At 40.8% G+C, this 72089-nt stretch overlaps 1 protein-coding gene across 1 annotated transcript; it reads right to left on the bottom strand.

The window, feature by feature from the left end:
• Positions 1 to 48596: 48596 nt before the first annotated feature.
• On the bottom strand, positions 48597 to 50137 carry LOC130720244 (probable serine/threonine protein phosphatase 2A regulatory subunit B''delta). The gene is made up of 2 exons (XM_057570870.1): positions 50052 to 50137; positions 48597 to 48885 (listed from the first exon to the last, which is right to left on the bottom strand). The coding sequence occupies exons 1-2, from the start codon at positions 50123 to 50125 to the stop codon at positions 48693 to 48695; spliced, it is 267 nt and encodes an 88-aa protein (XP_057426853.1). The 5' UTR covers positions 50126 to 50137; the 3' UTR covers positions 48597 to 48692.
• Between the last annotated feature and the right edge of the window lie 21952 nt (positions 50138 to 72089).

The following is a 72089-nucleotide window of genomic DNA, read 5'->3' as shown; positions in this document are numbered from 1 at the left end:
GAGAATCGGACAATTTGTTGATAGCCCACAGCCTTCTTGATCTCAGGTCTCAAACCATTCACAAACTTGTTACACTTCGATCTCTCAGCTTCAGCAGTATTGTAGTGGGAACAAAACTTAATCAATTCCTCAAACTTTGCAGCATACTCCGCCACAGTTCCATTACCCTGCTTCAATTCAAGAAACTCAATTTCCTTCTTTCCACGCACATCTTCTGGATAGTACTTCTCAAGAAATGCACCCTTGAAAAGATCCCAAGTAATCTCCATCCCATCACCTTCAAACCTCTGAACAGTGTTGTCCCACCAATCTTCAGCTTCTTTCTCAAGCATATGGGTGCCAAACTGCACCTTCTGCGCATCAGTACAATTCATGACTCGAAAGATCTTCTCAATTGCTTTCAGCCATGCCTGTGCTTTGTCAGGGTTGTATGCCCCTTGAAAGGTTGGTGGATTGTTCCTCTGAAACTTCCCCAAAGCACGAAATTCATCCTGATTCTGGTTTCTAGCATTCGCCTGCTGACCTTGCCCAATGGCGCCAGCCAACAATGCCAATGCCTCAGCAATAGCTTCATCATTCCTTCCTGCAACCATTGTCCTGAGAATTCCAAAACAGTATCGATTGCGTCAAAAACACATATCGAATACAAAAAGGATTTAAACATGCTAATAGACATGCTAATAAACCTAGCCTACTGACCGATCATGCTCTGATACCACTAATGTAACACCCTCTAAACCCCCGTGTAAATATTATAACATAAATCAGAGTAAAATGCATAACTAAGAGGGTATCACATTTAATCTCCAAAACCATAAATCAAAACATCTGTCATGCTCATAATAAATATATAAATTTCCAAACTTAGTGTCATAACGTCATATGCATAGCACAGCGGATTTATTTTTCAACTCCAAACTAAAACATAATTCCAAAAATAAATAAAGAGAGTTCACAAAATAACTCCTAACATCAAGGTTCAAACTAAGCGTTTCCCCGGTGTTACATAATAGAGCATGACTCCCATCACTAAAAGCATATCTAAAAGACTAGCTCCTCTGACTAACCCTCGCGAGAAGCTCCACTGTCCTTCGTACCTGAGCGATGTCGCATAGAACATCATTCCAACAGAAGGGTGAGAACTCATATCATATGGATAAGCATAATAATAAGTAATGCGAAAGCTTATAAAAATTATCCATAAATTTCTCATACATAATAAAGAAAATATATCATAAAATTTAATATAATCAATTAATTTTCAAAGTATGACAATACTCCATAATCATAGCTCAGACAAAGCAAATATAAATATTGTCAATTACCACAACAACAAAATTCTCCAAAGATATTGCAGTTAACTTTAATTAACATCAATAACTCCCTACAATAACTTATATGACTCAAGTGTGACTCCGTGCAAATGTCTTTGGTACCAAAGTTGTTATCCTTAGGGGTATCACCGCGTCCACTCCAGACAGATAACCACCAATAAAGCCCTCGCTCTAGGCTTCAAAACACTCCAGTTTTGGGACAAGTCACTAGTCTCCACGAGAACTAGCAAACATTGCCTCTTGACAACTATGCAGTGTATTGTGCACAACTCAACTAACATATGCATATCCAGACCATCTCCAAGTCTTAATTATTTTAGCATATTCATCACCAGCTCAACATTCAAATCATCTCCAATTCACAAAATATAACAACTGAACACATAACATCAATTTTAAATAAAAAAAAAACAGCACCATATAAGCATTATTAAACAGATGTGAACTAGGATGTATCTGTTCATAGCCTCCCTGGCTCCCTGAGACTATACTAGTTTATATACTCACTGTACTAGTTTATATACTCACTCGATCACTAGCTCCATTACAAATCACCATAAAAGTTTGGATACCATTCATACGATATTAGTTTTTGTCTTCACGCTAAGATATATCCTCAATCACATTACATGGCTTTAGTTAAAGTAATCACGTCCTTGTATTTTTATGACTACCTGACAATATTAGTTTTTTTATTTAATTTACTTTCCATTACATAGCTATAATCAAAGCCAAATTAGTCAAAAACTAAAGAAAGGCAAAAATTCCTTATATAAAATTTGTCATCAGTGAGTGAGTAGCCGTGTCCAACAACATCTCATGAATAAATTATGTCCCCTCATAACTCAGAAGCCACACAGCAGTTTACCAATTCAATTTCACTTAACTCTGAATTTGACAGATGACAAAAGAGGGTAAAATCAATCAAATTGCAGTCCCTCCACTTATCTAACATACGAGTAGATTACGCCAAATAAAATCCTCAAGCATGTCAAATTCGACACATTCACACAGCACCCGCAAACTTGACGGAAAAATATGAAGGTGTGAAAAACGACTAGAAGGGGGGGGTTGAATAGCGTTTTTAATATAAAAACTTTCCCCTTAAGATTTAAAGTAAATCTTTTCGGTTTCTCTAAGATAGATGGTGCAGCGGATAAAGATAGAGAGAAGAGAAAAGCACACAAGTATTTTATCCTGGTTCACTTGATAAATCCCTCAAGCTAATCCAGTCCACCCGTTAAGGTGATTTCTTCCTTCTTAGAATGAAGGCAATCCACTAATCAGATAATTGTTACAACTGCACTTGAAACCTACAAGTGACTAACAATACACTGACTTAGCTATCACTAAGATTCACTCTCTTAGTCTTCTCTAGGATCCGATCAACCTTGATCTCCTAAAGGAATCACCACTAAGATTCACTCTCTTAGTCTTCTTAAGGATACTGACCTACCCGGTCCCTTAAGGAAAATCAAACAACTGTTTGAGGTTGGTGTTTACAAAGGTTTGCTTCTAAATAAGCTGAGTGTAAACCAAATAAGAATAGATGAAGAAAGTAGAGGCTTGAATCTTTTCTTGTATTGCAGCTCTTGGTTTTTCTCTCACACTGCTTTCTTCTTTTCTTCAGCCTTTTATAGTCCAAGGTGTAAAGGATATTTCTGTTGAGAGAATATGACCGTTGGAGGGCATTTCTGGAACTTCCAGAACCTGCTGTGGCTGAACCTTGGTAGGTAGGCTTTTCAGAATAGTACACTGCTCTTGTACTTCTCGATAGAGACCTTTGCCTTTAACCATTGACTTCTGATCAGAGTTATGCTTCGTGTTGGAACTTGTGAAGCTTGGTGATCAGAGTCAGAGGGATGCTTGGATCCTCTGACCTTCGTAACTTCTGCTTCTGGACCTTCAGAGCTTCTGAACCTTCAGAGCCTCTGGTCCCTCAGAGCTTCTGGTCTTCAGATCTTCTGATCCTCAGATCTTCTGATCCTCTGATCTTCTGATCCTCTGATCTTCAGATCTTCTGACGAAAATATCTTCTGGTGTCAGAATCAGAACCTGTTTGTCAAAACACTCAAGACAAACATTAGAGTATCATAGTTGTTCATCCACAAATAAATACTTGTTATCATCAAAACATAGAGTTGTACCACATGACTAAATCTTGATCTTACAATCTCCCCCTTTTTGATGATGACAAAACCATGTATTTTGATGAACAACTCTAAACAAATAAACTGAATACACTCAGAGTATAAGGTACCAGAGTTAAAACTTATCCTGATGTGTATAGTTTATCTTGCTCATTCTGAATCCAAGCCACTGCTTGATTCTGAGCTAAGCTCCCCCTGAATCTAATACTTAATATCAACGTTAGTAATATCTAGATTCTGAGCTAACTAATATAGGAGTTGTCAAGATACTATAAGTTCTCCCCCTTTTTGTCATAAGCAAAAAGAATGAAGGTGGGAAAAAAATAGTAAGAGCAAAAGACGAAATACTCCCCCTCAGAAGGAATACCAAGGGATACTTGGCTGCTGATTAGTATATCTTCTTATGAGAGCAGAAGTGTGGTTCTGGTGACATCTCCGTTCCGGACAAAATTTCATCTTCAGATACTTCAGAATGAGAAGCTAGGAACCTACTCTTCTTCTGATGACGCAAGTCAGAAGTTGTAGTAGCATCTTCTAATGTTGTTGCTTCTGGTTCGACAAGTTCTGAGTCTTTGTTTCTTTCTGAAACAGTCATGCTCATCTCTACAAGCTTTTTCAGCTAGCTTTGACTTGACCAAATCTTACTCTACTGATGCCTCCAAGATTAACTTCACCTTCAGATTCAAGTTTTGGATCTTGGGACATATGCCTTTCTCCCGTCATGTGTTGCCTGCATCCACTGTCCAGGTTCCATGGTTGGAGTTTCGATGGACCTATTGAAGATATCTGCAACATATATAATCTTATCCCTAGGTACCCACTTTCTGGGTCCTTTCTTGTTAGTTAGCCCAGAAGTTCTGACAACTTTGGGTCTTTCAACAGGATAATGTAAAGGAATTTGAGCATGATATTTAGACATGGAGAAAGATCCCTTTATAAGAGGAGGTTTAGCAGCTTCAGCAGGTACAGGGTCAGGCAATATGGTACCAGAGGGAACAAAGCATTCATACAAAGATTTAGCTTTAGGCACAGAGGGCTCATTTCTAATTGGTTTAGAATACCCAATGCCACGCATTCCATTTCTGCTCACGCCATAGATCAATGAAGCCATCAAGCTTCTATCTACGCTTTTAGCCAGGAATCTTTGAAAAGATTTTTCATACTTAGATTCATGCTTACTATCAGAGGCATCGCAGGCAATAACTTCTTCTAACTTAGCAATTTGATTCTTAAGCACAGAGTTAGAATTGATCAAAGCATGATTATCATTTTTCAAATCAGAAATAATTTTCTCATGTTCAACAGAAGTTTCAGAGGCAGCAGAGAAATTCTTTTTCAACCTTTTATGCTTAGTCAAGAGAGAGTTATATTTATCCATAATTTCAGACAAAGCATCTTTAAGTTCAGAAGTTGAGAAAGAATCAAATACCTCATTTTCATCGTCAGAGTCTGGATCTCCTTCTGATTCTGAGTCAGAGTCAACAGCTTCCTTTGACTCTGCTCCTTTGTCTTTGACAATAGCCATGAGTCCTTGGACTTCACCATCAGAGTCAACATCCTCTGATTCTGATTCATCAAAAGTCACCATCAGACTTTTCTTTGGTTTGAAATGCTTCTTTGACTTTTCGTCCTTTGATGAACCTTTGTATTTGCTCTGCCTGTGCTTCCAGATGCAGTTGAGCTTTCTGGATATCAGAGTCAGCTCATCTTCATCAGAATCTTCAGATGCTTCTTCAGATTCTTCTGCTTCTGCTTGGAGAGCCTTAGCCTTTTCAGATTTGGATTTCAAGGCTATAGACTTCTTCTTCTGATCCTGATGTTCAGCACGCTTTAGTTCATGACACTTCAGTATGCTTATGAGTTCTTCCAAACTCATCTGCTCAACATCTCTAGTTAGCTCCAAGGAAGTTATCAAAGGCATCCAGCTTTCAGGAAGACCTCTAAGGATCCTCATGACATGATCCACAGTGGTGTAGCTATTGCTGAGGGGTCTTATTCCAGCAATAATCAACTGGAATCTGGAAAACATATCTTCAATGGATTCGTCAGTTTCCATTTGGAAGGATTCATATTTCTGGATCAAAGACAGTGCCTTTGATTCTTTCACTTTCTTGTTTCCTTCATGAGACATCTTCAAGGATTCAAAGATGCCCTTGGCGGAATCACGATCAGTAATTTTCTCATATTCTTCATATGAAATGGCACTTTGCAGAATAGCTCTTGATCGGTGATGATCTCTGAACTCCTTCTTTTGATCTTCACTCATCTTCTCCCTTGGGATCTTTACACCATGTTCATCGACAGGAGGGGTGTAGCCATCAACAACAAAATCCCAGAGATCAGGATCAAAGCCAAGAAAGAAGCTTTTGATTCTGTCTTTCCAGAAATCAAATCTCTGACCATCAAAGATAGGTGGTCTTGCACTGTATTGATATTTGCTTGTAGTAGTGGTGGAATCCATGAGTTTTTCACACTGGCCCGGATCTACTGAACACTGTTAAGTGTGGTAATCAGAACTTGCGCTCTGATACCAATTGAAGGTGTGAAAAACGACTAGAAGGGGGGGTTGAATAGCGTTTTTAATATAAAAACTTTCCCCTTAAGATTTAAAGTAAATCTTTTCGGTTTCTCTAAGATAGATGGTGCAGCGGATAAAGATAGAGAGAAGAGAAAAGCACACAAGTATTTTATCCTGGTTCACTTGATAAATCCCTCAAGCTAATCCAGTCCACCCGTTAAGGTGATTTCTTCCTTCTTAGAATGAAGGCAATCCACTAATCAGATAATTGTTACAACTGCACTTGAAACCTACAAGTGACTAACAATACACTGACTTAGCTATCACTAAGATTCACTCTCTTAGTCTTCTCTAGGATCCGATCAACCTTGATCTCCTAAAGGAATCACCACTAAGATTCACTCTCTTAGTCTTCTTAAGGATACTGACCTACCCGGTCCCTTAAGGAAAATCAAACAACTGTTTGAGGTTGGTGTTTACAAAGGTTTGCTTCTAAATAAGCTGAGTGTAAACCAAATAAGAATAGATGAAGAAAGTAGAGGCTTGAATCTTTTCTTGTATTGCAGCTCTTGGTTTTTCTCTCACACTGCTTTCTTCTTTTCTTCAGCCTTTTATAGTCCAAGGTGCAAAGGATATTTCTGTTGAGAGAATATGACCGTTGGAGGGCATTTCTGGAACTTCCAGAACCTGCTGTGGCTGAACCTTGGTAGGTAGGCTTTTCAGAATAGTACACTGCTCTTGTACTTCTCGATAGAAACCTTTGCCTTTAACCATTGACTTCTGATCAGAGTTATGCTTCGTGTTGGAACTTGCGAAGCTTGGTGATCAGAGTCAGAGGGATGCTTGGATCCTCTGACCTTCGTAACTTCTGCTTCTGGACCTTCAGAGCTTCTGAACCTTCAGAGCCTCTGGTCCCTCAGAGCTTCTGGTCTTTAGATCTTCTGATCCTCAGATCTTCTGATCCTCTGATCTTCTGATCCTCTGATCCTCAGATCCTCTGATCTTCAGATCTTCTGACGAAAATATCTTCTGGTGTCAGAATCAGAACCTGTTTGTCAAAACACTAAAGACAAACATTAGAGTATCATAGTTGTTCATCCACAAATAAATACTTGTTATCATCAAAACATAGAGTTGTACCACATGACCAAATCTTGATCTTACAAAATAAACATCACCATAACAGGACCTCAACCTCAGTATTAGGGTTCCTAAAACATGTTTTCTACCATTACTAATTACTATACCAATCCAGAAAACACAAATTCAAACCCTTACCTCTTGAAGATCAAAGTCTAGGTTTTCTTCTCTTTTCTCCTCTCCTTCTTGCTTTCACACTCTCTCCCTTTTCTGTTCTGCTCTTTTAATTCTGATTTCTCTATCTTTCTTTTCTCTTTCTATTTAACTCCTAATTACTCACTCTAAACCCTAAAACCCCTTTTCATTAAATCTTTTACTATATCACATAAGATTTAAATAATAATCACATATATCACTCATATCCAATTTAAATAATTTATTCACTACATATATCACTTTATCACCTTATTATATAATAAAATCACATATTTATTCAAGCTACTATATAACCCAATAATAATTAAAATAAATTAACAAATATTATACTAATCGGAAAACGGGGTGTTACAGACTTGGTTTGCCATGAAATTCCTCGTTTCCTTATGCCAAGGTGCCCCTGTGATCTCCCATATCAAAATTTGAGAATTCTTGCCCCAATAATGGATTTCCCAAGGCTGACATATGCAAATTTGGGTGGAAAATGTGTTTTCAAGGGAAAATCTCAAGTTGAAAGGAAACTTGGTTTGCCATTGAATTCCTCGTTGCCCAAATGGTATCCCTATGCCCAGGTGCGCCCAAGAGCTCCAATGTAAAAATTTGAGAATTCTTGCCTCGAGCATGGATTTCCCAAGGCTAACACCTATGCAAATTTGGGACGAAAATAAGTTTTCAAGGAAAAATCTAAAGTTGGAAAGGAAACTTGGTTTGCAATGGCATGCCTCGTTACCCAAATGGTTTCCCTATGCCAAGGTACCCTCATTAGCTCCCATGTCAAAATTTGAGAATTCTTGCCTCGACGATGGATTTCTCGAGGCTAACCAATGCGAATTTGGGTGGAAAATGAGTTTTAAAGGGAAAATCTCAAGTTGTTAGGGAGAGTTGGATTGTCATGGCATACCTCACTGCCCAAATGGTTTCACCGAGCCAAGTTGCCCCCGTGAGCTCTCATGTGAAAATTTGAGAATTCTTGCCCAGGTGATGGATTTCCCAAGGCGTGCCTATGAAAATTTACATGGAAAATGAGTTTTCAAGGGAAAATATCAAGTTGGAAGGGAGACTTGGTTTGCCATAAAATTCCTCGTTTCCTTATGCCAAGGTGCCCCCGTGATCTCCCATATCAAAATTTTAGAATTCTTGCCCCGATGATGGAGTTCTCAAGGCTAACCTATGCGAATTTGGTTGTAAAATAAGTTTTCAAGGGAAAATCTCAAGTTGGAAGGGAGAGTTGGTTTTCATGGCATGCCTCATTTCCCAACTGGTTTCCCTAAGCCAAGTTGCCCCCGTGAGCTCCCATGTCAAAATTTGAGAGTTTTTACCCCGATGATGGATTTCCCAAGGCTAACCTATGCGAATTTGGGTGGAAAATGAGTTTTCAAGGGAAAAATCTGAAGTTGGAAGGGATAGTTGGTTTCTATTTGCATGCCTCGTTTCCCAAATGGTTTCTCTATGCCAAGGTGCCCTCGTGAACTCCCATGTCAAAATTTGAGAATTCTTGTCCCGAGAATGAATTTCCCAAGGCTAACCTATGCAAATTTAGATGGAAAATGAATTTTCAAGGGAAACTACCAAGTTGGAAGGGAGACATGGTTTGCCATGTAATTCCACGTTTCCTTATGCCAAGGTGCCCCCGTAATCTCCCATATCAAAATTTGAGAATTCTTGCCCCGATGATGGATTTCCAAAGGCTAACCTATGCGAATTTGGTTGTAAAATAAGTTTTCAAGGGAAAATATCAAGTTGGAAGGGAGAGTTGGTTGTCATGGCATGCCTCATTGCCCAAATGGTTTCCCTAAGCCACGGTGCCTCCGTGAGCTCCTATGTCAAAATTTGAGAATTCTTACCCCCGATGAGGATTTTACAAGGCTAACCCAAGCAAATTTGGGTGGAAAATGAGTTTTCATCGGAAAATATCAAGGGTGAGGGGATAGTATGTTTGTCTTGGCATGCCTCATTTCCCAAATTGTTTCCCTAAGCCAAGGTTCCCCCGTGAACTTCCATGTCAAAATTTGAGAATTCTTGCCCCGATGATAGATGTTCAAGGCTATTTGATGCAAATTTAGATGAAAAATGAGTTTTGGAGGGAAAATATCAAGATGGAAGGGAGACTTGGTTTTCCATGAGATTCCTCGTTTCCTTATGCCAAGGTGCCCCCGTCATCTCCCATATCAAAATTTGAGAATTTTTGCCCCAATAATGGATTTCCCAAGGCTGACCTATGCAAATTTGGGTGGAAAATGTGTTTTCAAGGGAAAATCTCAAGTTGGAAAGGAAACTTGGTTTGCCATGAAATTCCTCGTTGCCCAAATGGTATCCCTATACCCAGGTGCGCCCATGAGCTTCAATGTAAAAATTTGTGAATTCTTGCCTCGAGGATGGATTTCCCAAGGCTAACACCTATGCAAATTTGGGTCGAAAATAAGTTTTCAAGGAAAAATCTAAAGTTGGAAAGGAAACTTGGTTTGCCATGGCATGCCTCGTTACCCAAATGGTTTCCCTATGCCAAGGTGCCCTCATTAGCTCCCATGTAAAAATTTGAGAATTCTTGCCTCGAGGATAGATTTCTCAAGGCTAACCAATGCGAATTTGGGTGGAAAATGAGTTTTAAAGGGAAAATCTCAAGTTGTTAGGGTGAGTTGGATTGTCATGGCATACCTCACTGCCCAAATGGTTTCCCTAAGCCAAGTTGCCCCCGTGAGCTCTCATGTGAAAATTTGAGAATCCTTGCCTCGAGGATGGATTTCCCAAGGCTAACACCTATGCAAATTTGGGTCGAAAATAAGTTTTCTAGGAAAAATATAAAGTTGAAAAGGAAACTTGGTTTGCAATGGCATGCCTCGTTACCCAAATAGTTTCCCTATGCCAAGGTGCCCTCATTAGCTCCCATGTCAAAATTTGAGAATTCTTGCCTCGAGGATGGATTTCCCAAGGCTAACCAATGCGAATTTGGGTGGAAAATGAGTTTTAAAGGGAAAATCTAAAGTTGTTACGGACAGTTGGATTGTCATGGTATACCTCATTGCCCAAATGTTTTCCCTAAGCCAAGTTGCCCCCGTGAGCTCTCATGTGATAATTTGAGAATTCTTGCCCAGCTGATGGATTTCAAAAGGCTAACCTATGATAATTTAGATGGAAAATGAGTTTTCAAGGGAAACTATCAAGTTGGAAGGGAGACATGGTTTGCCATGAAATTCCTCTTTTCCTTATGCCAAGGTGCCCCCGTGATCTCCTATATCAAAATTGTAGAATTCTTGCCCCAATGATGGAGTTCCCAAGGCTAACCTATGCGAATTTGGTTGTAAAATAAGTTTTCAAGGGAAAATCTCAAGTTGGAAGGGAGAGTTGGATTGTCATGGCATGCCTCATTGCCCAAATGGTTTCCCTAAGCCAAGTTGCCCCCGTGAGCTCCCATTTCAAAATTTGAGAGTTTTTACCCCGATGATGGATTTCCCAAGGCTAACATATGCGAATTTGGGTGGAAAATGAGTTTTCAAGGGAAAATATCAAGTTGGATGGGATAGAATGTTTGTCTTGGCATGCCTCATTTCCCAAATGGTTTCCCTAAGCCAAGGTTCCCCCGTGAACTTTCATGTCAAAATTTGAGAATTCTTGCCCCGATGATAGATTTTCAAGGCTAACTGATGCAAATTTAGATGAAAAATAAGTTTTGAAGGGAAAATATCAAGATGGAAGGGAGACTTGGTTTTCCATGAAATTCCTCGTTTCCTTATGGCAAGGTGCCCCCGTCATCTCCCATATCAAAATTTGAGAATTCTTGCCCCAATAATGGATTTTCCAAGGCTGACCTATGCAAATTTGGGTGGAAAATGTGTTTTCAAGGGAAAATCTCAAGTTGGAAAGGAAACTTGGTTTGCCATGAAATTCCTCGTTGCCCAAATGGTATCCCTATACCCAGGTGCGCCCGTGAGCTCCAATGTAAAAATTTGTGAATCCTTGCCTCGAGGATGGATTTCCCAAGGCTAACACCTATGCAAATTTGGATCGAAAATAAGTTTTCAAGGAAAAATCTAAAGTTGAAAAGGAAACTTGGTTTGCAATGGCATGCTTCGTTACCCAAATGGTTTCCCTATGCCAAGGTGCCCTCATTAGCTCCCATGTCAAAATTTGAGAATTCTTGCCTCGAGGATGGATTTCCCAAGGCTAACCAATGCGAATTTGGGTGGAAAATGAGTTTTAAAGGGAAAATCTCTAGTTGTTACGGACAGTTGGATTGTCATGGCATACCTCATTGCCCAAATGGTTTCCCTAAGCCAAGTTGCCCCCGTGAGCTCTCATGTGAAAATTTGAGAATTCTTGCCCAGGTGATGGATTTCAAAAGGCTAACCTATGATAATTTAGATGGAAAAAGAGTTTTCAAGGGAAACTATCAAGTTGGAAGGGAGACATGGTTTGCCATGAAATTCCTCTTTTCCTTATGCCAAGGTGCCCTCGTGATCTCCCATATCAAAATTTTAGAGTTCTTGCCCCGATGATGGAGTTCCCAAGGCTAACATATGCGAATTTGGTTGTAAAATAAGTTTTCAAGGGAAAATCTCAAGTTGGAAGGGAGAGTTGGATTGTCATGGCATGCCTCATTGCCCAAATGGTTTCCCTAAGCCAAGTTGCCCCCGTGGGCTCCCATTTCAAAATTTGAGAGTTTTTACCCCGATGATGGATTTCCCAAGGCTAACATATGCGAATTTGGGTGGAAAATGAGTTTTAAAGGGAAAATCTCAAGTTGTTAGAAAGTGTTGGATTGTCATGGCATACCTCATTTCCCAAATGGTTTCCCTAAGCCAAGTTATCCCCGTGAGCTCTCATGTGAAAATTTGAGAATTCTTGCTCAGGTGATATATTTCCCAATGCTAACCTATGAAAATTTAGATGGAAAATGAGTTTCCAAGGGAAAATATCAAGTTGGAAGGGAGACTTGGTTTGCCATGAAATTCCTCGTTTCCTTATGCCAAGGTGCCCCTGTGATCTCCCATATCAAAATTTTAGAATTCTTGCCCCGATGATGAAGTTCCCAAGGCTAACCTATGCGAATTTGGGTGGAAAATGAGTTTTCAAGGGAAAATCTGAAGTTGGAAGGGATAGTTGGTTTCACTTTGCATGCCTCATTTCTCAAATGGTTTCTCTATGCCAAGGTGCCCTCGTGAACTCTCATGTCAAAATTTGAGAATTCTTGCCCCGAGAATGAATTTCCCAAGGCTAACCTATGCAAATTTAGATGGAAAATGAGTTTTCAAGGGAAACTACCAAGTTGGAAGGGAGACATGGTTTGCCATGTAATTCCACGTTTCCTTATGCCAAGGTGCCCCCGTAATCTCCCATATCAAAATTTGAGAATTCTTGCCCCGATGATAGATTTCCCAAGGCTAACTGATGAGCAATATTTTACCCATTTTATATAGCCTTAATTTGTCATTATTAATAATTATTCGTAATTAATTGACCTTGCTTGACAGAGATTTCTATTATTTGGGTCTAATTACGTTTATTCTTATTTTCAGGTTTTATTTGACATCAAGGGCATTTTGGAGATTTGCGGAATGAAGATTTGATTGTGCTGGAGTGAAGATTGTATTTTAGGAAATATTAGGATTTAATTTCGGAATAAATTAAGTTTGATATCTTTTAGATTCAAACTTATTTAGGTTGTTATTTTAAAACTCTATCTTTAGGATTTATTAGGATTTATTGTTATCTTTTAGTATTGGATTTTGATTAGGATTTGTGATCTCAGCTCTTATTTAAGGGTTTGTGCTGAGAGAAACAATAACCTTTTACCTTCTACATTATTATTTTATGCAATTTCGAATTTCAGTTATATTAGAGCTCTGCTAGGGTTTTATGCTTTTAATCCCTATTCTCTTCTTCAATATAATTGTTGAATTCGCCCCATCCATGGAAGGCTAATTCCTTTCGAACGAATTCCTTTGCAAAGTATATCGCGCTCTTGAGGTATAGTGCTTAATAGAATTCAACTGATTAGTTTTCTTCATCTCTAATTCTGGCTTAGGTTTGCTTAATTCCTTATGTTCACGAAATAGAAGATGATGTATGTTCGCTTAGTTCATATTAGGGCGTAAACGATTCTTAATCGCTTAGTTTAGGAATCTGTGAATTAGTTATCGCTTAGTTAATTAATTCTCACGCACTAGGAAACTAATAACAAGAATTGATCTTTAGATACCCGTGATTGAGCAGCGATATACTGAACAAAGGGATTCGTCCGTCTTTACTTATCATATTAATCTGTTTTACTTTCTGCTAATCTTTTGAACTGAATCACAAAACCCCCCCTGTGTGTGTGCGTTGTGCGTTCTTAATACTGAATCTTTGTTGAAACGATAATCCTTGGGAAACGACCTAGGAGTCACTTCCTAGTTACTACAGTTTTCTTAATTAATTATTTGTATCGGGTACGGCCTCGATCAAATTTTATTTGATAAGCGCATAATTGATGCACTTTACGTGTGTCTTTCTAAGCTTCATTATATATACATTTTTGTGCTTAATTGTTATGACTTAGCCATGTTTTGACCATTAGTGTTTATTTGGATTATTCATGGAAAAGAGCTTAATTCTACACTTTTAGTTTCTATGACTGTTTTGCTAGAACAGGTTGAATCTGGAGCTACAAATATCAAAATTGGGCGAATAATATGTCGTTGGAAAGCTAACTCGAAGCCCAACAACTTTCATGTTCAGCACAATTGAAGAACAATCCTCGAACATGGTCAAAATGGCCTTGCAAAGTTTCTGTTGCTAATTCTGCGAGTCTGGAACAGTCTGCACTAAAATGATCATATATTGGGCTACAGAACTCCGAATTAGGATCCGATTGAAGGCCCGCGAAGCTGACTTAAAGAGCTACAACTCTGATGTTTACTTCAATTGAAGATTCAGACTTCTTGTGGGACCCGCGAATGCCTGATTGTTCAGCAGCTTACTCCTTTATGTGGGCCCGATTTTGTGAAGATTTAGAAAAGATTTAGATAACAAAGATTGTTACTTGATGAACAAGTTTATTTATTAGTATAAATAATTGAGTTTAGGCTTTTGTTAGACACCACCACCTCACCACATCTCACCATCACCTCCTCCACCTTCTCCTAATATCTCTCTCCATCTTTTCTACTATGAGTTACTAAACTCCATAGTTAGTCTTAGGATTTTTAATAGTCTTGTGTTTGCAAACTTGAGGTTCTATTTTTAATGCAAATTTCTTCTTTATTAATTCTCTTCATCTCTATTTCTGATCTAGGGTTTGCGTAATTCTGTAGTTTTAGAAATAAGAGTTGATGCATGTTCGCTTAGTTCATGTTAGTTCGTAACTGTTTATTAATCGCTTAGTTTAGGAAACTGTGAATTGATTTTCGCTTAGTTAATCAACTCTCACGAATTAGGGAAACAATGAGGAAGATTTAATCTTTTGTAACCGATGAAAGTTTGTTACACTTGAATGTTATAATCCGATGACTAACATTTTCTCTCTTCTATCTAGTCTATTTAGTTATTGCTTTGTTACTTTTCAATCCAATCAATCAACCCCCTTTTAGGTTTTTTGTTTTACTCTATTATCAATTAATACTTCACCGAGTCCTTGTGAGATCGATCCTGGTGTTCAACACCTTGTACTGCATTCAAAGCAGAATACTTTGGCAAGCACCCGCGATAGTGCGTTCGTCACTAACCTATGCGAATTTGGTTGTAAAATAAGTTTTCAAGGGAAAATCTCAAGTTGGAAGGGAGAGTTGGTTGTCATGGCATGCCTCATTGCCCAAATGGTTTCCCTAAGCCACGGTGCCTCCGTGAGCTCCCATGTCAAAGTTTGATAATTCTTACCCCCGATGAGGATTTCACAAGGCTAACCAAAGCGAATTTGGGTGGAAAATGAGTTTTCAAGGGAAAATATCAAGGGTGAGGTTTATAGTATGTTTGTCTTGGCATGCCTCATTTCCCAAATGGTTTCCCTAAGCCAAGGTTCCCCCGTGAACTTCCATGTCAAATTTGAGAATTCTTGCAACGATGATAGATTTTCAAGGCTAACTGATGCAAATTTAGATGAAGAATGAGTTTTGAAGGGAAAATATCAAGATGGAAGGGAGACTTGGTTTGCCATGAAATTTCTCGTTTCCTTATGCCAAGGTGTCCCCGTCATCTCCCACATAAAAATTTGAGAATTCTTGCCCCAATGATGGATTTCCCAAGGCTGTCCTATACAAATTTGGGTAGAAAATGAGTTTTCAATGGAAAATCACAAGTTGGAAAGGAAACTTGGTTTGCCAAGAAATTCCTCGTTGCCCAAATGGTATCCCTATGCCCAGGTGCGCCCATGAGCTCCAATGTAAAAATTTGAGAATTCTTGCCTCGAGGATGGATTTCTCAAGGCTAACACCTATGCAAATTTGGGTCGAAAATAAGTTTTCAAGGAAAAATCTAAAGTTGGAAAGGAAACTTGGTTTGCAATGGCATGCCTCGTTACCCAAATGGTTTCCCTATGCCAAGGTGCCCTCATTAGCTCCCATGTCAAAATTTGAGAGTTCTTGCCTCGAGGATAGATTTCCCAAGGTTAACCAATGCGAATTAGGGTGGAAAATGAGTTTTAAAGGGAAAATCTCAAGTTGTTAGGGAGAGTTGGATTGTTATGGCATACATCATTGCCCAAATGGTTTCCCTAAGCCAAGTTGCCCCCGTGAGCTCTCATGTGAAAATTTGAGAATTCTTGCCCAGGTGATGGATTTCCCAATGTTAACCTATGAAAATTTAGATGGAAAATGAGTTTTCAAGGGAAAATATCAAGTTGGAAGGGAGACTTGGTTTGCCATGAAATTCCTCGTTTCTTTATGCCAAGGTGCCCCTGTGATCTCCCATATCAAAATTTTACAATTCTTGCCCCGATGATGGAGTTGTCATGTCTAACCTACGCGAATTTGGTTGTAAAATAAGTTTTCAAGGGAAAATCTCAAGTTGGAAGGGAGAGTTGGTTTTCATGGCATGCCTCATTGCCCAAATGGTTTCCCTAAGCCACGGTGCCTCCGTGTGCTCCCATGTCAAAGTTTGAGAATTCTTACCCCCGATGAGGATTTCACAAGGCTAACCAATGCGAATTTGGGTGGAAAATGAGTTTTCAAGGGAAAATATCAAGGGTGAGGGGATAGAATGTTTGTCTTGGCATGCCTCGTTATTCAAATGGTTTCCCTATGCCAAAGTGCCCTCATTAGCTCCCTTGTCAAAATTTGAGAATTCTTGCCTCGATGATGGATTTCCCTAGGCTATCCAATGCGAATTTGGGTGGAAAATGAGTTTTTAAGGGAAAATCTCAAGTTGTTACGGAGAGTTGGATTGTCATGGCATACCTCATTGCCCAAATGGTTTCCCTAAGCCAAGTTGCCCCCGTGAGCTCTCATGTGAAAATTTGAGAATTCTTGCCCAGGTGATGGATTTCAAAAGGCTAACCTATGATAATTTAGATGGAAAATGAGTTTTCAATGGAAACTATCAAGTTGGAAGGGAGACTTGGTTTGCCATGAAATTCCTTGTTTCCTTATGCCAAGGTGCCCCCGTGATCTCCCATATCAAAATTTTAGAATACTTGCCCCGATGATGGAGTTCCCAAGGCTGACCTATGCAAATTTGGGTGAAAAATGTGTTTTCAAGGGAAAATCTCAAGTTGAAAGGAAACTTGGTTTGCCATGAAATTGCTCGTTGCCCAAATGGTATCCCGATGCCCAGGTGCGCCCATGAGCTCCAATGTAAAAATTTGAGAATTCTTGCCTCGAGGATGGATTTCCCAAGGCTAACACCTATGCAAATTTGGGTCGAAAATAAGTTTTCAAGGAAAAATCTAAAGTTGGAAAGGAAACTTGGTTTACAATGGCATGCCTCGTTACCCAAATGGTTTCCCTATGCCAAGGTGCCCTCATTAGCTCCCATGTCAAAATTTGAGTATTCTTGCCTCGAGGATGAATTTCCCAAGGCTAACCAATGCGAATTAGGGTGGAAAATTAATTTTAAAGGGAAAATCTCAAGTTGTTAGGGAGAGTTGGATTGTATTGGCATACCACATTGCCCAAATGGTTTCCCTAAGCCAAGTTGCCCCCGTGAGCTCTCATGTGAAAATTTGAGAATTCTTGCCCAAGTGATGGATTTCAAAAGGCTAACCGATGAAAATTTAAATGGAAAATGAGTTTTCAAGGGAAAATATCAAGTTGGAAGGGAGACTTTGTTTGCCATGAAATTCCTCGTTTCCTTATGCCAACGTGCCCCCGTGATCTCCCATATCAAAATTTTAGAATTCTTGCCCCGATGATGGAGTTCCCAAGGCTTACCTATGCGAATTTGGTTGTAAAATAAGTTTTCAAGGGAAAATCTCAAGTTGGAAGGGAGAGTTGGATTGTCATGGCATGCCTCATGGTCCAAATGGTTTCCCTAAGCCAAGTTGCCCCCGTGAGCTCCCATGTCAAAATTTGAGAGTTTTTACCCCGATGATGGATTTCCCAAGGCGTTACCTATGCGAATTTGGGTGGAAAATGAGTTTTCAAGGGAAACTCTGAAGTTGGAAGGGATAGTTGGTTTCTCTTTTCATGCCTCATTTCCCAAATGGTTTCTCTATGCAAGGTGCCCTCGTGAACTCCCTTGTCAAAATTTGAGAATTCTTGCCCCGATAATGAATTTCCCAAGGCTAACCTATGCAAATTTAGATGGAAAATGAGTTTTCAAAGGGAAACTACCAAGTTGGAAGGGAGACATGGTGTCCATGTAATTCCAGTTTCCTTATGCCAAGGTGCCCCCGTAATCTCCCATATCAAAATTTGAGAATTCTTGCCCCGATGATGGATTTCCCAAGGCTAACCTATGCGAATTTGGTTGTAAAATAAGTTTTCAAGGGAAAATCTCAAGTTGGAAGGGAGAGTTGGATTGTCATGGCATGCCTTATTGCCCAAATGGTTTCCCTAAGCCAAGTTGCCACCGTGAGCTCCCATGTAAAAATTTGAGAATTCTTGCCTCGAGGATGGATTTCTCAAGGCTAACACCTATGCAAATTTGGGTCGAAAATAAGTTTTCAAGGAAAAATATAAAGTTGGAAAGGAGACTTGGTTTGCAATGGCATGCCTCGTTACCCAAATGGTTTCCCTATGCCAAGGTGCCCTCATTAGCTCCCATGTCAAAATTTGAGAATTCTTGCCTCGAGGATGGATTTCCCAAGGCTAACCAATGCGAATTTGGGTGGAAAATGAGTTTTAAAGGGAAAATCTCAAGTTGTTACGGAGAGTTGGATTGTCATGGCATACCTCATTGCCCAAATGGTTTCCCTAAGCCAAGTTGCCCCCGTGAGCTCTCATGTGAAAATTTGAGAATTCTTGCCCAGGTGATAGATTTCCCAATGCTAACCTATGAAAATTTAGATGGAAAATGAGTTTTCACGGGAAAATATCAAGTTGGAAGGGAGACTTTGTTTGCCATGAAATTCCTTGTTTCCTTATGCCAAGGTGCCCCCGTGATCTCCCATATCAAAATTTTAGAATTCTTGCCCCGATGATGGAGTTCCCAAGGCTAACCTATGCGAATTTGGTTGTAAAATAAGTTTTCAAGGGAAAATCTCAAGTTGGAAGGGAGAGTTGGATTGTCATGGCATGCCTCATTGCCCAAATGGTTTCCCTAAGCCAAGTTGCCCCCGTGAGCTCCCATATCAAAATTTGAGAGTTTTTACCCCGATGATGGATTTCCCAAGGCTAACCAATGCGAATTTGGGTGGAAAATGAGTTTTCAAGGGAAAAATCTGAAGTTGGAAGGGATAGTTGGTTTCTATTTGCATGCCTCGTTTCCCAAATGGTTTCTCTATGCCAAGGTGCCCTCGTGAACTCCCATGTCAAAATTTGAGAATTCTTGCTCTGAGAATGAATTTCCCAAGGCTAACCTATGCAAATTTAGATGGAAAATGAGTTTTCAAGGGAAATTACCAAGTTGGAAGGGAGACTTTGTTTGCCATGTAATTCCATATTTCCTTATGCCAAGGTTCCCCCGTGATCTCCCATATCAAAATTTGAGAATTATTGCCCCGATGATGGATTTCCAAAGGCTACTCTATGCGAATTTGTGGTTTGAATAACGTTTTCAAGATAAAACTTCCACCTTAAGATATTAACAAATCTTTTCGTGACTCAAAAGGTGCTTAATATAAGAGATAGAAAAGCACACAAGTGAGAATTCTTGCCTCGACGATGGATTTCCCAAATGGTTTCCCTATGCCAAGGTACCCTCATTAGCTCCCATGTCAAAATTTGAGAATTCTTGCCTCGACGATGGATTTCCCGAGGCTAACCAATGCGAATTAGGGTGGAAAATGAGTTTTAAAGGGAAAATCTCAAGTTGTTAGGGAGAGTTGGATTGTTATGGCATACATCATTGCCCAAATGGTTTCCCTAAGCCAAGTTGCCCCCGTGAGCTCTCATGTAAAAATTTGAGAATTCTTGCCCAGGTGATGGATTTCCCAATGTTAACCTATGAAAATTTAGATGGAAAATGAGTTTTCAAGGGAAAATATCAAGTTGGAAGGGAGACTTGGTTTGCCATGAAATTCCTCGTTTCCTTATGCCAAGGTGCCCCTGTGATCTCCGATATCAAAATTTTACAATTCTTGCCCCGATGATGGAGTTCCCATGTCTAACCTACGCGAATTTGGTTGTAAAATAAGTTTTCAAGGGAAAATCTCAAGTTGGAAGGGAGAGTTGGTTTTCATGGCATGCCTCATTGCCCAAATGGTTTCCCTAAGCCACGGTGCCTCCGTGTGCTCCCATGTCAAAGTTTGAGAATTCTTACCCCCGATGAGGATTTCATAAGGCTAACCAATGCGAATTTGGGTGGAAAATGAGTTTTCAAGGGAAAATATCAAGGGTGAGGGGATAGAATGTTTGTCTTGGCATGCCTCGTTATTCAAATGGTTTCCCTATGCCAAAGTGCCCTCATTAGCTCCCTTGTCAAAATTTGAGAATTCTTGCCTCGATGATGGATTTCCCTAGGCTATCCAATGCGAATTTGGGTGGAAAATGAGTTTTTAAGGGAAAATCTCAAGTTGTTACGGAGAGTTGGATTGTCATGGCATACCTCATTGCCCAAATGGTTTCCCTAAGCCAAGTTGCCCCCGTGAGCTCTCATGTGAAAATTTGAGAATTCTTGCCCAGGTGATGGATTTCAAAAGGCTAACCTATGATAATTTAGATGGAAAATGAGTTTTCAATGGAAACTATCAAGTTGGAAGGGAGACTTGGTTTGCCATGAAATTCCTTGTTTCCTTATGCCAAGGTGCCCCCGTGATCTCCCATATCAAAATTTTAGAATACTTGCCCCGATGATGGAGTTCCCAAGGCTGACCTATGCAAATTTGGGTGAAAAATGTGTTTTCAAGGGAAAATCTCAAGTTGAAAGGAAACTTGGTTTGCCATGAAATTGCTCGTTGCCCAAATGGTATCCCGATGCCCAGGTGCGCCCATGAGCTGCAATGTAAAAATTTGAGAATTCTTGCCTCGAGGATGGATTTCCCAAGGCTAACACCTATGCAAATTTGGGTCGAAAATAAGTTTTCAAGGAAAAATCTAAAGTTGGAAAGGAAACTTGGTTTACAATGGCATGCCTCGTTACCCAAATGGTTTCCCTATGCCAAGGTGCCCTCATTAGCTCCCATGTCAAAATTTGAGTATTCTTGCCTCGAGGATGGATTTCCCAAGGCTAACCAATGCGAATTAGGGTGGAAAATTAATTTTAAAGGGAAAATCTCAAGTTGTTAGGGAGAGTTGGATTGTATTGGCATACCACATTTCCCAAATGGTTTCCCTAAGCCAAGTTGCCCCCGTGAGCTCTCATGTGAAAATTTGAGAATTCTTGCCCAAGTGATGGATTTCAAAAGGCTAACCGATGAAAATTTAAATGGAAAATGAGTTTTCAAGGGAAAATATCAAGTTGGATGGGAGACTTTGTTTGCCATGAAATTCCTCGTTTCCTTATGCCAACGTGCCCCCGTGATCTCCCATATCAAAATTTTAGAATTCTTGCCCCGATGATGGAGTTCCCAAGGCTTACCTATGCGAATTTGGTTGTAAAATAAGTTTTCAAGGGAAAATCTCAAGTTGGAAGGGAGAGTTGGATTGTCATGGCATGCCTCATGGTCCAAATGGTTTCCCTAAGCCAAGTTGCCCCCGTGAGCTCCCATGTCAAAATTTGAGAGTTTTTACCCCGATGATGGATTTCCCAAGGCGTTACCTATGCGAATTTGGGTGGAAAATGAGTTTTCAAGGGAAACTCTGAAGTTGGAAGGGATAGTTGGTTTCTCTTTTCATGCCTCATTTCCCAAATGGTTTCTCTATGCAAGGTGCCCTCGTGAACTCCCTTGTCAAAATTTGAGAATTCTTGCCCCGATAATGAATTTCCCAAGGCTAACCTATGCAAATTTAGATGGAAAATGAGTTTTCAAAGGGAAACTACCAAGTTGGAAGGGAGACATGGTGTCCATGTAATTCCAGTTTCCTTATGCCAAGGTGCCCCCGTAATCTCCCATATCAAAATTTGAGAATTCTTGCCCCGATGATGGATTTCCCAAGGCTAACCTATGCGAATTTGGTTGTAAAATAAGTTTTCAAGGGAAAATCTCAAGTTGGAAGGGAGAGTTGGATTGTCATGGCATGCCTTATTGCCCAAATGGTTTCCCTAAGCCAAGTTGCCTCCGTGAGCTCCCATGTAAAAATTTGAGAATTCTTGCCTCGAGGATGGATTTCTCAAGGCTAACACCTATGCAAATTTGGGTCGAAAATAAGTTTTCAAGGAAAAATATAAAGTTGGAAAGGAGACTTGGTTTGCAATGGCATGCCTCGTTACCCAAATGGTTTCCCTATGCCAAGGTGCCCTCATTAGCTCCCATGTCAAAATTTGAGAATTCTTGCCTCGAGGATGGATTTCCCAAGGCTAACCAATGCGAATTTGGGTGGAAAATGAGTTTTAAAGGGAAAATCTCAAGTTGTTACGGAGAGTTGGATTGTCATGGCATACCTCATTGCCCAAATGGTTTCCCTAAGCCAAGTTGCCCCCGTGAGCTCTCATGTGAAAATTTGTGAATTCTTGCCCAGGTGATAGATTTCCCAATGCTAACCTATGAAAATTTAGATGGAAAATGAGTTTTCACGGGAAAATATCAAGTTGGAAGGGAGACTTTGTTTGCCATGAAATTCCTTGTTTCCTTATGCCAAGGTGCCCCCGTGATCTCCCATATCAAAATTTTAGAATTCTTGCCCCGATGATGGAGTTCCCAAGGCTAACCTATGCGAATTTGGTTGTAAAATAAGTTTTCAAGGGAAAATCTCAAGTTGGAAGGGAGAGTTGGATTGTCATGGCATGCCTCATTGCCCAAATGGTTTCCCTAAGCCAAGTTGCCCCCGTGAGCTCCCATATCAAAATTTGAGAGTTTTTACCCCGATGATGGATTTCCCAAGGCTAACCTATGCAAATTTAGATGGAAAATGAGTTTTCAAGGGAAATTACCAAGTTGGAAGGGAGACTTTGTTTGCCATGTAATTCCATATTTCCTTATGCCAAGGTTCCCCCGTGATCTCCCATATCAAAATTTGAGAATTATTGCCCCGATGATGGATTTCCAAAGGCTACTCTATGCGAATTTGTGGTTTGAATAACGTTTTCAAGATAAAACTTCCACCTTAAGATATTAACAAATTTTTTTGTGACTCAAAAGGTGCTTAATATAAGAGATAGAAAAGCACACAAGTGAGAATTCTTGCCTCAACGATGGATTTCCCAAATGGTTTCCCTATGCCAAGGTACCCTCATTAGCTCCCATGTCAAAATTTGAGAATTCTTGCCTCGACGATGGATTTCCCGAGGCTAACCAATGCGAATTTGGGTGGAAAATGAGTTTAAAAGGGAAAATTTCAAGTTGTTAGGGAGAGTTGGATTGTCATGGCATACCTCACTTCCCAAATGGTTTCCCCGAGCCAAGTTGCCCCCGTGAGCTCTCATGTGAAAATTTGAGAATTCTTGCCCAGGTGATGGATTTCCCAAGGCGTGCCTATGAAAATTTACATGGAAAATGAGTTTTCAAGGGAAAATATCAAGTTGGAAGGGAGACTTGGTTTGCCATGAAATTCCTCGTTTCCTTATGCCAAGGTGCCCCCGTGATCTCCCATATCAAAATTTTAGAATTCTTGCCCCGATGATGGAGTTCCCAAGGCTAACCTATGCGAATTTGGTTGTAAAATAAGTTTTCAAGGGAAAATCTCAAGTTGGAAGGGAGAGTTGGATTGTCATGGCATGCCTCATTGCCCAAATGGTTTCCCTAAGCCAAGTTGCCTCCGTGAGCTCCCATGTAAAAATTTGAGAATTCTTACCTCGAGGATGGATTTCTCAAGGCTAACACCTATGCAAATTTGGGTCGAAAATAAGTTTTCAAGGAAAAATATAAAGTTGGAAAGGAAACTTGGTTTGCAATGGCATGCCTCGTTACCCAAATGGTTTCCCTATGCCAAGGTGCCCTCATTAGCTCCCATGTCAAAATTTGAGAATTCTTGCCTCGAGGATGGATTTCCCAAGGCTAACCAATGCGAATTTGGGTGGAAAATGAGTTTTAAAGGGAAAATCTCAAGTTGTTACGGAGAGTTGGATTGTCATGGCATACCTCATTGCCCAAATGGTTTCCCTAAGCCAAGTTGCCCCCGTGAGCTCTCATGTGAAAATTTGAGAATTCTTGCCCAGGTGATGGATTTCCCAATGCTAACCTATGAAAATTTAGATGGAAAATGAGTTTTCAAGGGAAAATATCAAGTTGGAAGGGAGACTTGGATTGCCATGAAATTCCTTGTTTCCTTATGCCAAGGTGCCCCCGTGATCTCCCATATCAAAATTTTAGAATTCTTGCCCCGATGGAGTTCCCAAGGCTAACCTATGCGAATTTGGTTGTAAAATAAGTTTTCAAGGGAAAATCTCAAGTTGGAAGGGAGAGTTTGATTGTCATGGCATGCCTCATTGCCCAAATGGTTTCCCTAAGCCAAGTTGCCTCCGTGAGCTCCCATGTCAAAATTTGAGAGTTTTTACCCCGATGATGGATTTCCCAAGGCTAACCTATGCGAATTTGGGAGGAAAATGAGTTTTCAAGGGAAAAATCTGAAGTTGGAAGGGATAGTTGGTTTCTATTTGCATGCCTCGTTTCCCAAATGTTTTCTCTATGCCAAGGTTCCCTCGTGAACTCCCATGTCAAAATTTGAGAATTCTTGCCCCGAGAATGAATTTCCCAAGGCTAAGCTATGCAAATTTGGGTGGAAAATGAGTTTTAAAGGGAAAATCTCAAGTTGTTACGGACAGTTGGATTGTCATGGCATACCTCATTGCCCAAATGGTTTCCCAAAGCCAAGTTGCCCCTGTGAGCTCTCATGTGAAAATTTGAGAATTCTTGCCCAGGTGATGGATTTCAAAAGGCTAACCTATGATAATTTAGATGGAAAATGAGTTTTCAAGGGAAACTATCAAGTTGGAAGGGAGACATGGTTTGCCATGAAATTCCTCTTTTCCTTATGCCAAGGTGCCCCCGTGATCTCCCATATCAAAATTGTAGAATTCTTGCCCCGATGATGGAGTTCCCAAGGCTAACCTATGCGAATTTGGTTGTAAAATAAGTTTTCAAGGGAAAATCTCAAGTTGGAAGGGAGTGTTGGATTGTCATGGCATGCCTCATTGCCCAAATGGTTTCCCTAAGCCAAGTTGCCCCCGTGAGCTCCCATTTCAAAATTTGAGAGTTTTTACCTCGATGATGGATATCCCAAGGCTAACATATGCGAATTTGGGTGGAAAATGAGTTTTCAAGGGAAAATATCAAGTTGTATGGGATAGAATGTTTGTCTTGGAATGCCTCATTTCCCAAATGGTTTCCCTAAGCCAAGGTTCCCCCGTGAACTTCCATGTCAAAATTTGAGAATTCTTGCCCCGATGATAGATTTTCAAGGCTAACCGATGCAAATTTAGATGAAAAATAAGTTTTGAAGGGAAAATATCAAGATGGAAGGGAGACTTGGTTTTCCATGAAATTCCTCGTTTCCTTATGGCAAGGTGCCCCCGTCATCTCCCATATCAAAATTTGAGAATTCTTGCCCCAATAATGGATTTCCCAAGGCTGACCTATGCAAATTTGGGTGGAAAATGTGTTTTCAAGGGAAAATCTCAAGTTGGAAAGGAAACTTGGTTTGCCATGAAGTTCCTCGTTGCCCAAATGGTATCCCTATACCCAGGTGCGCCCATGAGCTCCAATGTAAAAATTTGTGAATTCTTGCCTCGAGGATGGATTTCCCAAGGCTAACACCTATGCAAATTTGGGTCGAAAATAAGTTTTCAAGGAAAAATCTAAAGTTGGAAAGGAAACTTGGTTTGCCATGGCATGCCTCGTTACCCAAATGGTTTCCCTATGCCAAGGTGCCCTCATTAGCTCCCATGTAAAAATTTGAGAATTCTTGCCTCGAGGATGGATTTCTCAAGGCAAACCAATGCGAATTTGGGTGGAAAATGAGTTTTAAAGGGAAAATCTCAAGTTGTTAGGGAGAGTTGGATTGTCATGGCATACCTCACTGCCCAAATGGTTTCCCTAAGCCAAGTTTTCCCCGTGAGCTCTCATGTGAAAATTTGAGAGTTTTTATTCCGATGATGGATTTCCCAAGGCTAACCTATGCGAATTTAGGTGGAAAATGAGTTTTCAAGGGAAAATCTGAAGTTGGAAGGGATAGTTGGTTTCTCTTTGCATGCATCATTTCCCAAATGGTTTCTCTATGCCAAGGAGCCCTCGTGAACTCCCATGTCAAAATTTGAGAATTCTTGCCCCAAGAATGAATTTCCCAAGGCTAACCTATGCAAATTTAGATGAAAATGAGTTTTCAAGGGAAACTACCAAGTTGGAAGGGAGACATGGTTTGCCATTTAATTCCACGTTTCCTTATGCCAAGGTTCCCCCGTAATATCCCATATCAAAGTTTGAGAATTCTTGCCCCGATGATGGATTTCCCAAGGCTAACCTATGCGAATTTGGTTGTAAAATAAGTTTTCAAGGGAAAATCTCAAGTTGGAAGGGAGAGTTGGTTTTCATGGCATGCCTCATTGCCCAAATGGTTTCCCTAAGCCACGGTGCCTCCGTGAGCTCCCATATCAAAGTTGGAGAATTCTTACCCCCGATGAGGATTTCCGAAGGCTAACCAATGCGAATTTGGATATAAAATGAGTTTTCAAGGGAAAATATCAAGGCTGATGGGATAGTATGTTTATCTTGGCATGCCTCTTTTCCCAAATGGTTTCCCTAAGCCAAGGTTCGCTTGTGAACTTCCATGTCAAAAATTTGAGAATTCTTTGCCCCGATGATAGATTTCCAAGGCTAACCAATGCAAATTTGGGTCGAAAATAAGTTTTCAAGGAAAAATCAAAAGTTGGAAAGGAAACTTGGTTTGCAATGGCATGCCAAGTTACCCTCATTAGCTCCCCAGTCAAAATTTGAGATTTCTTGCCTCGAGTATGGATTTCCCAAGGCTAACCAATGCGAATTTGGGTGGAAAATGAGTTTTTAAGTGAAAATCTTAAGTTGTTAGGGAGAGTTGGATTGTCATGGCATACCTCATTGGCCAAATGGTTTCCCTAAGCCAAGTTGCCCCCGTTAGCTCTCATGTGAAAATTTGAGAATTCTTGCACAGGTGATGGATTTCCCAATGCTAACCTATGAAGATTTAGATGGAAAATGAGTTTTCAAGGGAAAATATCAAGTTGGAAGGGAGAATTGGTTTGCCATGAAATTCCTCGTTTCCTTATGCCAAGGTGCCCCCGTGATCTCCCATATCAAAATTTTAGAATTCTTGCCCCGATGATAGAGTTCCCAAGGCTAACCTATGCGAATTTGGTTGTAAAATAAGTTTTCAAGGGAAAATCTCAAGTTGGAAGGTAGAGTTGGATTGTCATGGCATGCCTCATTGCCCAAATGGTTTTCCTAAGCCAAGTTGCCCCCGTGAGCTCCCATGTCAAAATTTGAGAGTTTTTATTCCGATGATGGATTTCCCAAGGCTAACCTATGCGAATTTAGGTGGAAAATCAGTTTTCAAGGGAAAATCTGAAGTTGGAAGGGATAGTTGGTTTCTCTTTGCATGCATCATTTCCCAAATGGTTTCTCTATGCCAAGAAGCCCTCGTGAACTCCCATGTCAAAATTTGAGAATTCTTGCCCCGAGAATGAATTTCCCAAGGCTAACCTATGCAAATTTAGATGGAAAATGATTTTTCAAGGGAAACTACCAAGTTGGAAGGGAGACATGGTTTGCCATTTAATTCCACGTTTCCTTATGCCAAGGTGCCCCCGTAATATCCCATATCAAAGTTTGAGAATTCTTGCCCCGATGATGGATTTCCCAAGTCTAACCTATGCGAATTTGGTTGTAAAATAAGTTTTCAAGGGAAAATCTCAAGTTGGAAGGGAGAGTTGGTTGTCATGGCATGCCTCATTGCCCAAATGGTTTCCCTAAGCCACGGTCCCTCCGTGAGCTCCCATGTCAAAGTTTGAGAATTCTTACCCCCGATGAGGATTTCACAAGGCTAACCAATGCGAATTTGGGTGGAAAATGAGATTTCAAGGGAAAATATCAAGGGTGAGGGGATAGTTTGTTAGTCTTGGCATGCCTCATTTCCCAAATGGTTTCCCTAAGCCAAGGTTCCCCCGTGAACTTCCATGTTAAAATTTGAGAATTCTTGCCCCGATGATAGATTTCCAAGGCTAATTGATGCAAATTTAGATGGAAAATGAGTTTTCAAGGGAAAGTATCAAGCTGGAAGGGATAGTTGGTTTGTCTTGGCATGCCTCATTTCCCAAATGTTTTCCCTATGCCAAGGTGCCCTCATGAACTCCCATGTCAAAATTTGAGAATTCTAGCCCCGAGGATGAATTTCCCATTTTTAACCTATGCAAATTTAGATGGAAAATGAGTTTTCAAGGGAAACTACCTAGTTGGAAGGGAGACTTGGTTTGCCATGAAATTCCTCGTTTCCTAATGCCAAGGTGCCCCCGTCATCTCCCATATCAAAATTTGAGAATTCTTTCCCCAATGATGGATTTCCCAAGGCTGACCTATGCAAATTTGGGTGGAAAATGTTTTTTCAAGGGAAAATCTCAAGTTGGAAAGGAAACTTGGTTTGTCATGAAATTCCTCGTTGCCCAAATGGTATCCCTATGCCCAGGTGCGCCCATGAGCTCCAATGTAAAAATTTGAGAATTCTTGCCTCGAGGATGGATTTCTCAAGGCTAACACCTATGCAAATTTGGGTCGAAAATAAGTTTTCAAGGAAAAATATAAAGTTGGAAAGGAAACATGGTTGGCAATGGCATGCCTCGTTACCCAAATGGTTTTCCTAAGCCAAGGTGCCCTCATTAGCTCCATTGTCAAAAATTTGAGAAATCTTGCCTCAAGTATGGATTTCCCATGGCTAACCAATGCGAATTTGGGTGGAAAATGAGTTTTAAAGGGAAAATCTCAAGTTGTTAGGGAGAGTTAGATTTTCATGGCATTCCTCATTGCCCAAATGGTTTCCCTAAGCCAAGTTGCCCCCGTGAGCTCTCATGTGAAAATTTGAGAATTCTTGCACAAGTGATGGATTTCCCAATGCTAACCTATGAAAATTAAGATGGAAAATGAGTTTTCGAGGGAAAATATCAAGTTGGAAGGGAGACTTGGTTTGCCATGAAATTCCTCGTTTCCTTATGCCAAGGTGCCCCCGTGATCTCCCATATCAAAATTTTAGAATTCTTGCCTCGATGATGGAGTTCCCAAGGCTAACCTATGCGAATTTGGTTGTAAAATAAGTTTTCAAGGGAAAATCTCATGTTGGAAGGTAGAGTTGGATTGTCATGGCATGCCTCATTGCCCAAATGGTTTCCCTAAGCCAAGTTTCCCCCGTGAGCTCCCATGTCAAAATTTGAGAGTTTTTATTCCGATGATGGATTTCCAAATGCTAACCTATGCGAATTTAGGTGGAAAATGAGTTTTCAAGGGAAAATCTGAAGTTGGAAGGGATAGTTGGTTTCTCTTTGCATGCCTCATTTCCCAAATGGTTTCTCTATGCCAAGGAGCTCTCGTGAACTCCCATGTAAAAACTTGAGAATTCTTGCCCCGAGAATGAATTTCCCAAGGCTAACCTATGCAAATTTAGATGGAAAATGAGTTTTCAAGGGAAACTATCAAGTTGGAAGGGAGACTTGGTTTGCCATGAAATTCCTCGTTTCCTAATGCCAAGGTGCCCCCGTCATCTCCCATATCAAAATTTGAGAATTCTTTCCCCAATGATGGATTTCCCAAGGCTGACCTATGCAAATTTGGGTGGAAAATGTTTTTTCAAGGGAAAATCTCAAGTTGGAAAGGAAACTTGGTTTGCCATGAAATTCCTCGTTGCCCAAATGGTATCCCTATGCCCAGGTGCGCCCATGAGCTCTAATGTAAAAATTTGAGAATTCTTGCCTCGAGGATGGACTTCTCAAGGCTAACACCTATGCAAAATTGAGTCGAAAATAAGTTTTCAAGGAAAAATATAAAGTTGGAAAGGAAACATGGTTTGCAATGGCATGCCTCGTTACCCAAATGGTTTTCCTATGCCAAGGTGCCCTCATTAGCTCCATTGTCAAAAATTTGAGAAATCTTGCCTCAAGTATGGATTTCCCAAGGCTAACCAATGCGAATTTGGGTGGAAAATGAGTTTTAAAGGGAAAATCTCAAGTTGTTAGGGAGAGTTAGATTTTCATGGCATTCCTCATTGCCCAAATGGTTTCCCTAACCCAAGTTGCCCCCGTGAGCTCTCATGTGAAAATTTGAGAATTCTTGCACAAGTGATGGATTTCCCAATGCTAACCTATGAAAATTTAGATGGAAAATGAGTTTTCGAGGGAAAATATCAAGTTGGAAGGGAGACTTGGTTTGCCATGAAATTCCTCGTTTCCTTATGCCAAGGTGCCCCCGTGATCTCCCATATCAAAATTTTAGAATTCTTGCCCCGATGATGGAGTTCCCAAGGCTAACCTATGCGAATTTGGTTGTAAAATAAGTTTTCAAGGGAAAATCTCAAGTTGGAAGGTAGAGTTGGATTGTCATGGCATGCCTCATTGCCCAAATGGTTTCCCTAAGCCAAGTTGCCCCCGTGAGCTCCCATGTCAAAATTTGAGAGTTTTTATTCCGATGATGGATTTCCCAAGGCTAACCTATGCCAATTTAGATGGAAAATGAGTTTTCAAGGGAAACTACCAAGTTGGAAGGGAGACATGGTTTGCCATTTAATTCAACGTTTCCTTATGCCAAGGTGCCCCCGTAATCTCCCATATCAAAATTTGAGAATTCTTGCCCCGATGATGGATTTCCCAAGGCTAACCTATGCGAATTTGGTTGTAAAATAAGTTTTCAAGGGAAATTCTCAAGTTGGAAGGGAGAGTTGGTTTTCATGGCATGCCTCATTGCCCAAATGGTTTCCCTAAGCCACGATGCCTCCGTGAGCTCCCATGTCAAAGTTGGAGAATTCTTACCCCCGATGAGGATTTCACAAGGCTAACCAATGCGAATTTGGGTGGAAAATGAGTTTTCAAGGGAAAATATCAAGGCTGAGGGGATAGTATGTTTATCTTGGCTTGCCTCATTTCCCAAATGGTTTCCCGAAGCCAAGGTTCGTCCGTGAACTTCCATGTCAAAATTTGAGAATTCTTGCCCCGATGATAGATTTCCAAGGCTAACCGATGCAAATTTAGATGGAAAATGAGTTTTCAAGGGAAAGTATCAAGCTGGAAGGGATAGTTGGTTTGTCTTGGCATGCCTCATTTCCCAAATGGTTTCCCTATTCCAAGGTGCCATCGTGAACTCCCATGTCAAAATTTGAGAATTCTTGCCCCGATGATGGATTTCTCAAGGCTAACCTGCGAATTTGGTTGTAAAATAAGTTTTCAAGAGAAAATCTCAAGTTGGATGAAAGAGTTTGTTCGTCATGGCATGGCTCATTGCCCAAATGGTTTCCCTAAGCCAAGGTGCCTCCGTAAGCTCCCATGTCAAAGTTTGAGAGTTCTTACCCCGATGACGGATTTCACAAGGCTAACCAATGCGAATTTGGGTGGAAAATGAGTTTTCAGGGGAAAATATCAAGTTGGATTGGATAGTATGTTTGTCTTGGCATGCATCATTTCCCAAATGGTTTCCCTAAGCCAAGGTTCCCCCGTGAACTTCCATGTCAAAATTTGAGAATTCTTGCCTCGATGATTGATTTCCAAGGCTAACTGATGCAAATTTGGGTGGAAAATGAGTTTTCAAGGGAAAATCTGAAGTTGGAAGGGATAGTTGGTTTGTCTTGGCATGCCTCTAAGCCAAGGTGCCATCGTGAACTCCCATGTCAAAATTTGAGAATTCTTGCCCCGAGAATGAATTTCCCAAGGCTAACTTACCTATGCAAATTTAGATGGAAAATGAGTTTTCAAGGGAAACTACCAAGTTGGATGGGAGACTTGGTTTGCCATGTAATTGCACATTTCCTTATGCCAAGGTGCCCCAGTCATCTCCCATATCAAAATTTGAGAATTCTTGCCCCGATAATGGATTTCCCAAGGCTAACCTATGCGAATTTGGTTGTAAAATAAGTTTTCAAGGGAAAATCTCAAGTTGGAAGGGAGTGTTGGTTCGTCATGGCATGGCTCATTGCCCAAATGGTTTCCTGAAGCCAAGGTGCCTCATTGAGCTCCCATGACAAAGTTTGAGAATTCTTACCCCCGATGACGGATTTCACAAGGCTAACCAATGCAAATTTGCGTGGAAAATCAGTTTTCAAGGGAAAATATCAAGGATGATGGGATAGTATGTTTGACTTGGCATGCCTCATTTCCCAAATGGTTTTCCTAAGCCAAGGTTCCCCCGTGAACTTCCATGTCAAAATTTGAGAATTCTTGCCCCGATGATAGATTTCCCTAGCTAATCAATGCAAATTTAGATGGAAAATGAGTTTTCAAGGGAAAATATCAAGTTGGAAGGGAGACTTGGTTTGCCATGAAATTCCTCGTTGCCCAAATGGTTTCCCTATGCCCAGGTGCTCCCATGAGCTCCAATGTAAAAATTTGAGAATTCTTGTCTCGGGGATGGATTTCCCAAGGCTAACCAATGCAAATTTGGGTGGAAAATGAGTTTCAAAGGGAAAATCTCAAGTTTGAAGGCAGATTTAGATTGTCATGGCATGCCTCATTGTCCAAATGGTTTCCCTAAGCCAAGTTGCCCCTGTGAGCTCCCATGTCAAAATTTGAGAATTTTTGCCCCGATGATGGATTTTCCAATGCTAGCCTATGCGAATTTGGGTGGAAAATGAGTTTTCAAGGGAAAATCTGAAGTTGGAAGGGATAGTTGGTTTCTCTTTGCATACCTCATTTCCCAAATGGTTTCTCTATGACAAGGTGCCCTCGTGAACTCCCATGTCAAAATTTGAGAATTCTTGCCCCGAGAATGAATTTCCCAAGGCTAAACTATGCAAATTTAGATGGAAAATGAGTTTTCAAAGGAAACTACCAAGTTGGAAGGGAGACTTGGTTTGCCATGTAATTCCACGTTTCCTTATGCCAAGGTGCCCCCGTAATCTCCCATATCAAAATTTGAGATTTCTTGCCCCGATGATGGATTTCCCAAGGCTAACCTATGCGAATTTGGTTGTAAAATAAGTTTTCAAGGGAAAATCTCAAGTTGGAAGGGAGAGTTAGTTGTTATGGCATGCCTCATTGCCCAAATGGTTTCCCTAAGCCACGGTGCCTCCGTGAGTTCCCATGTCAAAGTTTGAGAATTCTTACCCCCGATGCAGATTTCACAAGGCTTACCAATGCGAATTTGGGTGGAAAATGAGTTTTCAAGGGAAAATATCAAGGGTGAGGGGATAGTATGTTTGTCTTGGCATGCCTCATTTCCCAAATGGTTTCCCTAAGCCAAGGTTCCCCCGTGAACTTCCATGTCAAAATTTTAGAATTCTTGCCCCGATGATAGATTTCCAAGGCTAACCGATGCAAATTTAGATAGAAAAAGTGTTTTCAAGGGAAAATATCAAGTTGGAAGGGATAGTTGGTTTGTCTTGGCATGCCTCATTTCCCAAATGGTTTCCCTATTCCAAGGTGCCCTCGTGAACTCCCATGTCAAAATTAGAGAATTCTTGCCCTGAGGATGAATTTCCTAAGGCTAACCTATGCAAATTTAGATGGAAAATGAGTTTTCAAGGGAAACTACCAAGTTGGAAGGGAGACTTAGTTTGCCGTGAAATTCCTCGTTTCCTTATGCCAAGGTGCCCCCGTCATCTCCCATATCAAAATTTGAGAATTCTTGCCCCAATGATGGATTTCCCAAGGCTTACCTATGCGGTGGAAAATGAGTTTTCATGGGAAAATCTCAAGTTGGAAAGAAACTTGGTTTGCCATGAAATTCCTCGTTGCCCAAATGGTTTCCCTATGCCCAGGCGCTCCCATGAGCTCTAATGTAAAAATTTGAGAGTTCTTACACTGATGACGGATTTCACAAGGCTAACCAATGCGAATTTGGGTGGAAAATTAGTTTTCAAGGGAAAATATCAAGTTGGATGGGATAGTATGTTTGTCTTGGCATGCCTCATTTCCCAAATGGTTTCCCTAAGCCAGGGTTCCTCCGTGAACTTTCATGTCAAAATTTGAGAATTCATGCCCCGATGATAGATTTCCAAGGCTAACCGATGCAAATTTAGATAGAAAATGAGTTTTGATGGGAAAATATCAAGTTGGAAGGGAGACTTGGTTTGCAATGAAATTCCTCGTTTCCTTATGCCAAGGTGCCCCCGTTGTGAGACTCGGATTTTTAAAGCTTAGAATAAATTAATTAATTTCCTGTTCACAATTAGGATTTAATACAACGTGAAAGGAATTTACATAAGTGGTTGCTGTTTAAAAATAATTTAATGAAGAAGAAAATTCATGGATTAATTAATTCTATCCCTGTAGTCAATTTATTCGATAACTTGACTCATTTACATGACTGTCTTAGAACGAGTGCGTTTATATAGAGCCAAAGTACTCTTAAAACACTAAAGAAATTAAGTCATAAGAATTCTGGAGATATACAGAATTGCTCGTATATCTTCCTACGACAAGCAGATTAATACGAAACCCTGGAATTTACGAACACTCATTTCCGATACCGGGAGGTTTGCCGAAACTGAATCCCTGGTTTTTCTAGAGCTATTAAATTAACCTACGATGAAGACTTTTTCTGTTCGGAGCTTCAAATAAAGATTTCATCCGCATAAGCCCACTCTAATCGACGTTCCAAATCTTTCTTCAGAAGGAAGTTTCTGCATCCGAGGTCAAAACCATAAAGTGCATTTTAAGCCTGTAAACATTAAAAACAAGCCTCGAAAACCAAAAATCATACTATATTTCTTTGAAGAATTAGAAGATTCTGCGGGAAGAATATCGTGTCTAAAATACGTTGGAATCAGTAGGAAAAATCGGAATCGCGAAATAATCATTTTCTCACGTTTTCAATTTCCTATAAATAGGACTTCAAAAACTCAAAAAAATCACACCATTCTTTTCATTTTCTTTGTTGGCCGTGGGTGAGCTTGAGGGAGAGAGGAGGAAGACTTTTTTTCCGGTTCTTGCCTGATCGTTGCTCTGTTCGTTGCTACGCGTAGGCCTCGAGGTACTGATGTTATTTCTTTCTTCTGATCTTAAATTCCGTCGCTTTTTGTTATGTCTTTCTGTGCTCCAAGTTTTGACCTTTTCGTAAAACTGTCCAAATAGGTTGATTTTAGTGTCTAAATATATTTTCTTCGTACCCAAGAACAAGAATACGTCATTATTATCGCCAAATTCCAGCCGGTTTGTCCTAGATCTCTATAACTGTGAAAATTACCCATTTCTTCTAAAGTTTCTGTTTTTATCATCTAAAACTTGCGACTGAGGTTAGCCTCAGTAGGATTAGTTGTTCTAAATAATTTTAGGAACGTACCCATCTAATTTATTTTCTGAAATTCCAACTTTGAGTTTTCGAGCTAAAAACACTGACCAAAATACCCCTGTGTTAGTTTTCGACCCGATAATTTTTCTGAGAGTTTCTCTGGCCTAGATATTGCCTAAGAATACCTAGGAATTAATTTAGATCGAAGAAGAAGTTTGGGAAAACCCTGTTTCTAGCACTGGCCGAAACTTGTAGTAATTGGACCGTGTCCAAAAATAATTTTTGGGTCTGTATGACCTGAGTTATAGTGTAGCCCTTTCAATTGTCGAAATTTTGGCGTCGGTTTCGTGTCATTCCGAGTTCGGTAGCTCGAGTTATGCACGTTTTAGCGAATGAAGTGTTTATGTACAAAACTTTAATCGAGTCAAAACTCATCCATTCGGGGAAAGCCTCCCATTCGTGCCTAAATGTTGTACTCTGAAGCTTCTTGAGCTTTGTCGAACATTAGTTAGGATTGTTTCGACTGTATCGACTTGTTTTGATTCATTATTGCTTTGTTTGCTCAAAGGTTCAATTGTGGAAACTTTGGGGTTGACTGAACAAGCTTGTGAGTGAGACCTACACCGCGAGGCTGGAACAACTCAAGGTTAGGGAAACTTACCTTTCTAGCTAATGTTTTAGGCGTCGATGAATTCGACTTGATTTATTGTTTATGCACTTGATTGTGATTGACTGGAAAATGTTTTCTGGAGGCTTCGGCCGAGTAAAACTTATATGAGACGTGTGTCTCCGTTTTCTGAGAGGCTTCGGTCGTTTACTGGTTTCCGTCTTATGATTTCCGCACTGAATTATTGTTATATTGATATTGTTATTCAACTGAGCTATATGCCATTATTTCTGCTGAGTTTATGATGTTTTGTATATGCTCTATTGAATTGTACTTATTTGAGATAATACTTGATTATATGATTTTGGAGTGTGGGGAAAACGTGATGTTATGCCATGCTAATGACGAGGTTTGGGAAATGTTAGGCAGGCTTCGACCGGAGGTCTAAGCCATAGTCATTTTAGGATCGAGACCTTCCCGGGGAATTACTTGGGTTTATTGAGATCTTTTTACTTATAGAGTTTTGGAACAAAAGAGAAACGAAACTTGACTTCATAAATGAAATTCATAATGCACTAACCAAAGATAGAACATCTTCAAATAGTAATAACAATTTCTTGGAAAAGACTTAGGATCTGAAATAAGTTTGAAAACGGGAAGTGTCGGCGATCCTAGAGTTGTGACTGGGACAGTCACTGAGTGCGGATGACACTCCTTGCTCCTTGAGCATTTGGTTCAGTCTTCAAGAGGATGAGTTGTTGTGACGAGAAGTCACAGAATGCGAGCAGCATTCTCCCTAATCGTTGATGAGTTGTTTGGCCATCGAGATGGTGAGCCATGGTAACTTGAAAGGTCACTGAGTGCGAGATGCATTCTTTTGCTCGTGGAGCAGTTTGGTTGGCCATCGAGACGGTGAGCCAAAGTGACTAGGAAAGTTACCAAGTGCGACTAGCGCTTCCTTGTTTACCTTAGGGTATTGTAGAGACAATGTACTCTAGCTAGACACGCGTACCTTGGTGAGGACGTTTCGTTGTTTGGCTAACCATATTGCATTCATGCATACATTTCTTGGAAAGTGTGTTGCTTTCCGAAGGACGATCTCAGATCGGACTTCATCGGAGCGAGATGCTTCATTGGAGCAAGATGCTTCACAGGAGAGTGCTACTTCACAGGAGCGAGATGCTTCATAAAAGCGAGATGCTTTAGCGGAGCGAGATTCTTGGCTTGTCCCATCCATCGAGATGGTGACATTTTATCCGGATCATCTTTTGAGCATGACATTGCATTGGCACGCCATGCACCTAACTATATTTGTTGATGTGTTGAAGATTCAATTGTCATTTGTGATTTGATGTCGAAAAACAATCGTTATATATCTTGATGATTTGGTGTTGATAAATATGTTATGTATATACCTTAGGGTAGGCAATACATAAGTTATATGTATATATACAACATATATATATGCCCCCTTATTCTTCACATGTTGTTTGTATTATCTATTATATTCTGTGAGTTGACCCTAGCGCCTTGGCTTTGTGTGTATGGTTGTGTTTGGGCGGTCGGCCTGCTGCCAGACGTCCAACAGCTGATTCAAGATGGTTCGTCGTTCGGGGAGGATCCTGAGCGCAATGACTACTACTGAGCCTTCGACGTGGACCCGGACTTCATGCATGATCGGATGAGGGTCGATGTTAGGAATGTAGTATATGGGGGATTGTTTTCACATCTCTGGTTGTCATTTCTCATTTTGGGGCAGGGTAGGTCCCCAACTATTAGCTTTTGTGTGGTTCTCTTCCAGGAGGATCATAGGGAGTTTGTCGGGCATAGGAAGTCTTTCGAAGGCCCTTTGGGGCTGACTTATCTTCTTGAAAACTGTATTCATAAAACTCAAGGCTCTGACCATGGGATGTACTTATTCGCCTGCGGGCACTATCTCCACTTACTTTATGTTTATCTTTGGGTTGAGTCTTCATTATGTTAAGTCTTCTATTTGAAAAGAGAATGAAAAAAAATATTCACGCCAAGGTGCCATCGTGAACTCTCATGTCAAAATTTGAGAATTCTTGCCCTGAGAATGAATTTCCCAAGGCTAACCTATGCAAATTTAGATGGAAAATCAGTTTTCAAGGGAAACTACCAAGTTTCATGGGAGACTTGGTTTGCCATGTAATTCCACATTTCCTTATGCCAAGGTGCCCCCGTGATCTCCCATATCAAAATTTGAGAATTCATGCCCCAATAATGGATTTCCCAAGGCTAACTTATGCGAAGTTGGTTGTAAAATAAGTTTTCAAGGAAAAATCTCAAGTTGGAAGGGAGAGTTGGTTCATCATGGCATGCCTCATTGCCCAAATGGTTTCCTTAAGCCAAGGTGCCTCATTGAGCTCTCATGTCAAAGTTTGAGAATTCTTACCCCCGATGACGGATTTCACAAGGCTAACCAATGCGAATTTGGGTGGAAAATGAGTTTTCAAGGGAAAATATCAAGGGTGATGGGATAGTATGTTTGTCTTGGCATGCCTCATTTCCCAAATGGTTTCCCTAAGCCAAGGTTCCCCCGTGAACTTTCATGTAAAAATTTAAGAATTCTTGCCCTGATGATAGATTTCCAAGGCTAACCGATGCAAATTTAGATGGAAAATGAGTTTTCAAGGGAAAATATCAAGTTGGAAGGGAGACTTGGTTTGCCATGAAATTTCTCGTTTCCTTATGCCAAGGTTCCCCCGTGATCTCCCATATCAAAATTTGAGAATTCTTGCCCCAATGATGGATTTCCCAAGGCTGACCTATGCAAATTTGGGTGGAAAATGAGTTTTCATGGGAAAATCTCAAGTTGGAAAGAAACTTGGTTTGCCATGAAATTCCTCGTTGCCCAAATGGTTTCCCTATGCCCAGGTGCTCCCATGAGCTCTAATGTAAAAATTTGAGAATTCTTTCCTCGAGGATAGATTTCCCAAGGTTAACCAATGCGAATTTGGGTGGAAAATGAGTTTTAAAGGGAAAATCTCAAGTTGGAAGGGAGATTTAGATTGTCATGGCATGCCTCATTGCCCAAATGGTTTTCCTAAGCCAAGTTGCCCCCGTGAGCTCCCATGTCAAAATTTGAGAATTCTTGCCCCGGTGATGGATTTCCCAAGGCTACCTATGCGAATTTCGGTGGAAAATGAGTTTTTAAGGGAAAATTCAAGTTGGAAGGGATAGTTGGTTTGTCTTGTCATGCCTCATTTCCCAAATGGTTTCCCTATGCCAAGGTGCCCTTGTGAACTCCCATGTCAAAATTTGAGAATTTACGTCCCGATGATGGATTTCCTAAGGCTAACCTTTGCGAATTTGGGTGGAATAAGAGTTTTCAAGGGAAAATCTCATGTTGGAAGGGACTCTTGGTTTGCCACAGCTTTCCTCGTTGCCAAAATGGTTTCCCAATGTGTCAAGGTGCCCCCGTGAGTTCCCATTTCAAAATTTGAGAATTCTGGCCTCGAGAATGGATTTCTCTATGCTAACCTATGCGAATTTGGGTGGTAAATGAGTTTTCAAGGGAAATATTAAGTTGGAAGGGAGCCTTGGTTTGCCACGGCTGGCCTTGTTGCACAAAGGGTTTCCCTGTGCCAAGGTGCCCCCGTGAACTGCCTTGTCAAAATTTGTGAATTCTTGCCTCGAGGATTTCTTTCTCAAGGCTAACCTATGCAAATTTGGATGAAAAATGAGTTTTCATGGGAAAATCTCAAGTTTGAAGGGACTCTTGGTTTGCCACTGCTGGCCTCGGTTTCCAAATGGTTTCCCTATAGCCTTGGGAAATCCATCCTCGGGGACGAAATTCATCCTTTGGGTGGAAACTGAGTTCTCAAGGGAAAATCTCAAGTTGGAAAGGATGCTTGGTTTTCCATGGCATGCCTCGTTACCCATATGATTTCCCTATGTCAAGGTGCCCCCATTAGCTCCAATGTCAAAATTTGAGAATTCTTGCCTCGAGGATGAATTTCCCAAGGCTAACTTATTCGAATTTGGGTGGAAAATGAGTTTTTAAGGGAAAACTTCAAGTTGGAAAGGATAGTTGGTTTGTCTTGGCATGCCTCATTTCCCTAATGGTTTCCCTAAGCCAAGGTACCCCCGTGAGCTCCTATGTCAAAATTTGGGAATTCTTGCCCCTGTGTTGGATTTCCCAAGGCTAACATATTCATATTTGGGTGGAAAATGGGTTTACAAGGGAAAATATCAAGTTGGAAGGGAAACTTGGTTTGCCATGGCATGCCTCGTTGCCCAAATGGTTTCCTGATGACCCGGGTTTATATGATGTTTTTAGGGTTTTTCTTTGTTAGTTTTGAGTCTTTTTCTTATGTCTCTTGTAGTGTTTCATGCATTCTCATGCATTTTAACTTTTATTTGTGCATTTGCATTAGTTTAGTAATTTTGTAGTTTTATAAGGGCTTTAGTTGCATTTTAGTACAGTTTGAGTCTTTTGTTAATTGTCATTAGTTTTGAGTCCCTTGTGCAATTAAATGGTTGGTATTCTTGATATTTTTCCTTGAGCTTTGATGAGAGTAATCAGGTCTGAAACTGAAGAAGAAGGAAGGTCAAGAAGCTTGGTGAATTGAAGGGAGGCTTAAAGAGGCATAAAGAGGAGTTAAAATGAAGATCAAGGGACTTTCCAGCGAGTCTGAGCGCCTAGGCGCTATGAATTGGCGCCTAGGCGCCAATTACCTCCCAGAGGCACTTTTTCAGCATGGAATTGGCGCTCAGGCGCTCTGAATTGGCGCCTGAGCGCCCGGAACATCCCAAACTCAGGATTTTTCCCTATAAATAGGATTTTAGTCATTTTCTTTTGTAATCTTTGATACCCATTCCATTTTTACATAAGTTTAGAAGGAGAGGAACATCTAGGAGAGTGAGAGAAGGCTTCCAAGCTTGTAATTCAGGTTCTTAGCCAAGCATGGCTCTTGCCATGCTTGTCTAATCTCTCTTCTTTTACTTTGGTTTTCTTGTAAGACTTTTCCTTTTAAGTTATAATCTTAAGTTCTTTCCCACATGTTCTTCTTCTTTAGTTGAATCTCATATCCATGCTTTATGTTTCAAGTTAGAACATGTGCTAGCTTTATGCTTTTCTATAATAGAACGGAAGTTTGTTATAGATTAGGGACTTGTTATGGGATTACCTCTTCTATACTTGCTACTAGGAATAGAGGAAGGGTTGTGGTTTGATGGCCTGAATTTGCATGATCTAAAACCTCATATCAATGATTAAGTACACAAGGAATTGGGCTTAGCTTTTAGTATGGGAGAATTGCTTATGTGAGGAATCAATAAGTGAGTAACTAGGCTATATCATCAAGGAGAGATTCATGAGTTCATGTGCTTAGAATGATGTGCTTAAATTGACTAGTTGAACAAGAACCCAAAGCATGTTATTTTCTGAATTGTCTTTTTATTTTTTCTTTTCCTTCTTACTACTTCAACATATCTCTTATTCAATAATACAAACCTTCATACTCAAGGCTTAAGCTGAATTTAGTCACTCACAATCCCTGTGGTTCGATATTTAAAACCGGGTGGATTCCGTACACTTGCGGATTTACCAACATTTCCCTATGCCAAGGTGCCATCGTGAGCTCCTATGTCAAAATTTGGGAATTCTTGCCCCGATGATGCATTTCCTAAGGCTAACCATATACATATTTGGGTGGAAAATGAGTTTTCAAGGGAAAATATCAAGTTGAAAGTGAAACTTTGTTTTCCATGGCATGCCTCGTTGCCCAAATGGTTTCCCTATGCCAAGGTGCCCCGGTGACCTCCCATGTCAAAATTTGGGAATTCTTGCCTCGATGATGGATTTCCCAAGGCTAACCTATGCAAATTTGGGTGGAAAATGAATTTTCAAGGGAAAATCTCATGTTGAAAGGGAGTCTTGGTTTGCCATGGCATGCCTCATTGCCCAAATGGTTTCCCTATGTCAAGGTGCCCCCGTGAGCTCCCATGTCAAAATTTGAAAATTCTTGTCGTGTTGATAGATTTCCCAAGGCTAACTAATGCAAATTTGTGTGGAAAATGAATTTTCAAGGGAAAATATCAAGTTGGAAGGGAAACTTGATTTGCCATGACATGCCTCGTTGCCCAAATGGTTACCCTATGCCAAGGTGCCCCCGTGAGCTCCCATGCCAAAATTTGGGAATTCTTACCGCATTGATGGATTTCCCAAGGCGAACCTATGCGAATATGGGTGGAAAATGAGTTTTTAAGGGAAAATATCAAGTTGGAAGGGAAACTTCGATTGCCATGGCAAGCCTCGTTGCCCAAATGGTTTCCCTATGCCAAGGTGCCCCCGTGAGCTCCCATGTCAAAATTTGGGAATTCTTGCCGCGTTGATGGATTTCCCAAGGCTAGCATATCCGAATATGGGTGGAAAATGATTTGTCAAAGAAAAATCTCAAGTGAAAAGGGAGTCTTGGTGTGCCATGGAATGCCTCATTGCCCAAATGGTTTCCCTATGCCAAGGTGCCCCCGTGAGCTCCCATGTCAAAATTTGGGAATTCTTGCCGCGTTGATGGATTTCCCAAGGCTAACTAATGCAAATTTGGGTGGAAAATGAATTTTCAAGGGAAAATATCAAGTTTGAAGGGAAACTTGATTTGCCATGACATGCCTCGTTGCCCAAATGGTTACCCTATGCCAAGGTGCCCCCGTGAGCTCCCATGCCAAAATTTGGGAATTCTTACCGCATTGATGGATTTCCCAAGGCTAACCTATGCGAATATGGGTGGAAAATGAGTTTTCAAGGAAAAATCACATGTTGAAAGGCACCCTTGGTTTGCAATGGCATGCCTCATTGCCCAAATGGTTTCCCTATGCCAAGGTGCCCCCCGTGTGCTCCCATGTCAAAATTTGGGAATTCTTGCCGCGTTGATGGATTTCCCAAGGCTAACCTATACGAATTGGGATGGAAAATGAGTTTTTAAGGGAAAATCTCTAGTTGGAAGGGAAACTTGGTTTGCCATGGCATGCCTCGATACCCAAATGGTTTTCCTAAGCCTAGGTACCCCCGTGAGCTCCCAAGTCAAAATTTGAGAATTCTTGCCTCGATGATGGATTTCCCAAAGCATGCCAAGACAAACCAACTATCCCTTCGAACTTGAGATTTTCCCTTGAGAATTCATTTTACACCCAAATTCGAATAGGTTATCCTTGGGAAATCCATCATCGGAGCCAGAATTCTCAAATTTTGACATGGGAGCTCATAGGGGCACCTTGGCATGGGGTAACCATTTGGGCAACGAGGCCAGGCTTGGAAAACCAAGAGTCCCTTCCAACTTGAGATTTTCCCTTGATAACTCACTTTCCATCCAAATTTGCATAGGTCAGCCAGCCTTGGGAAATAATTCCTCGAGGCAAGAATTCTCAAATTTTGAGATGGGAGTTCACGGGGGAACAAACTCTCCATTCCAACTTGAGATTTTCCCTTGAAATTTCATTTTCCACCCAAATTTGCATAGGTTAGCCTTGGGAAATCCATCATCGGGGCAAGAATTCTCAAATTTTGATAAGGGAGATCACGAGGGCACCTTGGTATAAGGAAACGAGGAATTTCATGGCTGTACAATCATGGATTTGGATTGGGCAAAGTATGCCTCTAAGCTGGATGAACGACCCAAGAATCAACTAAGGAAGTCCAAAAGGAAGACAACCAAACATGAAATGGAGTCAAGATTCGTCCCTCTTTTCTCCCCAAAAATAGTCAAAGTAGTTATTGTAAGGCCTGGATTTTCAGAGCAAGTTATTTTCCGACTCACGCGTAGAATCAGTGTAAGCGTGACAGGAGTTTGATGTTTGAGAAAGATTAATGAAGAAGAAAGTTCAGGAATTGCTTGAGGAATGTTGCGTAGTCGTTTTCGGAGTTAGTGCGAGTCGTCTGCACACTTGCCTTATGGCGAGCGTGTCCAGAATAGGCTAATTTCGCTTTAGAGCAACGTTTTAAGTGAGATTTCTAATCCTTGGGAAATTTAAAGGTTCTCTTTATTTTTCCTTCGACCAGCGTTTCATTTCGGAACCCTGGACTGTACGCACGATAGGTTTCACTGTTCGGAAGTTCGACGACGCTGATTTCTTTGCTTCTAAACCCTAGATTCAAGCGATGGATGAAGACTTTTTCTTTCCGGGACTTCTAACGAAGTTTCCGTTCGCGCTACCAGATTTGTTTCGACATTTCCAATCTTTCTTCAGAAGGAAGTTTTGTCGTCTGACGATCACAGCAAAAAGTAGTTTTTCAGGACAGATTAACTTACACCGCTTTTGGGATTTTAGATATCGTTTTTCCCAAATGTCAGAGATTTGTTTTGAGTTCTGGAAATCTAACGCCAGAATTTCTCTTAGAATTCATCGGTGAACGTGCTGCAAAAATCAGAATCGCAAAATTTTCATTTTCCCGCAATTTCACCTGCCTATAAATAGTCGAAAAAGCAAAATATCTCCTCATTTGCTCCATAGAGGCCGCGAGCTAGGGAGAAGAGAAGGGAGAAGAATTTTTCGCCAAAACTCGACCGATCTTCGTGCAGTTCGTCCCTACTTCAAGGTACCGAGGTAACTAGCTTGATTCTTACCTCTGATTACTGTTTCTACTGAGTTTCTGTAGTCGTTTCTGTGCTCACAGTTTTGAGCTTTTTGTAAAACTGTCTGTTTTTCCTGATTTCTCGCTTGGGTTATCTTCTCTACATGCCCAAGAGTCTAAAACCTCCGTCAGTAATCGCCGATTGTGATCGAGTTGTCCAAGATCTGAAAAACTGATTCAAAACCCTTTTTGTCGCACATTTCGAAACTTTATTGTCGAAAAGTCGTAATCTGACTTCGTGCCTTTAGGATTTGTTGTCACGGATGTCGTTAGGATCATTGCTGTCAAATTTGTTTTCCGAACTGATAACTTTGAGGTTTTGAGCTTTTATTTTGGACCAAAACACCCCTGAACAGCCGTATTTCGATCCGATAGTCCGAAAATTGTTCCGACAGTTTCTTTGCCTTAGTTTTACCCTAAAACTACCTTGTAAACAGATTTGATCGAATAAAAAGAGCTGGAGCTCTTTTTCCTTTTTGGCCGAGAGCTTGTAGTGATGGGGGGGAGGAGTTTTCGTTTTCGAAAACTTGTCTTTTCGTACCCGATTGTCGTATTCTGAAGCTTTAATGCTTTGTCTATCGTTTATGGGTTGTATTGTGATCGAACTAATCGATTTTGTTTGGATCTTGCTTTGTTTTCTCTGAGGTTCAGTTGAAGGAACTTCGGGTTTTGTAGAGCATTTGTGTGAAGGAGATTTAGATCATGAGGCTGGAGCAGCTCGAGGTTTGGGCAACTTACTATTAGCTATGACTGTATGATAGGCGTCGATGAATTCGACTTATGCTTTACTTTGATGTTGATTATGTTGATGAACTGATGTTATGATGTTTTCTATAACTGATGATGTTGAGATGTTATTGAATTGTGCGTTTTGACGCGACTACGGAGTGGGAATTCATTGATCTGGTGTTATTTGATATTTCGGGTTGGATGAACAGCCCTAGGCAAGTCCAAGCTCAAGGGTTGAGACTTAGCCATTTGTTTGTATACCTAGACTTTCCCCGGAAATTGCTTTTGGTGGGTTTTTGGAAAAACTTAGAATGAATAGAGCTTTGAAAACTAAAGACTTGGGAAACTTAGACTTTGAGAAATAAACTCATAACTTGACTAATTCAAATTGAAATAATTTTTTATTAACGTTTAAGCATAGGAAAACTGAAGGGGAAAATATTTACGAAAGACGGGGAAAAGTCGACTTTGTAATGGGTTTTGGGGAATTGGGGAAAGCCACTGAGGCGATCCGTGGTGATGATTGAAAGTCACCGAGTACTCTAGTACTCTTGTTGTTGGAGTTGTGTTGTATTGACCGACACTAAACTCTTATTCTAGTGCTCTTGTTGTTGGGGTTGTGTTGTATTGACCGACACTAATCCCTTAGGTTCTCTTGTTGTCGGGGTTGTGTTGTATTGACCGACACTAAACCCTTGGGTTCTCTTGTTGTTGGAGTTGCGTTGTATTGACCGACACTAACTCTTGGGTTGTTTTGAGTTTGGGTTTGAGCTAAACACTTGTGTGGTGAGGACGATTCGATGTTTGGCTAACCATATTGCATCAATCGGGTGAATAACGGGAATGGTTCACCTGTGCATCTCATGGTGAATAACGGGAATGGTTCACCAATGCATTAATGATGAATAACGGGAATGGTTCATCATACGGTGAATAACGGGAATGGTTCACCAAGGATGAATAACGGGAATGGTTCATCCATAGTGAAGAACGGGAATGCTTCACTTGTGGCGAACGGGAACGCGTCACAATCCGGATCATATTGATTGCATTTCCTGCATACATTCATTCTGACTGGAATTGTGTGCTGTTTGATTTATTGAAGCATTGTTAGAGCCATAACATGCTAGGATTATCTATATGTATATACAACAACATATATATCTATACCCCATGTCACATGTTGAGTGTATATCTACTTATTTCCGTGAGTTGACCCTAGCGCCTTGGCTTTGGTTTCATGTTTGTGTTTGGGCGGTCGGCCTGCTGCCAGATGTCGATGGCCAACTGGTTTTAGATGGTCTCTCCCTCGGGGGGGATCAGGTTTGAGGTGGTGGACCGGACTGACGAGCGTGGACGTCTGACGGAGGGAGTTCTACGACGCATGGAGCTGAGCTTCAACTTGCCGTCTTCAGTTCGCTGTGGACTCGGTTATGTGAGCAGTAATGGGAGGGTAGGTTTAGACAGGCGTCATATTCTGTGTAGAGCTCTGATTCGTTTTGCTTTGGGACAGGGTAGGTTCCCGACGCATGGCTTTTGTGTGGTTCTCTTATTGAGGGATCACAGTGAGTCAGTCGGACCATAGGGGTCTTTGCTTAGGCCATTTTGACGCCGACTTTCTCCTAGTGGATTGTAATTATAACTTTCTTACTCACACTCCTGGTTCTGTATATATTTGCCTACGGGCATACTACTTTGGAGTCACTGCGAGTGCGCGTGACGGGAGAGTGCAGCTGAGGCTGTACATGTGTATATTTGTATATCGGTTAGTTCAGTGATGAGTTATGTCTTTATTTCTTTATCGCTTTATTTAAAGGAATCAATCGAAAAAAAATTACTGTTTTCCGCGTAAAGTTTATTTTTGGTTACTAAAGTGACACCCGGAAATCGGGGTGTTACAGTTATTAATATATTCCCCTTGATTTCCTCCCCAAATCATGTAACCTAGTCAACTCATTCAATGCATTTATTACTAGGGTTATGTGTTCACCAACTATATAAGGGGGAGCATGTGATGTATAATACATGTTCACTTTTCCATTTGAATAACACTCTAAGTCTTTTGTTTAGTCATTCTCTGTTTTAGGGTTTATTCTAGAACATTGGCGCCCACTGTGGGGCCGGGTAAAACTCTTCCCAGGTCCTCAAGGAGTTAACATGCTCAAACATCATTCTTCCTTACAATCATACCACCAATCTTTCACAAAACGTGTTAACGAGTTCCAAACAGCCATGACATAATTATATCTTCCTCAACAGTCTGAAACAAAAGGTCGTGATCTCCCTCCACATGATTATGACGCGAGACCACCTATTGTCCACCGGTGAGACCATGATGTGGTTGCTCTCTCATGAAATACGATAAGTCATTCTTCACTTATATTTTCATTTCCACCACCCGTTTTGATTATTCATATATTGGTTCGTGTTGATTTGCTGATGATATTACTCCTCTCGTTATAGAATTTTATTCATTTGAAGTAGACTTTCCAATTCCTTTGTGAATTTCTATGGTTTGCTGCCTTGAATTTGCTTAGAGAATATTTGTCCAGAAGTAGATTATTATGATCATTGACATTAAAATCTAAGATTTGAAATACCAGAAAATATGACTTCCTAGCAATAGATCGAACTGTACCTTGATAATTTAGATATTATATTTTTGATAAAATACTCCTCTAACTAATTGTACTGCAAATAGTCATATATAATTATATATCAATTATGAGTATTGATAATCATTTAATCACCCGGCAGTTGTACAATTTGAATTTACATTTGTCACTTATTTTTTCCGTCGAATAAATTTCCTAATTTTTAGTTATTCCACAATATTTCAAGGCATTCACAATTTATTACCCTAATTATTTGTCATTATATTAATTGTATATTAATTATCAATTAGTCATAATTGTTGATAGTTGATTGGTCACTTTAATGCCATTTACAGGCATCTTTACACAAAGACTCAAGGAATAAGCAACATTCAAGGTTGAGAACAATGTCTAAAGCCACAGGATGATTCAGAAAAATCATTTTAAAAGATATTATTCTGTTATCACTACACCAAAAATGGTCTTTAACAGCGGTTCAAAATTGCCTTTTACAGCGGTTTTCTGTGGTCCAAAACCGCTGTAGATCTCGCCGCTGTAAAAGCCTTAACAGCGGTTCTAACCACTGTAAAAGACGCTTATTTACAGCGGTTGATTTAATAAAACCGCTGTAAATACAGACCTACAACAGCGGTTATTCTAGAGAACCGCTGTACTTGATTCTTATTTTACAGCGGTTTCAGCCGGTAACCGCTGTAATTGATGATATATATTAAAGCGGTTCCTCCACGTAACCGCTGTAATTTGTTTTTTTTTGGTTGGATTGTCATTTCTCCAGGACAAAACACAATTTTATAAACTGCTCACTAGATTGCATCAATTTTCAGCTATTGTGACTCCCTGACAACACAATGAAATATGATTAAACAATCAATTGAAGAAAGATTGAAAGACAAACCTCAGGTCCAATCATGTCAATAATCTGGCACAATATATCCTCAAAAAGCACAGGTTCTTGAGCCATGCACTCCATTCGATGCAATTGCTCCTCATAAAAAAATTGCAGTTCATTTCGTGTCAAAACTCCATTTCCATCCAAATCAATGCACTTGAACCTGACCATGACAAGTTAAAGTGAGTCAAAGTCAGACATAGCTAATAAGAGTCAACCACAAAGGTCAATTTATAAATGCTAGCCTAAGGGTGAGCTTTGTGGGCAAGGTGAAAAATAAAGGGCAGTGGAAAAAGGTAGAAAGCTTTTAAAAAAAAATCAAAAACAAAAAAATAAATTGTGCAATTTCCCTACAATCATTCCAGGTACCAACCAGCCCAAAGTTAAAATTCAATCCATCATTCCTGTCCTATTTCTCAGCTGTGCCTTTTCTTGACACTGCTATTGAGTATAATACCCTACGACACAAAGCTTGCAATATCACCGTCCTTGAAAGGAAAGACTTTGGATGTGTTTGGAACTATTTGAAAAACAGTTATTTGAAAAAATAAAACTCTTCCGTTGGATTTTTATACCGTGCTAATATAAAAACAGTTTTTCTATTTTGACGTTTTCTTGATTTTGTACTTTGAAGTCACAGGAAACAGGGGAAACAATTCATGAAAAACTTTCTCATCAATGGTAAAACTGAAAATAATATGCAAATTGTTGTTACCTACTTTTGTCTCTTTCAACAACTGTTATAAAAACAACAATTTTAGTACATCATACATGAAAATTGTTATTTCTAAAAATTGAAACTCTGGTCTGTTTTGAATAGGTGAAGTTTCAGCACCATGCCTTTGAGACTTGAGTATGCATATGTGAAGTCCAAAATCCAAATCAAATATGTCATGAACCAATTATCCCAAAAGCTTAAGCTATTGGGTAATGGTTTTATATTATATTTCTAACACGCCCCTTCACACAAGAGCCCATTAGGCTTGAAGCATGGAGAATGCGGCGGGCTGCCTGCCATGGGCTGAAATTCAACTTTTTATTAGAATAATGGAGGCAACAAGGATCAAACTCTGGACTACTTATCAAAGAGGCTCTGATACCATGTCATGAACAAACTATCCCAAAATCTACAGTTGTTGAGTGAAGAACATATGAATGGTTTTATATTATATTTCTAAATTCTAACAAAAGAAAACATGATATCTACGTGGTTAACATAATGAATCATCATCATATTTGCATCTTAGACATCAACTAATCCGGTGACATCTTATCAAGAAGGGTGAGAGGATAACAAATGAAACGGAAAAATGAATGAGAAAAAGTTACCAATACTCAAGACTCAGCTCAGATGATTTATCCTCTTCTGACAGTATGAAATAAACAAAATCTTCATAACCCATCTTTCCCTCAACCTTACTATTTTGCAACCTGTGATTATATTTAACTGAGTCAAAATTAGTATCTTCAACAAATAATCTGATAAGTCATGAAAAAAACTGTACAGACATTGTATGTCTATTAGAAGGGGCAGGGTTGGAGGCTTGGATTGTCCGTGGCTGAATACCGCTATTTATCAAATATCAAGACAAGCAGTACATAATATTATATCCACACAAACCTGAGAAAATATTCTATCGACAATTCGATAGGTGAGCGCATGGTTACCATATCTGATAAGATTCTCTTTGTCTATCAAGAAATCGTGATCTGTATCCAGCTCCCAAAACCTGCAGTATATAACATAGAAGTGCTCGTAAGAGAAGTACCTGCAAACAATATTTAAGGGAAGGTATAAAAGATCACTGCATTTTGATATAAATATATTTAATTCATTTGAATAAGAAACCAAAATCATTTTTTGAAGTTAATGGTAATGACATTTTCACAATATATCTACCTCAAAACCTTGTTGATGTCTTCTTCTTCATCAGCATGCAGCATTGCATCAATTATATTTCCACGCTTCAGCTCCCTCAGGGTAATACGACCATTTCCAGATCTATTAATGTAGTAATATATTCTATATGAATATATTACTATCAAAATATGATGGTTTTGAAGGTTTTTCATTTTTCATTATGACATAAAAAGTAGTCACTTAACAGTAATAATGATCCTAATCACAACTCAAAATCTTGAGGATGAATAACCATAAAACTCACCTAAAATCACAACGTAGTGAAGACAAATAATGGAGAACTTGGAATCTAATTAGGTAATTTGTCAATTCCTATAATTGAAGGCTCTAGTATTATTTTTTCATCTAGTGCTGGTACCCCACAACCACAAAGAGAACAAGAAAAGACAACAAAACATAACACACTTAAGTTAAATAGTTGCTATTTTATTTGTATATTCTTAGAACATGTTAAACAAGCTGCCGACACTTATTTCCCGAACCTACCCTGTTTCTGCAGCTAGTGAGGCTTGGTTCCAAGCCTTTCAATATTTATCATCCATTGCTTTATTCACCTTTCAAACCTCACACTTTATCTCACTCTTCTGAGTGTGTGTGTGTGTCCCCTTTCTCATCATCATGATTCATAACCAATATCTTTTACTGCATAAACTACTCCCTCCTCCATCCGGTCTGTGGTTTTGCTATTTACCCCTATGCTATTGCAACTTTCCCCCATGCCCCCCACATAGAAGATTTTAGTGAATGATTTGAAGCTACCTAATTGATATTTGAACTGATACTCTTAGCTGTAAAGCCAAAATTGAAGCTACCTAATTGATATTCATAACCAAACACAGTGTGAATAGAACAAACAAAAGATTACTAGCATAGAGTATGGAGAAAATTTCAGGAAATTTCAACAGCAGCAAAACCAACTCAGACCCTAGGCTGCAGTTACAAAAATGAAGAACATCATAGCATCAGATCAAAGTATTACCTTATGAGGAAGAGGAAAATTACTTGTGTAGAGGATTGAGGAACAATGGAAGGTTGATAATGAGAGCAGGGCAACAACCGTGCAGGAAGCGACCCAAAAAAAGAGAGGCAGAGGCGGCGGCTGCAGCGGAAGGGATGGAGGCAGAGGCCGCGGCGGCAGCGGAAGGGATGGAGGCGGCGGCGGCAAGGACGACGGAGGCAGGAGGTGGCGAGGGCTTTGAGAGAAGTAGCAGGTCGAGAATAGTCGTGAGGTAGCAGAGTGGTGAAAGATGTAACTGGTAAAAAATAAGGGTTTGCAGTTACAAATGTAATTTTACAAAATCAATAAAAATAATACTTATATTTAAAAAACGAATACACTGACAAAAACCGTGTAACAGCCCAGTTGTAAGGACTCATTATATTTTCTATGGTGCCCCGGGTTCGAATCCCATACAGAACATTTTTTGAACCATTTATTAAAGAAATCAACTAAATTTTATATTAATACTATAAATTGTACAAATCTATCATAAAGTGAATCTAGCCTAGTGGAAAGACTATTGTGTTTTTCTTAAGGGAACCTGGGTTCGATCCCATACAAAACTTGAATTTTGGATTTTTATTATTTACGTTAATTTTACAGCGGTTAGTTTCATAAACGCTGTAAATAGTGAAACCTATTTTTTACAGCGGTTTATTATATAAACCGCTACAAAAGCATATTACCGCTCCGTGTTTTTGTGTTTACAGCGCCTTCTAAGAGAACCGCTGTTAAAAGGTAATGCTTTTACAGTGGTTAGTTTAATAAAACGCTGTAATAGCCCATCATCCGCTCCGTGTTTATGTTTTTACAGCGGCTGCCACCTAAACCGCTGTAAAAGGGGCGCTGTAAAAGCCCTTTTCTGGTGTAGTGTATAAAGCTCTTTGACTATAGTTATCTCGTTATTTGCTCAGTTTACTCTCATGATTTATTCAATGTATCTTTTGAATATCTGAACTACAAACAATATCAAGTATTTACAGCGTGCGATGGAAGTTCTCTAACACAAAGATCAGAAAATTGGATAAAAGTGAAAACCACTTATCCACCAACCACATGGACAATGTTACCGAAGACTTAATGACTAAATATTGGCCAAATTTGATCTACCCAACCAAGATAAGAATCAAGGCAATCTACACAATGGTAAACTGCAACAAATCTCCATTTGACTCTGTGTTGCATGTCAAGTCTCACCACTTGGCCTCGTGGCTAGTGTGCTTCAATTTCGCCGACCCCGTGTCGCGCATCGAACCTCACCGCTTGGCCCCGATCCAAGTGTGTTTCAACTCTGCCGGCCCTGTGTCGTGTGTCGAGCATCACCGCTTGGCCCCAAGCCGAGTGCGTTTCAACTCTGTCGACCCTGTGTCGCGCGTCGAGCCTCTCCGCTTGGCCTCGTGCCAGTTGCGTTTATAACCTCCGTCTGACCCTGTGTCGCGCGTCGAGCCTCACCGCTTGGCCCCGTGCCGAGTGCGTTTCAACTCCGCCGGCCCTGTGTCGCGTGTCGAGCCTCATTGCTTGGCCCGAGCCGAGTGCGTTTCAACTCCGTCGACCCTGTGTCGCGCGTCGAGCCTCTCTGCTTGTCCCCATGCCAGGTGCGTTTATAACCTCAGCCTGACCCCGTGTCGCGCGTCGAGCCTCACCGCTTGGCCCCGTGCCGAGTGAATTTCAACTTTGTCGACCCTATGTCGCGTGTCGAGCCTAACCGCTTGGCCCCATGTCAGGTACGTTTATATCCTCCGCCCGACCTCGTGTCGCCGTTTAACCTCACCATGCGGCCTCGTGCCAGGTGCGTGTATAACCTTTGTCAAACCTCGTGTCATGTGTTGAGTCTCACCACTTGGCTATGTGCCAGGTGATTTTATAATCTCCGGCCGACCATGTGTCGTGCGTCGAGTCTGGCCAATTGGTTTCGTGCCATGTGCGTTTATTCTCCACCCAACCTCGCGTTGCGCGTCGAGCCTAACCACTTGGTCTCGCGTCAAGTGCGTTTATTCTCCGCCCAACCCGCGCGTCGAGCCTCACCACTTGGCCCCACACCAAGTGGGTTTGTCCTCCGCCGACCTCATGTCGTGTATCGAGCCTTTCCTCTTAGCTTTGAAACCAACAACTGACTTACAACAGTGCATTCCAAGTTTTAAAGGCTTTTGTGCCTAATTCCTAGCCACAAGCCTTGGGGGGATGTGTACCATCATGAATTTGGATTGGGCAAAGCATGCCTCTAAGCTGGATGAACGACCCAAGAACCAACTAAGGAAGTCCAAAAGGAAGACAACCAAACATGAAAGGGAGTCAAGATTCATCCCTCTTTTCTCCCCAAAAATAGTCAAAGTAGTTATTAATATATTCCCCTTGATATCCTCCCCCTTATCATGTAACCTAGTCAACTCATTCAATGCATTTATTACTAGGGTTATGTGTTCACCAACTATATAAGGGAAAGCATGTGATGTATAATCCATGTTCACTTTTCCATTTGAATAACACTCTAAGTCTTTTGATTACTCATTCTCTGTTTTAGGGTATATTCTAGAACAATGGCCAACCAAGTCTCCCTTCCAACTTGATTTTTTTCCTTGAAAACTCATTTTCCATCAAAATTTGCATAGGTTAGCCTTGGGAATTCTATCCTCGGGGCAAGAATTCTCAAATTTTGACATGGGAGTTCACGAGGGAACCTTGGCTTAGGGAAACCATTTCGGAAAATAAGCATGCAAAGACAAACCAACTATCCCTTCCAACTTGAGATTTTCCCTTGAAAATTCATTTTACACCCAAATTCGAATAGGTTAGCCTTGGGAAATCCATCATCGGGGCAAGAATTCTCAAATTTTGACATAGGAGCTCACAGGGGCACCTTGTGTAAGGCCCTAAGTTCAATTTGGAACAATTTTATGAAAGTTTGAATAAAATTGGAGTTTTAGCTAATGTTTGATAACTGGCAGATTAGAACTGTCAACTTGTGCGAATTTTAAGAGGGTCTTAACGACTTCATTTGGGAAAACTTCCTTCATGATAGTTGTAGCCCTTTAAGTATAGAAAATTCTCGAAGTGGAATCAGGTAATTCCGACCTCTGTAGCTCGAGATATTCGCATTTTAGTGATTGTCGTTCAGGCTGTACAGTACCAGCGAACTAATTGAGGTGTTTTATTTTAATCCCGATTTTGCTTCTGTTTTTACATAAAAGGACTTGGTTTTTTTATTGAGTTTAGACCAGATTAAGAAATAAATTGATGGGTCAAGGGCTTGGGCATGGTTTGGGCTTGAAAAGAAGATTGAAACCCTAGCCCACTAGGTTGTGTGTGTTGCGGGTTCAAGAGGGGTAAAGGGGGGAAACTTGTTTCTTTTCTCCATATCAGAAACAGAAACCTAGAGCACTCTTTACGTAAGAAAACAGAAGAGGAAGAGAGTGGGAGAAACCTTCCCTTGCACCCTTAGTCGCCGCCGACCAAACCACCACCGCCACCCGTGACGCCGTGCGAGTGAGAGAGCCTTGCGAGAGGGAGAGGATTCGCGTGGAGGAGGAGAAGAGGGACGTGGACAGCAAGCAACCGAGTTCTGAACCTACATCTTTTCTCTTTTTCAGACCAAGAACCCAAGGTAAGGGCTGGTCCTAGGAAGGGTAGGTTAACTAGGAGGTTTTTGCCATGATTTGCCTTATGTGATGATGTGTTTTGAAGGTTTTTCCATGAGGTTTGGGCATGGTATGCTTGCTGTGAATTTCTTAGATGATGCTAGGCTATGTGATGCTATTCATGCTTTGTTGATGTTGGTTATGATGACATGAGAAAATCCATATGCATGCTTGAAAGTTGGCTATGTGAAATCCCTTGTCTTTGACATGTTGAGTGATGATTGTTGGTGATGACTCTAAATCTGAAAATTTTGTGTGACTTGAGTGATGATTGGGGGCTGGCCTAGTGCTTGTGAGTTTGAAAAGGAGGAAGAAAAGAATTTTTGAAAACCCTGGAGCCTTGTTCATGGTTCGGCCGAACCTATTTCCTAGGGTTCGAGCCACACTTTTTCTTCTTTTCAATGCGCAAGTCATTAGGAAACTCATTTAATTAATTTGCTATGATGATGTGGTTGAAAGGCATGCGAATTATGATTATGGTTATGGATTTGCGATATAATATGCTTATTGGAGAATTGTTCAAGGGTCGCTCATCCAGCTGTAATTCCCTTGGACGCTTGGATTGTTGTTTCATTTCTGCGACATGAAATTAAGACTCTAGGTTTGACTTTAGAGCCTTAAGAACAAAGAGAAAGAGAATTAATAATGTTGTGACTCGCTTGCAAGTGAAATTAATTAGCGGACATAGGTCAGGTAGAGTATGGTCCATGAGAACGATGGTACCTTGCACGCGAGGGAGTTATTTGGGTTGACTGCGGTCTCCCGTGAACCTTGTGGGCCGGTGTGGCTTCACATGATTTGGTTGACTGCGGTCACCGTGAACTTTTGTGGATCATTGCGGCTCCACGTGAATTGGTTGACTGCGGTCACCGTGATAACCGTGCCTCTGCGGAAGCACGAAGATGGCCATGGAAGTTTTGGTGGGTTGTGTGAAGTGAGGTTCCGTTCGATGATCTACTAACTATAGGAACCCCAATGTGAAAGAAGTAATTATTTAATTTGGAAGTTGAATCATTATACTTATCTTGCTATGTGTTTTTTTCTTTTAGACCTGACCCTACTTTTTGTGTTATGTGTTATTTGAGGGGGGGGGTGGGGTAGATGACGTCCACGACGACGACGCACGTCCATCACTGGGCACTGAGACTTGATAGTCTGCTTGACGATCGGGCCTGGAGAGCCGACTCCTCCGGGACTCGAAAAGTCTATGTCGGGGATGTGAGCTTCATGGGGATGGAAAGGGACGGAAACTTGGTGGAGGTCCGAACGATTGAAGGGGGGGTCATTGATATGCCCTATCCGCCTGCTAGATTCCACCAACTGGAAGACGAGGGTTCGTGCTCGAACTCTCCACAGAGGATTGCTGGAGGGGAGGTTCTTCACGGGCGCTCGGGGCACCCGATTGGTGGGCACGCCTTGATGACTTTCCAGCTCCGCCTCTCGAGTCCCTTCCAGTTCCTGCAGAGCCTATGGAGGACTTTGCTCCACGGTATGTTGCAGCAATTGATGCACCTAGGGATGCCGAGACGGGGGGGCGTGGAGATGCACCGGAGGTCAGGGCTTCTGTGAAGAAACGCCAGAGACAGTGCGGTTGGCTCGACGAGTGACTGATATTGCCATGCTGGGGGACCCTATGAGAGCGAGCATTCATTTTAGAACCTTACTTTAATTTTGTTAAGCTTTATGGAAACTTTGATTATTTGATGTACTTAGTTTACTTTCACCGTGGTTTTTCCACACTTGGGTCTGGACACGGCATTTCTTTTATTTACAGTTGGTTTTATGACAGTGATAGATTATGTTCGAATCCTTTCATGAATTTAATTCAAACTATTTTTCATTAATCCGCTGTTTCTGGTTAAAGTTGTAAATCGGAGAAACATTAATGAGGTTTATAAAACGTGGTATTCAAGAGTTTTCTAAAGAGAAAATGATCTTTTATCACCTAATCAAGATAAGTAACGAAATCGGCGAAAATTATTTGTGAAAATTGGTTACTGTATGACACTCGAGAAATCGGGGCGTTACACCTTGGCATGGGGAAACCATTTGGGCAATGAGGCATGCCATGGCAAACAAAGTTTCCCTTCCAACTTTAGAATTTCTCCTGAAAACTCATTTTCCACCCAAATTCGCATAGGTTAGCCTTGGGAAATCCTTACTCGAGGTAAGAATTCTAAAATTTTGACATGGGGGCTAATGGAGGAACCTTGGCGTAGAGAAACCATTAGGGTAACGAGGCATGCCATGGCAAACCAAGTTTCCTTCCAACTTGAGATTTTCACTTGAAAACTCATTTTCCATCCAAATTTGCATAGGTTAGCATGGGGAAATCCATCATCGGGGCAGGAATTCTCAAATTTTGATATGGGAAATCACGGGGGCACCTTGGCATAAGGAAACGAGGAATTTCATGGCAAACCAAGTCACCCTTCCAACTTGATATTTTCCTTTGAACACTCATTTTCCATCTAAATTCGCATAGGTTAGCCTTGGGAAATCTTTCCTCCGGGCAACAATTCTCAAATTTTGACATGGAAGTTCACGGGGGAACCTTGGCTTAGGGAAACCATTTGGGAAATGAGGCATGTCATAACAAACATACTAATCCTCCCAACTTGAGATTTCCCCTTGAAAACTCATTTTCCACCCAAATTCGCATTGGTTAGCCTTGGGAAATCCATCATCGGGGCGAGAATTCTCAAATTTTGACATGAGAGCTCACGGGGGCACCATGGCTTAGGGAAACCATTTGGGAAATGAGGCATGCCATGACAAACCAAATCTACCTTTCAACTTGATATCTTCCCTTGAAAACTCATTTTACACACAAATTCCCATAGGTTAGCCTTGGGAAATCCATCATCGGGGCAAGAATTCTCAAATTTTGACATGGGAGCTCACGAGGGCACCTTGGCACGGGGAAACGATTTGGGCAACATGGAAAGCTGTAGCAAACAAAGTTTCCCTTCCAACTTTAGAATTTCTATTGAAAACTCATTTTCTACCCAAATTCTCATAGGTTAGCCTTGAGAAATCCGTTATCGAGGCAAGAATTCTCAAATTTTGACATGGGAGCTAATGAAGGCACCTTGGCATAGGGAAAAAATTTGGGTAACGAGGCATGCCATAGCGAACGAAGTTTCCTTTCCATCTTGAGATTTTTCCCTTAAAACTCATTTTCCACAGAAATTTGCATAGGTTAGCCTTGAGAAATCCGTCATCGGGGCAAGAATTCTCAAATATTGAATGGAAGGTCACGGGGGAACCTTGGCATAAGGAAACGAGGAATTTCATGGAAAACCAAGTCTCCCTTCGAACTTGATATTTTCCCTTGAAAACTCATTTTCAACCAAAATTTGCATAGGTTAGCCTTGGGAAATCCATCATCGGGGCAAGAACTCTCAAATTTTTACATATAAGTTCACGGGGGCTCCTTGGCTTAGGGAAACCATTTGGGAAATGAGGTATGCCAAGACAGGCCAACTATCCCGTCCAACTTGAGATTTTCCCTTGAAAACTCATTTTCCATCAAAATTTGCATAGGTTAGCCTTGGGAATTCTATTCTCGGGGCAAGAATTCTCATATTTTGACATGGGAGTTCACGAGGGAACCTTGGCATAGAGAAACCATATGGGAAAATAGGCATGCCAGGACAAGCCAACTATTCTTTCCAACTTGATTCCTTTCCAATTTGAGATTTCCCCTTGAAAACTCATTTTCCACCCAAATTTGCATAGGTTAGCCTTGGGAAATCCGTTATCGGGGCAAGAATTCTCAAATATTGATATGGGCGATCACGGGGGCACCTAAGCATAACGAAACGAGGAATTTCATGGCAAACCAAGTCTCCCTTCCAACTTGATATTTTCCCTTGAAAACTCATTTTCCATCAAAATTCGCATAGGTTAGCCTTGGGAAATCTATCCCCCGGGAAAAAATTCTCAAATTTTGACATGGAAGTTCACGGGGGAACCTTGGCTTAGGGAAACCATTTGGGAAATGAGGCATGCCAAGACAAACATACTATCCCTCCCAACTTGAGATTTTCCCTTGAAAACTCGTTTTCCACCCAAATTCGCATTGGTAAGTTTTGGGAAATCCATCATCGGGGCAAGAATTCTCAAATTTTGACCTGGAAGCTCACGGGGGCACCTTGGCTTAGGGAAACCATTTGGGCAATGAGGCATGCCATGACAAACCACCTTTACCTTCCAACTTGATATTTTTCCTTGAAAACTAATTTTACACCCAAATTCGCATGTTAGCCTTGGGAAATCCATCATCGGGGCAAGAATTCTCAAATTTTGACATGGGAGCTCATGGGGGCACATTGGCACGGGGAATCCATTTGGGAAACGAGGCATTCCCTGGAAAATAAAGTTTCCCTTCCAACTTTAGAATTTCTCTTGAAAACTCATTTTACACCCAAATTTGCATTGGTTAGCCTTGAGAAATCCATCATCGGGGCTAGAATTCTCATATTTTGAAATAGGATCTAATTCAGGCATCTTGGCATAGGGAAACCATTTGGGTAACGAGGCATGCCATGGCAAACAAAATTTCCTTTCCAACTTGAGATTTCCCTTGAAAACTCATTTTCCATCTAAATTTGCATAGGTTAGCCTTGGGAAATCCATCCTCGGGGAAAGAACTCTCAAATTTTTACATCGGAGCTCATGGGGCCACCTGGGCATAGGTAAACCATTAGGGCAACGACGCAGCCCTTGGAAAACCAAGTTTCCCTTCCAACTTGAGATTTTTTTTTTTGAAAACTCATTTTCTATTTAAATTTGCATAGTTTAGCCTTGGGATTTCTATCCTCGGGGCAAGAATTCTCTAATTTTGACATGGGAGTTCACGGGGGAACCTTGTCTTAGGGAAACCAATTGGGAAATGAGGCATGCGAAGAGAAACATACTATCCCTTCCAACTTCAGATTTTCCATTGAAAACTAATTTTCCACCCAAATTCGCATTGGTTAGCCTTGGGAAAACCATCATCGGGGCAAGAAATCTCAAATTTTAACAAGGGAGCTCACGGGGGCACCTTGGCTTAGGTAAACCATTTGGGCCATTAGGCAAGCCATGACAAACCAACTCTCCCTTCCAACTTGAGATTTTCCTTTCAAAACTCATTTATACCCAAATTTGCACAGGTTAGCCTTTAGAAATCCATCATCGGGGAAAGAATTCTCATATTTTGACATGGGAGCTCACGGGGGCACATTGGCAAGGGGAATCCAATTGAACAACGAGGCATGAGATGGCAAACAAAGTTTCCCTTCCAACTTTGGAATTTCTCTTGATAACTCATTTTCCACCTAAATTCGCATAGGTTAGCCTTGGGAAATCCATCCTCGAGGCAAGAATTCTCAAATTTTGACATAGGAGCTAATGGAGGCACCTTGGCATAAGGAAACGATTTGGGTAACGAGGCATGCCATGGCAAAAAAAGTTTCCTTTCCAACTTGAGATTTTCCCTTGAAAACTCATTTTCCACTCAAATTTGCATAGGTTTCTTGGGAAATCCATCATCGAGGAAAGAATTCTCAAATTTTTACATTGGGAAGCCATTTGGGCAACGTGGCATGATATGGCAAACCAAATTTACTTCAAACTTGGGATTTTCCCTTAAAAACTCATTTTCCACCCAAATTTGCATAGGTTAGCCTTGGGAAATCCGTCATCGGGGCAATAATTCACAAATTTTGATATGGGAGATCACGGGGGCACCTTAGCATAAGGAAACATGGAATTCCATGGCAAACCAAGTGTCCCTTCAATCTTGATATTTTCCCTTGAAAACTCATTTTCCATCTAAATTTGCATAGGTTAGCCTGGGGAAATCTATCCTCGGGGAAAGAATTCTCAAATTTTGACATGGGAGTTCACGGGGGAACCTTGGCTTAGGGAAACCATTTGAAAAATGAGGCATGCAAAGACAAACATACTATCCATTCCAACTTGAGATTTTCCCTTGAAAACTCACTTTCTTCCCAAATTCGCATTGGTTAGCTTTGGGAAATCCATCATCAAGGCAAGAATTCTCCAATTTTGACATGGGAGCTCACGGGGGCACCTTGGCTTTGGGAAACCATTTGGTAAATGAGGCATGCCAAGACAAATCAACTATCCTTTACAACTTGACATTTTCCCTTGTAAACTCATTTTCCACCCAAATTCGCATAGGTTAGCCTTGGGAAACCTATCGTCGAGCCAAGAATTCTCAAATTTTAACATGGGAGCTAATGGAGGCACCTTGGCATAGGGAAACCATTTGGGTAACGAGGCATTCCATGGCAAACTAAGTTTCCTTTCCAACTTGAGATTTTCCCTTGAAAACTCATTTTCCACCCAAACTAAGTCTCCCTTCCAACTTGATATTTTCCCTTGAAAACTCATTTTCCATCTAAATTTGCATAGGTTAGCCTTGGGAAATCTATCCTCGGGGCAAGAATTCTGATATTTTGACATTGGAGTTCACGGGGGAACTTTGGCTTAGAGAAACAATTTGGGAAATGAGGCATGCCAAGACAAATATACTATCCCTTCCAACTAAATATTTTCCCTTGAAAACTCATTTTCCACCCACATTCGCATTGGTTTGCCTTGGAAAATCCATCATCGGGGCAAAAATTCTCAAATTTTTACATGGGAGCTCACGGGGGCACATTGGCACGGGGAATCCATTTGGGCAACGAGGCATGCCATGGCAAACAAAGTTACCCTTCCAACTTTAGAATTTCTCTTGAAAACTCATTTTCCACCCAAATTCGCATAGTTTAGCCTTGGGAAATTTATCCTCGATGCAAGAATTCTCAAATTTTGACATAGGAGTTCACGGGGGCACCTTGGCTTTGGGAAACCATTTGGCAAATGAGGCATGCCAAGACAAACCAACTATCCTTTCCAACTTGAGATTTTTCCTTGAAAACTCATTTTCCACCCAAATTCGCTTAGAATAGCCTTAGGAAATCCATTCTCGAGACAAGAATTCTCAAATTTTGACATGGGAGGTAATGGAGGCACCTTGGCATTGGGAAACCATTTGGGTAACGAGGCATTCCATGGAAAACCAAGTTTCCTTTCCAACTTGAGATTTTCCCTTGAAAACTCATTTTCCACCCAAATTTGCATGGGTTAGCCTTGGGAAATCCATCCTCGGGGAAAAATTCTCAAATTTTTACGTTGGAGCTCATGGGGGCACCAGGGCAAAGGGAAACCATTTGGGCAACGAGGCATCCCATGGAAAACCAAGTTTCCTTCCAACTTGAGATCTTCCCTTGAAAACTCATTTTCCACCCAAATTTGCATAGGTTAGCCTTGGGAAATCTATCATCGGGCAAGAATTCTCAAATTTTGACATGGGAGTTCACTGGGGAATCTTGGCTTAGGGAAACCATCTGGGAAATGAGGCTTGCCAAGACAAACATATTATCCCTTCTAACTTGAGATTTTCCCTTAAAAACTCATTTTCACCCAAATTCGCATTTGTTAGATCAAGTTTTGATCTAGTAGTACAACTCTATGTTTTGATGATTACAAGTTAACCTTTTGATATGAACAATTGTGGTACTCTAACGTGTTTTTCTGAGTGTGCTATTTACAGGCTCTGACCTCAACTCAATCTCATACAAATCAGAAGCACTGTGCATAAAGAGTGACCCAAGCAACGCTTTCGCATTGACCATGTTCAATATGAACAGTGGAAAAGCTTCAGAAGTTCTGAAGCTACACAAACTCTGATGTGGACTCAGTCACTAGAAGCTCTGAAGATCCAGATGTTCTGACAACCAAGAAACACTGAAGGTTCAGATGTTCTGATGGTGTAGAAGACTTTGAAGATACAGAAGCTGAATAGTGGAAACTCTGAAGTCCAGAAGCAAGAAACTCTGAAGACCATGTACTTCCTTCTGAGTTCAGAATCAGAAGATACATAGGTCAGAGGATCTGTGCTTTCCCTCTGACTCTGATCAACCGGCTTCACAAGTTCCAACATGAAGCATTCCCCTGATCAGAAGTCTCCTAGGTTTAAAGGTCAAGTCATTATCCAAGTACAAAAGCAACTGTACCATCCTGACGACCTACCTAACGTTCTCAGCCACAGCAGAAGCTGGAATTTCCAGAACTGCCCTCCAACGGTAGCATTCCCATGCAGCGTTCAAACCCTAATCCTTGGAGTATAAATAGAGGCTGAAGTTTGAAGAATGCGGTTGGAAGAATCTACACAAGCACAAGCTATATTCAAAAACCTTCAAGCATTCTTTCATCTGAAATTCATTGTGTTTACTATTAGCTTTTTAGAAGCAAATCTCTTGTAAACATTTCTTTGATAAACTGCCCTCCAACGGTAGCATTTCCATGCAGCGTTCAAACCCTAATCCTTGGAGTATATAAAGAGGCTGAAGACTGAAAGAAATGGTTAGAAGCATTCACATACGCAAGACATATTCAAAATCTTCTAAGTTTTCTTTCATCTGAAATTCATTGAGTTTACTATTAGCTTTTTAGAAGCAAATCTCTTGTAAACAATTCTTTGATAAACAGTTTGTTTAGTTCCTTTAGGAGATCAAGGTTGATCGGATCCTAGAGAAGACTAAGAGAGTGAATCTTAGTGTGATCTAAGTCAGTGTAATTGTTAGTCACTTGTAGGTTTCAAGTGCAGTTGTAACTCTTACCTGATTAGTGGATTGCCTTCATTCTAAGAAGGAAGAAATCACCTTAACGGGTGGACTGGAGTAGCTTGAGTGATTTATCAAGTGAACCAGGATAAAATCCTTGTGTGCTTTTCTATCCCTCATCTTTAGAACTTAGTTCTCGAAAAGATTTGTTAAAATCTTTAAGGTGGAAGTTTTTATATTGAAAACGTTATTCAAACCCCCCCCCCTTTCTACCGTTTTTCATACCTTCAATTGGTATCAGAGCGCAAGTTCTGATTACCAAACCTAACAGTGTTCAGTGATCCGGGCCGGTGTGAAAAACAATGGCTACCACCAGTGAAACACAGAAAGATGGATACAACGCAAAGCCTCCCATGTTCGACGGTCAAAGGTTCGAGTATTGGAAAGATAGACTCGAAAGTTTCTTTCTGGGTTTTGATGCAGATCTCTGGGATATTATTGTGGATGACTATGAGCGTCCAGTCGATGCAGATGGCAAGAAGATCCCAAGGTCAGAGATGACTGCAGATCAAAAGAAGCTGTACTCACAACATCACAAAGCAAGAGCAATTCTTCTAAGTGTTATTTCTTAGGAAGAGTACCAGAAGATTACAGATCGTGAGTATGCAAAAGGAATTTTTGAATCTCTGAAGATGTCTCATGAAGGAAACAAGAAAGTCAAAGAATCAAAGGCATTGTCCTTGATCCAAAAATATGAATCCTTCATCATGGAGCCAAATGAGTCCATTGAAGAAATGTTTTCCAGATTTCAACTGCTTGTAGCTGGAATACGACCTCTCAACAAGAGCTACACGACAAAAGATCACGTCATAAGGATTCTTAAGTGTCTTCCTGAAAGCTGGATGCCCTTGGTAACTTCAATAGAGCTCACAAGAGATGTTGAGCGTATGAGTTTAGAAGAACTCATCAGCATACTGAAATGCCATGAGCTGAAGCGCTCTGAGATGCAAGATCTGAGGAAAAAGTCTATAGCCTTAAAATCCAAATCTGAGAAGGCTAAAGCTGAAAAGTCAAAAGCTCTCCAAGCTGAAGCAGAAGAATCTGAAGAAGCATCAGAAGATTCTGATGAAGATGAGCTGACTCTGATCTCCAAGAGACTCAACCGCATCTGGAAGCACAAGCAGAGCAAGTACAGAGGCTCTGGAAAGGCCAAAGGAAAGTATGAGTCCTCAGGTCAGAAGAAGTCTTCAATCAAGGAAGTCACATGTTTTGAGTGCAACGAATCAGGGCACTACAAAAGTGATTGTCCAAAGTTGAAGAAGGACAAGAAGCCAAAGAAGAATTTCAAGACGAAGAAGAGTCTGATGGTGACATTTGATGAATCAGAGTCAGAGGATGTTGACTCTGATGGTGAAGTCCAAGGACTCATGGCTATTGTCAAAGACAAAGGAGCAGAGTTAAAGGAGGCTGTTGACTCTGAGTCAGAATCAGAAGGAGATCCCAATTCAGACGATGAAAATGAGGTATTCGCTTCTTTCTCTACCTCTGAACTGAAACATGCCTTGTCTGATATTATGGATAAGTACAACTCCTTACTGTCTAAGCATAAAAAGTTGAAAAAGGACTTATCTGCTTTTTCAAAGACTCCTTCTGAACATGAGTAAATTATTTCTGATTTGAAAAATGATAATCATGCTTTGATCAATTCTAACTCTGTGCTTAAGAACCAGATTGCTAAGTTAGAAGAAATAGTTGCTTGTGATGCCTCTGATTGTAGAAATGAATCTAAGTATGAAAAGTCTTTTCAAAGATTCCTGGCTAAAAGCGTAGATAGATGCTTAATGGCCTCAATGATCTATGGCGTAAGCAGAAATGGAATGCATGGCATTGGCTATTCTAAACCAATTAGAAATAAGCCTTTTGTGCCTAAAGCTAAATCTTTGTATGAATGCTTTGTTCCCTCTGGTACCATATTGCCTGATCCTCTACCTGCTAAAGTTGCTAAAACCCCTCTTAAAAAGGGATCTTTCTCCATGTCTAAATATCATGCAAAAATTCCTTTACATTATCATGTTGAGACCCCCAAGGTGATCAGAACCTCTGGGGTAACTAACAAGAAAGGACCCAGAAAGTGGGTACCTAAGGACAAGATTATCTATGTTGCAGATATCCTTGATAGCTCCACTGAAACACCAGTCATGGTATCTAGACAGTGGATGCTCGCGTCACATGACGGGCGAAAGGCGTATGTTCCAAGAGCTAAAACTTAAGCCTGGAGGCGAAGTTGGCTTTGGAGGAAATGAAAAGGGTAAAATTGTTGGTACTGGAACTATTTGTGTAGATAGTAGTCCATGCATTGATAATGTGTTATTGGTAGACGGCTTAACTCATAACTTATTGTCTATAAGTCAATTAGCTGACAAGGGTTATGATGTTATTTTCAATCAAAAGTCCTGCCGGGCTGTAAGTCAGATCGATGGCTCTGTTCTTTTTAACAGCAAGAGGAAGAACAACATTTATAAGATTAGATTATCTGAGTTGGAGGCTCAGAATGTGAAGTGCCTTCTTTCTATTAATGAAGAGCAGTGGGTATGGCATAGACGGTTAGGGCATGCCAGTATGAGAAAGATTTCTCAGCTGAGCAAGCTAAACCTTGTCAGGGGCTTACCCAATCTGAAGTTCGCTTCAGACGCTCTTTGTGAAGCATGTCAGAAAAGCAAATTCACTAAAGTCCCTTTCAAGGCAAAGAATGTTGTCTCAACCTCAAGGCCGTTGGAACTTCTGCATATCGACCTTTTTGGACCAATGAAAACTGAGTCTATAGGTGGCAAGAGATATGGGATGGTCATCGTTGACGACTATAGCCGCTGGACATGGGTAAAGTTTCTAAACCGTAAGGATGAGTCTCATGCTGTGTTCTCTACCTTCATTGCCCAAGTGCAAAACGAGGAAGAACAGAACTCTTCAGGAGATGGCTAGAACCATGCTCCAAGAAACTGGCATGGCTAAGCACTTTTGGGCAGAGGCAGTAAATACAGCATGTTACATTCAGAACAGAATCTCTGTGAGACCAATTCTGAATAAGACTCCCTATGAATTGTGGAAGAACATAAAACCCAACATTTCCTATTTTCATCCTTTTGGTTGTGTTTGCTATGTTCTTAATACTAAGGATAGATTGCATAAATTTGACGCTAAATCTTCTAAATGTCTATTACTTGGTTATTCTGAAAGATCTAAAGGTTTTATATTTATAATACTGATGCTAAGACTATTGAAGAGTCTATCCATGTTAGATTTGACGATAAGCTTGACTCTGACCAGTCAAAGCTAGTTGAGAAGTTTGCAGATATGAGCATAAATGTCTCTGACAAAGGCAAAGCTCCAGAGGAAGCTGAGCCAGAGGAAGATGAACCAGAAGAAGAAGCTGGTCCCTCTGATTCACAAACTCTGAAGAAGAGCAGAATCACTGCAGCTCATCCTAAGGAATTGATTCTGGGCAACAAAGATGAACCAGTCAGAACCAGATCAGCCTTCAGACCCTCTGAAGAGACCTTGCTTAGTTTGAAAGGATTGGTGTCCTTAATTGAACCCAAGTCCATAGATGAAGCTCTTTAGGACAAGGATTGGATTCTGGCCATGGAAGAAGAACTGAATCAATTCTCCAAGAACGATGTTTGGAGCTTAGTGAAGAAGCCTTAGAGTGTCCATGTAATTGGAACAAAATGGGTGTTCAGAAACAAGCTGAATGAGAAAGGAGATGTAGTCAGAAACAAGGCGAGGCTAGTTGCTCAAGGTTACAGCCAGCAGGAAGGAATAGACTACACTGAAACATTTGCTCCAGTAGCAAGACTAGAAGCAATCAGACTGTTGATCTCTTTCTCAGTAAATCACAACATAGTTCTTCATCAGATGGATGTGAAAAGTGCCTTCCTAAATGGTTACATTTCAGAGGAAGTTTACGTTCATCAACCCCCAGGTTTTGAAGATGAGAAGAAGCCAGACCATGTGTTCAAGTTGAAAAATTCACTCTATGGTCTGAAGCAAGCTCCCAGAGCATGGTATGAGAGACTCAGCTCATTCCTTCTGGAAAATGAGTTTGCAAGGGAATTTTCTGAGATGATGCAGGCTGAATTTGAGATGAGTATGATGGGAGAATTAAAGTACTTTCTGGGAATACAAGTTGATCAAACACCAGAAGGAACATACATCCATCAGAGCAAGTACACTAAAGAACTTCTGAAGAAGTTCAATATGCTGGAATCTACAGTGGCCAAGACTCCAATGCATCCTACATGCATTCTGGAGAAAGAAGATGCAAGTGGTAAAGTTTGTCAGAAGCTTAATCGTGGTATGAAAGGTTCACTTCTATATTTAACTGCATCTAGGCCAGATATATTATTTAGTGTTCATTTATGTGCTCGTTTCCAATCAGATCCAAGGGAAACCCACTTAACTGCTGTTAAGAGGATCCTAAGGTATCTGAAAGGCACCACTAACCTTGGCTTGATGTATAAGAAAACATCAGAGTATAAGCTTTCAGGTTATTGTGATGCTGATTATGCTGGAGATAGAACAGAGAGAAAAAGTACTTCTGGAAATTGTCAATTTCTGGGAAGTAATCTAGTCTCATGGGCAAGCAAGAGACAATCAACCATTGCACTATCCACTGCAGAGGCAGAATATATCTCAGCAGCAATATGCAGCACCCAGATGCTCTGGATGAAACATCAGCTGGAGGATTATCAAATCCTTGAGAGCAATATCCCAATCTACTGTGATAACACTGCTGCAATATCATTGAGTAAGAATCCTATCTTACATTCAAGGGCAAAGCACATTGAGGTAAAATATCACTTTATTAGAGATTATGTACAAAAGGGCGTACTTCTTCTGAAGTTTGTTGATACTGACCATCAATGGGCAGATATCTTTACAAAGCCCTTAGCAGAGGATAGATTTAATTTTATTCTGAAAAATCTGAACATGGACTTTTGTCCAGAGTGAAGATGGATCAGAACCTCTGACTATGACACTTCTTGATCAGAAGATGTCTAGTCCAGAAGGTAACTCAATCAGAGTGTAAGTACCCATTGGTGCTGACTCTGAAGCTGAGACAGTAACACATGTGTCAGTACTTCTGATGCATAGTTCCTTGTGCCTGTGTGACAGTCTGTCATGATTCGTGTAGATGTGCTTCTCTCTTGTGTGTGATACGTGTATTTACTGTTACTATCATGTCTTTAATTTTTAACCGTTGATCTTAAAATGCTTTTTGAATCAACAACGGTTACTTGATAAAACCCACTACACACACACGATCTCCTACACTTTCGGTTTTTACTCTCTCTCTTCTGTATTTTCAAAACCGCTTACCCTCGATCTCTCTCTCGCACTCTATACATCCTAAACCTTCATCTTCTACCCAAAACCTTCAACCTCTTCAACAATGGTGAGACGAACCAGAAACGAAGCCGCTGAAGCAACAAGGTTCCCTCACATGGTAGTTGGTCAAGCTACAAGCCAATTGGGTCCTGAAGCTCCTGTTCAAGATCAAGCTCAAGAGCAAGTTATTACGATTGCAGAACGGGGCTGTGTCGTTCATTGTGTGTATGCTCCTGAGGAACTTCAAGTACTGGCAGAATGGAGATTTGATCTCGACAATCTGGCTACAAATAGGTATGATATTCATCCTGAAGTTCAAGCTCCAGGTTGGGAAAACTACTTCAACAGGCTTCGAGGACTGGTGTATGACAAATTGATTAAGGAATTCTGGAAGCACGCCGACTGCGATGACACTCAGGTGGTATCTCACATTCTTGGAAGGAAGATCATCATTACTGAGAAGTCCTTCGTGAATCTGCTGGGTCCAGAAACTGCTCGTGGGTATCGATTCCAATTCACTGAATCGAAGCTGAAACCCCAAACGAAGGAGGAGACCAACAAGGCCCTGTACACCAACTACAAACCGGGCAAGACTAATTACAAAGTGATGGATCTTCATCCCAAGCTCAGAATCTGGCACAAGATTCTGCTGAACTGCATCAACCAGAGGCCAAAAGGCAGTTCCCCAGATTACATCAATTTCTGCCAGAAGGCAATGCTAGTTTTCATCCAAGACAAGAGGAAACTCTGCCTCCCTTTCTTCTTGTTCTCTTACCTGAAGGAATGTATCCAGAAGTCAAGGACTACTGCCTCCATCAAGTCCGCAATAAAGTATATCCCTTTTGGGAGATTGCTGTCTGATCTCTTCATTGAGAGTGGCCTTATTCAAGATCTGGTCAATGCTGGATGTGTAGAGGATCTGACCACCATTGTCAGTGATGTCTTCACTGCAAATTCTCTGAAGAAGATGGGTCTAGTCAAAATGAAGATTGCTCCTACCCATGAAGACACATCTTCTGAAATCAGAAGAAGAAGAGTCCCTTTGAATGACTTTCCCTTGTGGACCCAGGCAGACAATCCTGAAGCTATCAGATGTTTCGTTGATGATCTGAGGAGTCAAGGCTTGGAGATTGATGTTGATGAATTCTACAGAATGCTGCCTCCTGCACCAGAGTTTGATCCTCCTCTCACGAAGAAGGTTCAGAGGAAGATGATCTTAGAAGAATCCTCTGAGGAATCTGATGGTTCTCAGAAGAAGAAGAAGAAGGCTGACCAACTTAAGAGGAAACATGATGAAACCATCAAGCCTGATGCCGGTGGTGATGGTAATGTTGCAGCTAGTCCTTCTCCTCCCAAGAAGAAGAAGAAACAAGTAAGACTTGTGGTGAGGCCTACAAGTGTGGAACCTGCTGCTCAAGTGATCAGAAGAACTGAGACTCCTGTCAGAGTGACTCGATCTTCAATGCGTGCATCAAGTAAGTCTGCTACTGCTTCTGATTCTGATTTAGATACATTTGATGCACTCCCTATTTCTGCTCTACTGAAACATTCCTCCAACCCACTCACTCCTATCCCAGAGTCTCAACCAGCCACACAAACCACCTCTCCACCACATTCCCCAAGGTCTTCATTTTTCCAACCTTCTCCAAATGAAGCACCTCTTTGGAATATGCTTCAGAACCAACCCACCGGACCCTCCGAATCAACCTCACCTATTACCATTCAGTATAACCCATTAAATTCTGAACCCATCATTCCTGAACAACCAGAAACCAACCAACCAGAACAGGTTGTCAGAACTACTGATACAGACTCTTCCACAGCCTATACACCTGTATCATTCCCCATAAATGTTGCTGATTCTTCTCCTTCCAACAACTCTGAATCCATTAGAAAATTCATGGAAGTCAGAAAAGAAAAAGTGTCTAGCCTAGAAGAGTATTACCTCACTTGTCCAAGCCCTAGGAGATATCCTGGACCTAGACCTGAACATCTAGTTGACCCAGATGAACCTATCTTGGCCAATCCCCTACATGAGGCAGACCCTTTAGCTCAACAAGCTCAACCTAACCCTATACAACAAGAGCTAGTTCAACCAAACCCAGAACAATCTGTGTCTAACCACTCTTCGGTTAGATCACCCAATCCTCTGGTTGAAACTTCTGAACCACACCTTGGAGCCTCTGAACCTTATGTCCAAACCTGTGACATTGGCTCTCCCCAAGGTGTCTCTGAAGCTCATAGCAGCAATCACCCAACCTCTCCAGAACAACACCTCTCCATAGTTCCCTACACTCACCTCAGACCCACCTCTCTCTCTGAGTGCATCAATGTGTTTAATCAGGAAGCTTCTTTGATGCTACGCAACGTGCAAGGTCACACTGACCTAAGTGAGAATCCTGACTCTGTTGCTGAGGAATGGGATAATCTGAGTACTTGGTTAGTTGCTCAGGTTCCGGCTATGATGAGTCATCTCATTGCTGAAAGGGATCAGAGGATAGCTGCTGCTAAGCAGAGGTTTGCCAGAAGAGTGACTCTTCATGAACAACAACAGAGACACAAGCTTCTTGAAGCTATTGCAGAGGCCAGAAGAAAGAAAGAACAAGCAGAGGAAGCTGCACGTCAAGCAGCAGCTCAAGCTGAACAAGCTCGGTTAGAGGCAGAAAAATGTCAAGCTGAAGCTGAAGCACATAGATGCCAAGCCCTTGCCCCAGTGGTTTTTACTTGTAACACCCCGATTTCGGTGGCGTCACTTTAGTAACCAAAATAAACTTAATGCGGAAAAACGTAAATATTTTTTGT

Source organism: Lotus japonicus, chromosome 5 (genome assembly GCF_012489685.1).
Source record: "Lotus japonicus ecotype B-129 chromosome 5, LjGifu_v1.2".
NCBI lineage: Eukaryota > Viridiplantae > Streptophyta > Magnoliopsida > Fabales > Fabaceae > Lotus > Lotus japonicus.
The sequence above is the reverse complement of the archived record's forward strand: the minus strand, read 5'-3'. Positions and strand labels throughout refer to the sequence as shown.

Coding starts and splice junctions, on each gene's coding strand:
- LOC130720244 (XM_057570870.1), bottom strand. CDS start 50,125: ATGGGTTATGAAGATTTTGTTTATTTCATACTGTCAGAAGAGGATAAA. Junction 48,886..50,051: donor GAGCTGAGTCTTGAGTATTG/GTAACTTTTTCT, acceptor TGTCATGGTCAG/GTTCAAGTGCATTGATTTGG.